This window comes from Aulonocara stuartgranti (genome assembly GCF_965226115.1).
Source record: "Aulonocara stuartgranti genome assembly, chromosome: 23".
Lineage (NCBI taxonomy): Eukaryota > Metazoa > Chordata > Actinopteri > Cichliformes > Cichlidae > Aulonocara > Aulonocara stuartgranti.
In genome coordinates, this window is record NC_138958.1 from 39412618 (window position 1) to 39483415 (window position 70798).

Consider the following 70798-nt stretch of genomic DNA (forward strand, 5'->3'; position numbering starts at 1 on the left):
TATCAAATCAAAGGTGTATACGTTCAAATAATTCATCCTTAAGGCAAATGCTTGGTTTAAACTTAATATATACCAGTCAAGTAAATTCTATTTGACCAGATTTCATTAAATTATTACTTATGTTACAGAATTCCAGGGAAAATTCATAGCTAATTAAGTTACATACATCAAGTTAAAATCTTTTTGTCTCATCTGATTATTCTGCTTTTTTTAAATTACCCTCCTTTCTCAGGGATGGTGTTATCTGTCTTCATTTTCATCTTATTGACTTTCTCTTTGGTTCATAAAAGTGTCTGTATAAAAGTCCAGTGGCACTACTGTTTATTGTTCATAGTTCAGTCCCTAATTCACATCTTATTGTAGTCCATAGTTTTTAAACTTAAAGATGTGCATATGTCCTCCATTTATAATATCCACCAATTCTGCATATGATTTATACACCTTGTGTAACCTAATATGTCTCAGGAGGCAAATGTTATTCTTTTGAATGAAAAAGCAAAAAAGACAGATATTTTTTCTAAGTGAGGCTATATTTGTTCAGCTGAGTGAGCAGTGAGCCAGTGATGCAGCCAATTAAATGTGCTGACAGCTACTTCAGGTACCCTACACTGTTAGGGTTAGTTTAAATTTTGACATCCAAATTCTGAATAAATTGAACTGCTTAGAAAATCCGACTGCACTCAGACTGCTAGAATGAAGTTGCTTAAAAATGCGATGGTGGACATTGTTGACTGCAGAAAGTATGTAATCGATGCTTCACCCCATGTGTTCTCATTCTTTTGCTTAGTAGACATGTACAGCAGATTGAAAAATACCACCTCATGAACAAGAATAGAGAATTTTAAAAGAATCAAGCTAATCAGTCACAACAGTAAAATGGCCTGTATTTGTATAGCGCTTTACTAGTCCCTAAGGACCCCAAAGCGCTTTACACATCCAGTCATCCACCCATTCACACACACATTCACACACTGGTGATGGCAAGCTACATTGTAGCCCCAGCCACCCTGGGGTGCACTGACAGAGGCGAGGCAACGGGTGAAGTGTCTTGCCCAAGGACACAACGACCGAGACTGTCCAAGCCGGGGCTCGAACTGGCAACCGTCCAATTACAAGGCGAACTCCCAACTCTTGAGCCACGATCGCCCACAGTGAAATGAATGAGTCCTGTCTACTCCATCCACTGTAACTCTAGCCTTTATTAAGCCCTTCAGGTTCTCTGAGGTCTAATTAATTATTGATAATCCAAAGACTGGCAATACGGCAACGCCCAAAATGAGGACATCGTGAATGCAGACTGACCGTTTACACTGCAAACCTCACTTTGTTTATTTAAATATAGCTAATTATATTAGCTAAGTTGGAATACTCAAAGTTTCCTTTTGTGCTTCTCTAATTGTTGAAAGTCTAAAACATATTCATATAGTAGAAAGTTAGTTTAGTTAGGTTAGTTTAACTTTGTGTATAGTATTCATATCAAGAAAACAAGAGCAAAGAAAAGCCTAAGTACTATCCCTGAATATTACAGTCCATGTGATATATGAAGGCAACATAACAATAATTTTACATTTGGCACACTATGCACATACTACACCTTTACAGGAGCAGGTAGAAGTTGAACACTTAGCAAGGTCTACTCTTTTTTTCATAAAAAAGGAGAAACCTAAGGAAGTTATAGAATAGGATGGAAAACACAGCCTCGACTGACACTGACTGTTTTCAAGAACAAACACTCACTGAACATCCCAGTGTTACTTGTGCTTCTTCCTCTTTTGGCCGCTCGCTTTAGAGGTTCTCACAGTGGTTGCTCCATCCCACCCTAACCCTAGCATCCTCCTCTGTCACACCAACCGTCTACATGTCCTCCCTCTGTGTTCTTCCTCTTTCTCTCCTCTATCAAAAGAGGTAATACAACTGATGAACCTTTCCTCTTTAAAAAATTCAGCCAGCTCTAATTATGACATCACTTAGGTAGGAATCTCCCTAAGCCCTACTGTGAGCGACAGCAAGTAGTACAGCGCGAGATAAGGGTGTGGCAGATGATAGATGTGGTGAAATCAGTGCATTGCCAGAAACCCTCATTGCTGCTATTTCAGCTTATGCCATCACACAGAATGCAAATTTCATCAAGGAAAGAAAAAGCAGCTACAGTGTGGAAGGATGTGGATAATAGCCGCTCATTTGACTAGTTTTGGTGCTGTTATCATTATTATGAATTGCATAACCCATTCTTATGCATCACTCAAATATTATGGATAAATAAAACTAAGTGACTTCTAAGGGTGATCACATCTAAATTTGAGGTGGGTGGCAGCAAAATGAAAGCCTGACATAATGAAGACACAATCACTACTATATGTTAAATAGCTTAATAAATGTTAGCTTTTTTAATGGCCTACAAGCAACACTACTAAGGATGTAACAGCAGGAAAGACCAGTTTTCTGACTGATACAGGTAGCAAAAGAACATAGTGGGAAACAGGTTTCTGAGAAACGACCTAACATGACTCATATTCATCAGAAAATAACCCAAAATACTTGGAGGAAAGAGCGGGTTTAGTACACGCGATAGATTCTTAAGGTTGATAAGGAAGTGGAGAGCAGGTACCCAATAACAGTGTTGTAAGTCTTTTGTTGTGCAACGCTAAATTACACTACTCATTATCCATGATGCTTTGTGTTTCATTTTGTAACCTGCATCTTGCGGGTTAACATCCCCTCGCCACACCAGACCCAAACATAGTGCCTGTATAAATTTGGATTGAGACGCTGCACCGGCCAGCAGTCTCTCACACAGCAGCTCGTGCCCGGAACAAACCATTTCCCTGCCGGTATACAGGGGTGGTCGCGGTATTAAGAAGTACTGGAAACGTAGAGGTAGGCAATATCACCGTGAATTCTCTGACACATTTTTAAAATTATATGTGAAATAACAAGCGAGCGTAACGACACATGTTCGGGGAAATAATTACAGCCATTATTCGTCGAGCATCCTGAGTGTTAATCCCGCCTTTAACGCTCAGGTCCCCGCCGTTAGCTTAACCTCAGCATGGAACTGTTACACGGAAAGCATTCACTTCAAGGATAACCGAAGCTACACATGTGTTGTTACATTGTCAGCGTTTCTGCTTTTATGTTCGGTGTTATAAGCGGGCCAGTCGTGGTGGAAGGTTAAAAAAAGAAGTGATTATAAAAGAAAAGATGCTGTGTTAGGTGTGTTTGTTATATCAGTATTTGGTGGTCACGTGGCCTGACAATGTTTATGAAAGGAAGAGGGATCTAGGTTACGCAAAGTAAACGAGGAAGTGTCTCCGACACGTTACGAAACCTTAGCTATTGTAACCCTCACTGCTTTTGCTGGGATTTAACAGTTAATTCATATTTAAGAAATGTTCTAAAGTTTAGAGGCTCTACTTCAATTAATACTACATGAAAGAATAATAAAGAATATCATCATAAACTCTGGTGAGTCACAATAGTCTGAATATCAGAGATTTTTAACATAACAAGGAGCAGAGTGTCTTATTGCTGCTGTAATAACTTTATTAATTTACTAAAGGACAAATTAATAAAGAGTTTTACAAGTCAATGGATGGAGTTAAGGTAAAAGGTAGACATAGTTATTGAATGTTGGATGTCCTTCACCGTGTGTACATTTACAAAACACCTAAATGTATGAAGTAGTTCCCAGTTATGTTGAAACTGACACATTTAGTAAGGGGTAGTCCTGCAGTCCACAGATAAAGTACACACACCCACATTAGTTTGTCCTTGACACAAGCATCGTAGATAAGTGAGGCAGCCAAACCAACTGCCAGCAGACACACTCGGCTTCCTGTCGTTCAGGCTTGGCTGCGAAGATGTGAGATCTTTCGTGCCCCCTTCTTTTACTTTCTTGTACTTTATTTTTGCTCCAAATAGTCCGAACTAGTTGTGAGCTGTTATTTGCTTTCATCCTGATCGTCTCCGTTATCTTTTCCACCTTATTCAGGGTTGTGTTCGTATCACTGCCAGAACCTGCAATGCCCGATCAACTGCCTCCAAATCCTGCTGGGACACTGCTAAACAAGTTCCCCCAGGGGAGCCTGCCAATGGGAAAAGAAGCTACCAAAGACGGCCTACAAGCCAGAGGCCAGTGGGCCTCCAAGGCTGAGTTCCTCCTGGCCGTAGCCGGGCAGATCATCGGTCTGGGAAACGTCTGGAGGTTCCCTTACCTCTGCTACAAAAATGGTGGAGGTAAAGAGAGGAAGTAAAACTGGCATTGTCTAAAGTGTCTTTGTCTCTTTTTTCTCCTTTCCCTGTCCTATTTTTCCAGTCTCATTCTCAGAATCATTGTGACTTGAAATTAAGATTAAGCTGGTCTGGTTTGCTCCTTAAAAGCACCTTTTATGTTTGGCACAGGTGTGTTTTTTGTACCTTACCTGTTGTTCCTGGTGTTGTGCGGCATCCCCCTCTTCCTCCTGGAGACCTCACTGGGACAGTACACCAGCCTGGGAGGGGTCAGTGCCTGGAGGAATATGTGCCCATTATTTGGAGGTACTTTTATTTCCTTTTGTTTTATGTAGCCAACAGTAATATCAGCCAATATTTTTTTCCTCATTATTTAATCAAATATGTATTATTGTTACTATTAGATGCATATCAAATTCAGTCTTCCAAAGACAAATGTTTGTATAACTGCATGCACGAGTTTGTGCTTGCACCTCTTTAAAATAGATGTGTGTGCGTCTTTTCAGTCCAGTATGTTTTATTTACACAGAACTATACAGTAGTGCAGTTAAGATAAGTGAGATATGTGGATAATTTCTACAGAGGCTATATAAAGTGCTAGTGGTTGTGAGTGGTGGTTCAGTCCATGTTATTATTGTGTGTTTGAGGGTACAGTTGTCCATTGTGTGTGTAGGTGGTTGTGGGTGTGTGTGTATGTTCAGTCCATGAGTTTAACGTGGGTCAGATGTCAGGAGGCAGAGTTCAGGAGTCTGACAGCTGTGGGGAAGAAGCTGTTCCGGTACCTGGTGGTCTTAGTCCGGAGGCTCCTGTAGCGCCTCCCAGAGGGCAGGAGGGTGAAGAGTCCATGTGATGGGTGTCTGGGGTCTTTGATGATTTTCCCAGCCCTTTTCAGACACCGCTTCCTATAGATGTCCTTTATGGCAGGAAGTGGTGCTCCGGCGATGCGCTGCACAGTTTTCACGACCGTCTGCAACGCCTTCCGGTCCGAGGTAGAGCAGTTCCCGTACCAGACTGTTATACAGTTGGTCAGGATGCTCTCGATGGTGCAGCGATAGAAGTTCACCAGGATGTCTGAGGACAGGTGGTTCTTCCTCAGAGTCCTCAAGAAGAAGAGGCGCTGGTGAGCCTTCTTGACCAGCTTGGAGCAGTTGGTCGTCCAGGTGAGATCCTCGGAGATGTGGACTCCCAGGAACTTGAAGCTGCTCACACGCTCCACAGCCGTCCGCTTAATGTGGATGGGTGGATGTGGGTCAGCATTCCTCCTGTAGTCCACGATGAGCTCCTTAGTCTTCTCGGTGTTAAGCAGCAGGTTGTCTCTGTCGCACCACTCAGCCAGACGATCCACCTCCTCCCTGTAGGCGGCCTCATCGTTGTCACTGATGAGGCCAATCACCGTGGCCTCATCAGTGCAAACTTAATGATGGTGTTGGAACCATCAGCAGGTCTGCAGTCGTGGGTGAAGAGGGAGTAGAGGAAAGGGCTCATCACACAGCCTTGTGGTACACCGGTGTTCATCGTGATTGTAGATGAGCAGCAGTTATCCAGCCGGACATGTTGGGGGCGGTTGGTCAGGAAGTCCAGTAACCATTTGCAGATGAGGGAACTGATGCCCAGGTCTGTCAGTTTCCTGATGAGTTGTGAGGGGTGGATTGTATTGAATGCTGAACTGAAGTCTATAAACAGCATTCTGGCGTAGGTGTTGTTGTTGTCCAGGTGTCCAGGCATCCTCTGTGCTCCTGTTCTGGCGGTATGCGAATTGGTGGGGGTCCAGGGTGAGGGGGGAGACAGGATTTGAAGTGTGCTAGGACCAGCTGCTCTAAGCACTTAGTGATGATGGGGGTGAGTGCTACTGGGCGGTGGTAATTGAGGCTAGATGGGTTGGAGTTTTTGGGTATCGGGACGATGGAGGTGAATTTGAAGCAGGCCGGTACCACAGCGTGGGCCAAGGACAGATTGAATATGTCTGTGAGCACTCCTGCAAGCTCCCCAGAACACGCTCTGAGAACACACCCGGGGATGCCATCAGGACCTGCAGCCTTGTGGACATTGATCCTGCTCAGCACCGCTCCTACATCGGTGGGGGAGAGAGTCAGAGGTTGGTGGTCTGGTGTCATGTCTGCTTTGGTTGTGGTTGTGGGGTTCCCTCGCTCAAAATGAGCATAAAAGTTATTGAGCTCGTTGAGGAAGGAGACATCAGAGGATGCGGGGGAGGGTTTGGTGGTCCTGTAGTCTGTAATGGTCTGGAGTCCTTGCCACATGCGTCGGGGGTTGGAGTTAGAGAAGTGTTCTTCTACCTTCTTTTTGTAATGGTGTTTGTCTTTTTTGATGCCCTTCTTTAGATTAGCCCTGGCTGTACTGTAGGCGTGTGCATCTCCTGACCTAAAGGCGGTGTTGCGGGCCTTCAGGAGGAGACGAACATCCCGGTTCATCCAAGGCTTCTGGTTGGGGTACATGGTGATCCGTTTCTGGGTGGTGACACTGTCTGTGGTTTTGGAGATGTAATCCAGTACAGATGAGGCGTACTGGTCCAGGTCTGTGTGGGTGAACATATTCCAGTCTGTGTTTTTAAATCTGTCCTGGAGCACTGCGTCTGTCCCCTCTGGCCACATTTTAATTGTCCTCACAGCAGGTTTCACACGTTGGATGAGTGGTGAATACCTAGGTGTGAGGAACAGGGAGAGATGGTCCGATTGTCCAATGTGGGGGAGGGGTGTGGCTTTGTAGGCTCCAGCCAGGTTGGAATACACATGGTCTAAAGTCTTGTCTCCTCTGGTGTGGCAGGAGACATGTTGGTGGAATCTGGGGAGGACTGTCTTTAAGTTGGTGTGGTTGAAGTCGCCAGCAACAATAAAAGCAGCCTCGGGGTGTTTATTCTGGTGTTTGTTAATGGCTGCAGAACGTTCTTTCATGGCCAACCTAGCATTAGCGTCGGGGGGGATATACACTGCTGTGAGTATGATCGAAGTGAGTTCTCTGGGGAGATAATAAGGTCTGCATTTGACCATTAAAAACTCCGCATTAGGTGAGCAGTGACTCTCAGTAGTAGTGAAACAATGAGTGAAAAAGCAGCCAATGTCCAAGGAAAAACTTTGAAAGATCTTCAGAAAGTTTGGAGAACTATTGCTAAAGACCACTTTAAAAAAATTACCAGAAAGTCTGACTCCTTGGAACCAACTTATAAAGAAGTTGAGGGGTAGCTCAAGATTTTTGCCCAGTGCTGTTTTCTGGTTTTACCCCTTGCCTTTTTTTCTCATTCTTCATCCATATTGGCACAAGCATTCAAAGCTCCCACGTTAATACAAAACCTGTACAAACAGTGTGTCTGCAATCAGAAAATGCCAGCTGTGTGCATGTGCAGTGGAGAGTGGAGCTCAGCTTGTGCTTTAAAACAGCTCAAGAGTGCAAAAGGCACCACGTTCCCTGCCGACCAAGAACAGCATGCAGTGTCTTGTTTTCTTTGTATCTCGCTGTCCAAGAGAGGAGTTTCAGATAAGTATTAACCAAACACACAATCACAACCCAACAAGTTCATCTTTCACCTTTAACACAGCAGTTGAAAAAAACCACGGGACAGATGGTGTGAGGGATAGAGCAAGTCTATGTTATATGAAGGGACCCTGTGATGAGACTGCTCTCATCTCCAGTGTCACATGGACACATCACGTTTTTCAAGGTGTAGTGTTGATCTTGTAAAGAACCATAACTAAACTCATTTTCTTTTTCTCCATAACCTACCCAAGCAGGTTTTAGTGCTGCGACCTTACCAAACACTAAGAGAAACTGCAAAAAAAAATAATAATAATAATAATAATGCTTAACTGGACACGAGGCTTTTGTCATTCACAGCTTTGTGTTCAGCACTGCCAGTTGACACCTTGTGGGCATTTTTGTGACAGCAGAGGCTTCTTACAAAACAAAACAGTCATATATTTCTTTCTCAGATTTAGACAAGCCCCGGAGCTGTTTCTGTGTTTGCTCAACACTTTAGCAGGGTGTGCAACTTTGGCATGCATGGGGAAAAAAAACAAAAAATACTTAACCTGCCACACAGATTCCAACCAGTAGTTAGCAAAGCAATGCAGCCCTGAGGGTAACTGCCATGTTTCTAGAGAAAGTGTGAAAGTTGCTGAAAGGGACAAAGAGCGTGTAGAAGAGACGAGACCCAAATGTTCCAGTTACGCTTGTTCATCTCAGCTAATGCTAGTAGCATGCTAGCTGCTGGACCGCCTCTGAAATTGGTGTATGTGTGTGTTTGTGTCAGCGGAGCTATGTTTGTTTTTTTTTATTTAATGAAAAATTATTCTTGTTCCAACATTTGCCACTCTGGCCCATATGGCCTGCAGATGCATGCGTGCACAAACAGACACACACACACACACACACACACACACACACACACACACACACACACACACATATCTGCGCACACTCTGTTTTTGTTGACAGCTAGCTGCATGAAGGCCATGTGTTTAGCACTGGAATAAACTCCTGCACTTCCTCGGGCACATGTCCTCGTACTTATTGCAAACTTGGACAAAGAAAAGCTTCTGTTGGAATTCCTCGCTGGTTTGTGCAGTTAGCGTGCCCGTCGTCAGATGCGGCCTGAATTTCATTAGCGGATACCACAGACAGCTATTTGTCTAGCCAAACAGCCTACACTTTGTAACCCACTCAGGGCCTCATAAGACTATCATTCATATCTAATGAAGATGTACTCAGTGTGGGCTGCAAGTCGAGTGTCTGAGTAACGGGATGCTTTCATCTCAAACTCAAGTGACTTGGAACTGATAACAGAGGGCGTGTTCATGGAGGCTTTGAAGCTCATTTATGCCACTCTTCATGCTCACATAACTCACCACACGTGTCCGCTTGTCTTCTCTGCAACTTGTTGTGTCTCCTTAGGTCTCGGCTACGCTAGCCAGGTGATGATCCTGCACGGCTGTGTTTACTACATAGTCATCCTGGCTTGGGCTCTCTTATACCTGTCCTACAGCTTCCAGGCGGAGCTGCCGTGGTCGCACTGTAACAACACGTGGAACACGAGTCAGTAAAAACAGGAAATCAGAAGCTGTCATCCTTGCAATTTGACGCTACCATGCAAAAGACTTTAAGAGGCAAACTGGGGTCTGTTGTGTGTGTCCTCCTGCAGAAGCGTGTTTCTCATATCACTCCTACAACCAAACGGCCAACGCGAGCAGCCTGCCGGAGAACGCCACTTCCCCTGTCATGGAGTTTTGGGAGTGAGTGTAACATCTTTAGAGTATTGATTATGAGGCTTGAAACAGTTTTGGTGCTAACACCTGCTGCGTGTGTTCTAAGGCGGGAGGTGCTCCGCCTGTCCAGCACTTTGGACGGGCTCGGCCCGATCAGCTGGAAGCTGGCTCTGTGTCTGGCCGCCGTCTGGCTTATCTGCTACTTCTGCGTCTGGAAGGGAGTCAAGTCTACCGGAAAGGTGAGGAGTCGACACATCAGCTTCATCAAGTTCCCTCTCTGTCTCAGCTACATGTCTAAGCTGCCACCATAGACAGTGTAAAAGATGGATGCATCCATCTTTGGTGTAAGATGTGACGAGTGCACGCTCATTGACTAACAACTTGTGACCAACAAGTTTTGGGAGTCTGGCCGAAATGAGGGACTGAGCCCATAAGCTCAGCAGTAAAGTGTTCAGCAGTCATGTCAGAAAAGCGTTAGTCTTCTGTAGCACCAGAAAACTTTTAGGTAACCATACTGAATGCAAGTTTTTAGACATAGCATTAGCATCACAGTTCCATCTGTGGTTTCCAGGTGCTCACCCACATCAAGTGATAGAAACAAGTGTTTGAGCTCTTGCGAATGTTCCACTTCTGACACTTTTTCTAGTTTTAGTGTTTGAATTTTAAAGTCAGCATTTTGTGCCCACAAAAATGGATATCATGAGAACTGCTTTGACCTCTGTGTGAAAACTGTTTTTACAATCCCCCAGAGCACAGGGTCAGATAAATATAGGTGTCACTGGAGCTGGTCGCCTCTCGGTAACTATTTATATGGTGTGCAGCAGAGCCAGCGCTTGCTCACTTGTCAAAAACAGGGCTTCTCTGCTAAAATATGAAGAAACTAGGCCTGTCCTGAATACTACTTTATGTACTTTATGTACTATTTAAGAGTGAATATTGGTGGATGTTGTCCAGCATGGGTAGGGAAAAGGTTAGGGGATTTTATAACTCTGCCTGGCTGATTTTGGACATATTTCCAAATCAAAAGGTCGCTTAGAAAGAAAGGTAGAAGCAGGAGAATGTGTGTGACTTTCTCCCTCTTACACAGTGCATAGCCAACATGCATTTTTGAGAAGAAAAAAGTTTCCAAAGGAACTATGAAAAAGTAATAAAAAACCAAATGCCTACCTCATAAACAAAACATGCTTACATATAATTTAATGGCACCCATTTATTTATAAAATTTTAAAAATATCTACGGCAGGAGCATTTTTATGGTGACATAAAGTCTTTTAAACAGAACCTCGAGGAGCAGTAAAGTCCAAAACATAATTCTCCTTTCATGTAGCAGATGAGAAATAAGGGCCACGACACTGCAGCCACTTTGTCGGACTTATTTGCTGTGCCTCCGCCGCCGTCAGTCAACAGATTTTAAGACTCCAACTTTCCTTCTTGTAGTATTTTCTTTCTTTTTTTTTAAAGAACATCACAGTCACATCCTCCCTGTTTGTCTCTGCGACCACATCCCTGCACGCTCTTGTGTACATTCTAGGTGGTGTACCTGACGGCCACCTTTCCATATGTAATGCTGTTTGTGCTGCTGGTGCGTGGTGCCACCCTGCCCGGAGCCACCCAGGGAATCATCTACTACCTCAAACCCAACGTTACCCGCCTGGCTGACCCACAGGTACAGCAACACAAACGCGCACTCGCTTTATGTGTCCGTAAACGGTGGCAGATTTTGAAAAGCATCACGTCGGAGGACATTTTTCTAGTCGTTCTTGCAGGTCATACGGCAGCTCCTACAGGTAGGAGAGCCGCACTGTCAGGTGAGTAAATGTCAGATCTGCCATACAGCAGGAAGGAGATTGGATTATTGTTGTGAAGCTGAATGTAGTTTACAACGTGACATCTGATTTGTTGCTCTGTGCCACATTTTCATCACTAGATCATTAGATCTTATTGTCGCTGTGGTTTTGCGCTCTATCAATTCAGAAGCGACTTTCAAACTCTTCTTCACTGGTGTGAAAAAGTGTTTGTTATTATCGTGTGGGTACGGTTTGACAGCATCAGTATCTATTTGTTTCTGTTAATTAGCCAAGTTTGTGTCATGTTACCTGTAAACTGTGTAATATAGAACATCTTGTACGGTGTACCTTTGACCCCAAAACAGCAGCCAAGGCTGATAAAGTATATCAGTCAGTTAGATATGAGCTTGTGGGCTAACATGTCCTTTCACTTTCTCCTCTCGCTCTCTGTTTCTCTTTGTTTCTGTAGGTATGGATGGATGCAGGTACCCAAATATTTTTCTCTTATGGAATCTGCTTGGGAAGTCTCACAGCTCTGGGCAGTTACAACAAATACAACAATGACTGCTATAAGTGAGACACTATGTCAGACACACACAGACATGTATGCATACAACCACGTAAAAACAGAGTCGGCCACACGGCTTCTCCTTCTTCCACTTGACTTGAGACAAACTGTAGTTGCTGAAATGTAAGATGTAAGCTCCCACTGGTCAGATGGCTTCCAGCAGGAATGGCTGGAATGGACAGAGAAAACACACTGATACAGCCACACCTTAAAGAAAAGCCCTCGCTGCCATGTTTCCCACACTGTAGGACTCCCACACACACACACACACACACACACACACACACACACACACACTCAGGAAGAGCCAAGCTCTTGACTCTTGGCTTGTATTTACAGTAACAGGACAGATCAAGTCCTCAGTGGGGTTGTGTTCTGTCTTTCAGTTTTCACAGGGTGTTTTTTGTGTTCAGCGCAGTGCTGTGCTAAACTCTTGAGACACCCTCTGTATATACTGCTTACCAGGAGCCAGACTGTTGTGCAGTTTTTTGAGTAATAGTTCTCCAGACTTCTGAAGGTCTTTCACGGTTCTTTCTTTGGACATTGGCTGCTTTTTCACCTACTTTCAGTCCAGTCCTAGTACCCGACCATTTTCACTATTAGACCTATTAGCCAAAAACTTCCATCTTCACATAAAGAATTAAGGTGGTCGTATCAAATATCGACTTTCAAGCTTGTCAGAATTGTACAAACTCCCTTTTTGTCTCATATCCTGGATTTTCATGTATGTTTGCATGATTTTACCACTCAAATATAAGGAAATGAGGGGTGGCTCAAGACTTTTGGGCAGCACTGTATTGAAATCTAATTAGTTAACTCAGATTAATTTTGTGTGTATTTATGTATTTTTCCAGGGACTCTTTTATGCTGTGCCTCCTGAACAGCGCCACCAGTTTCCTGGCAGGATTCGCCATCTTCTCGGTGCTGGGATTCATGGCTGAGGAACAAGGCGTGGACATAGGCACCGTAGCCCAATCAGGTGAGAGACTGTTTTCCTTCAGGACACAGAACTGTCAGCATAAGTCAGCAGACTTTGACTTTGTGGTGTTTTGTGCCACAGGCTAATTTAACTCTTAATTTAACTGTTAAAGCATGAGGAGGAAGTGTGAAACAATCAGAAGTGATAGTGATCCCAAACCAGATTTTATCAAGATGCCCTTGTGGTGAAAATAATAATGAAGCATAAAATTAGTCACACATACCAATCCGGTCTTTACGTCCGACGTCATTAGCCTGCTCCGGGTCCAAACTCTGCTTCAGGTCCCAAAGTCATAAGAACACTGCGGCGTCACTGAGAGTTACAAACTGTCTAAATTCTTTCATCTTCAATAAAATGATTAGTGTGGCTCCTCTATCAGGTGTAACAATGAAGTTTAACATCCAGGCATCCGTGAAAACAGAATTTATGAAGTTTAACGGAGTTAGCAGGGAGTTAGCTCGCTAGTTTCCATCTAAAGATGATATAGCATGTTCTGACTGAGGGATTTCTGAAAAATTCAAACGTACAGCTCTGCTATCACTTCCAGCATAAATGAAGACAGAAAACTAAACAGCAGTGACGTTTGTAGGGTTACTGAAGTTGGCCCAGCTGGTATTTAATGATGTGCTTCGTGGTGGCTACACAGACAACCCACCCATTAATAATCACTTGGCAACAGTGGGAAGGGAAAACTCTCTTTGAAGGAAGAAACTTCCGACAAAACCGAGCTCAGCTCTAAATGATAATGTGATAAAAATAGTAAATATTTTCCATTATTTTATGTCAGAAGAAACTTATATTAATTGTTTGTAATATCTTTGGTCTCATGGTCTTCTCAGGACCCGGGCTTGCCTTCATCGCCTACCCGAGAGCTGTAGCCATGATGCCCGTACCCCAACTCTGGGCTGTCTGCTTCTTCCTCATGATCATCATGCTGGGGTTGGACACACAGGTAGATGCAGACTAACACCCTCGACAAACTTTGAATTTCTCTCCACTGGCGTTGCGTTCGGTGTCATGGAAACACGCCGACATATGTGTCTCGTGCAGTTTGTGAGCCTGGAGGCCCTGATGACATCAGTGACTGACCTGTACCCTCACCTGATCAGACGAGGTCACCGCAGAGAGCTGCTGTTGCTGTTTGTCTGCATCGTCTGCTTCCTGGTTGGACTGGTCATGGTCACACCGGTAAGTCACACCGGTGGATGGATGTGTTGTGTTGGAGAAGTAGCCTGTTTTTAATGAGTCGTCTCTTCTGTGTGGTGCAGGGCGGTCTGTATGTGTTCCAGATCTATGACCATTTCTCCTGCAGTGGAGCCAGTCTGCTGCTTCTCTCCATCTTCCAGTCTCTGGCCATCGGCTGGGTCTACGGTACAAATCCCAACTCTAGCCTGCTCCTTGCCCTTTCATCACCTGTTTTCTGTCCTCATGATTCTTCCCTCCACTCTATATTTCCCATTCCTTTTTCTCTTCTTCCCCCTTTCCTTTTCCTTCCTTTTCTGATCATCTCCCTTTTTCCTCATCTCTTCTGTTTTGTGTGACCTTTTACTTCTTTTTTCCTTCTCCTTCCCTTTCCTCTCCTCCTTTTCCGTCTTTATCTAATCTCCTTGTCAATCTAATCATTCATTTCCTTTCAATTTTAATCTTTTCCTTGTCTTCCCCTTTTTTCTCCTCGCCACACTGCTCTTTCTGATCCTTCGCAAACTGACTCTTCCGGTGTAACATTTCATTTCCCTAACCCCTCTTCCCCTTTTTCTTTTAAATACTTTTTTCAATGTACTTATATTTTTTGTCATCCTATTTTCCTGGTTCTTTCCTTTATCTTGTTTCCACTCTTGTTTTGAATTCTCTTTTCTTTCCATTTTTTAGCTTATTTTCCATTTTCTTTGATTTTCTTTCTCTCCACTCCTTTTTCCTGCTTTGGTCTCCTCTCTTCTTGTTTGATTTTTATTTGCTCTTTTCTTTTCTTTTTTTAATGTAGCACTAAATTAATGGAAAAATAGTGTCCGAGTCATTTCTACTAGTCTGACTTTAATTAAATTCAGTTGGAGCTCAGGCAGTAGGATAATGAGATTATACATAATCTTAAGCTGGTTGCTGTTATATAGAAAATAAAAAGAACTTTTATCACTAATGAATATAAGTCCTCAAATCTGATAAACACACACACACACACACACAGTCTCGCTGTCCACTTCTTCCCCTCCTCCGGCATTCCACTTAGAGGCAGTAGACAGTATATTAACATGGCTGCAGCTACCCACTGTTGTAGGGAGACTGGCTCCTAGCCAGGCCCCTGTCTGTCTCCTCCGGGCCCTAAATCAGCCTCCGGGCCCTGTCGCCTCTCAGTCTCAGTCTGCTGGCCCCAGGGAGCCCCCACTCCAGCCAGACATGGAGGTCTGAAGCATTCACAAAAACACTGTTTGTTTAAAAGTGCAATGGACGGAGTGTTTTATATGCATACATCAGGACAATGCAGTAAACGCTCAGTGAGGTTAGACAGTCGACTTTAAGTGTTAGAAAAAATATATGTTGCCATTTCATGAGATAAAAAATAGGCTGAATACTCCAGCAGAGAATGTGTTTGTAGGTGTGGGTGCTTATGAGGGCCAAAAAGCCTGTTTTTATGGCTCTCCTTGAGTTGAGGAGAAGGGTTTTAAGTGGACTGTGCGACACAGCGTTCACAACTCAGCTGCACCTTTTCCCCCTTTTTACGGCTGTGGGAATTTACAGTTTTTTAAGGACTCTGATGACCACTAACACTCTGAACTGAACTGAACTGAAAGAAAAGCTGCAGACAACTTCCTCATCCGACTCTCCCGAGATTCTCCAGCTTTCATGTGTCAAAATTGCTTTAAGGTTATTGAGTAAGTCATTACAGTGTGGTGGTTTGTCCTGTTTCTACCCCTCCCTGAGCCTGGTTCTACTGGAGATTTCTTCCTGTTAAAAGGGAGTTTTTCCTTCCCACTGTCGCCAAGTGCTTCCTTATCCGGTTGTTCAGTGATGACGCGACGAATCCTACTTCCGGGTCTAAAGTAGTCTGCGTTTAATATGGCTTTTGTGTTGTTAACATGTTTAATGTTATGTATTTTCTTCTATTTGATCTCAAAAAGCTCCTAAAACAGTCAGTGATCCCTGTTGACCTCCCTCGGCTTTTATTACCGCTAATCATTTATTTAAGCTCAGTTTTTAAAACCTTAGGATGTAACTACAGCCCAGCCCATGCAGCAGTATATGAATGACTAACCTCGTATTGTGGATGGATTATCTCAGTTGTTCTCCTGGCTGAAGTTTGGTCCTTTTACAGCATCCTGCCATGCGATTACATTTGTTTCTGACCACCGAGAAAACTCACGTTAACTTTTATCGAGTGGAAAAAAAAGTTAGCTTGTTTATATTATGCTAACATAGCTGTGTCGCTAGCGGTCACGTAGCACATCATTATATACCAGCTAGCCCAACTTCAGTAATCCTACAAACGTCACTGCTGTTTAGTTTTCTGTCTTCATTTATGCTGGAAGTGATAAGAAAGCTGTACGTTTTAATTTGTTTCCAAAACCCCGCAGTCAGGACATGCTATAGTGTATTTAGATAGAAGCTAGCGAGCTAACTCCCTGCTAACTTCTAACTCCATTAAATGTCATAAATTCCGTTTTCATGGATGCCTGGATGTTAACCTCAATTGTTACACCTGGTAGAGCAGAACGCTGATCATTTTATTAAAGATGAAAGACTTTAGACAGTTTTTCAACTCTCAGTAATGCCATAGTGATCGTTTGATATATGGACCTGCAGCGGAGTTTAGACCCAGACACGGCTAGTGACGTCAGACTTAACAACCGGATAGGGTGTCGTCTGATTGTTGGAGTTCCTTTTTAATATTGTAGATGTTTCTTTTCTTACAATATAAAGCGCCTTGAGGTTGTTGTGTTATATATTAATAAAACTGAATTAAGTTGCAGAGTATGTGACAGTTTGTGCTCCTCCTACTGTCACTCCAGACAGAAAAGAAAAGAGCTGTAGGTACTGATAGCATTTTGCTCACTTTCTTAAGCCTGCCGAGAAAAGCACTAGTGTGGATTTCAGGAGGGTTGGTAGTCAGACAGTTTGGTGTGTGTCCTCAGCTTGGCCAGTATATCACAAGATTACAACAAAATTCCACACAACTGCCCAAAAGGATAAAATAACATAATGGCATTTCATATCTGAAAGGTCAAAGGTCATTCACCGTGATGTCAGTGTATGAGCGTGGACAGGCTGTAAACAGCAGCTTGGCTGTTTGTCCTGTGCAGCAGCGATTTCAGTTATAATTTGTTTTTCTCTCCTTTTTTTTTTTGCTTGTATTTTCCGCTCTGGCGATGAATACCAGGAAGAAAAAATGTTCTCTAAGCACAGTTGGCCACCGTTGCCAAACCATGATGTGAACTGAACCACAACCAAACCTCACTGTGTTCTTGTTTTGGCCACAGGAGCAGAGCGCTTCAGCGCCAACATCAGGGATATGACCGGCTACAGCCCTCTTCCTTTTTTCAACCTGTGCTGGAAATACTTGACCCCGATCGTGTGCACTGTGAGTAACCTCCACCCGCTGACCTGCATTCCACTTTGTTATGAGCTGTTTGTTGTGAAGTAGGATGTCCATTAGCACAGGTGTGGGATTTCATACAGATTCCACCTTCCACCTCTCAGGAAAATATCAGGGTTCATCTGTGTGCCACTTGTTTGTCTCTCTATCAGTGAGGTTGGCTTTTTATTCCACCACCTCCAGAGCAGAAAATGAATCATGAGCTCCGTTGGCAGGACACAAGAAGCACTGGATGCGAGCAGTTTCCAAAAGAGTTGAAACACTGTTTGACATGTAAATGGAAACTGAATGCAAATAATTTCAGGCTACATTCAACTGAAACAGAAGAAAGACAGCATGTCAAAAGTTATTTGGAAAAATGTAGTCTGCTTTTCAATTTGATGCCAGCAACACATTCAAGAAAGCTGCAGTTATGGACACACTTCCCGCTCCAGATACTCGTTTTTAGTTCCAGTCTTATTTAGTCAGACCATCCTTAAATCAGCTGTGGCCCAAAGACGGCAGCATCGCCTCTCTTGTTTGTAGAATTGTTTTGTTGTTGTTTGGTTGTGAGGGTTTCTAGATACTTTCTGAGGTTTAACTTGCAATTTTCAAGTATTTTTAAGCCCATGAAATGATTTCCACTACAGAATTGTGTCTTTTTTTAAATGCAGCACTGCCTTAAACCATAAAGATCGTTGGTTTTCAGCCTTGAGTCATTTAATGATAATCTGTTTGTTCTTTGAAATCTTATGTTGAGAAACTTCTTTGTTTCTTCACTTGTTAGGTTAAATATGGGGCTTCAGCGTTTTGGAGATCACTGCGTTCTGGTTTGATCCGTATTTTACGACCTTTCCCAGGGTCGTTGGGGTTTCTTTGTTTTTGTCCACGTAGTTGTAATTTAGTATAAAAATATAATCAGCAACTATTTAAATTCAAACACGTTTTGCACAGATGAAAATCTGGGAGAGGTACTGCATGTTTTTATTGTGCAGCAGAGGTGTTTTACTGCCTTTGGACAGAGCCAGACTCTTTCCCGGTCTCATATTTATTGAGAGCATTAGGAGACATCTCATCGACCGCATAACAGCGAATGAGTAAATAGCCACCTGTTCGTCTACATCCAGCAGCTATTAAAGGGCTCTCAGGGAGGGTATTTATCGCTGCTGCTGTTTAACTGGGAAACACTGATTTACCATTTTTGGCCTAAAATGTCTAAGCCTAAATGGTAAATGGTCTGTATTTGTATAGCGCTTTACTAGTCCCTAAGGACCCCAAAGTGCTTTACACAACCAGTCATCCACCCATTCACACACACATTCACACACTGGTGATGGCAAGCTACATTGTAGCCACAGCCACCCTGGGGCGCACTGACAGAGGCCTAGACCTTTAGTATTTACCCCGTCCTCCTTTCTCCCCTCTTCAGGCCACATTTATATTTTCCCTGGTGCGCTGGTCACCACTGAGCCTGGGGAAAGGACTGGTGGCTCCAGTATGGGCCACAACGCTGGGCTGGATCCTTACCCTCTCATCCGTTTCTCTGCTTCCCATCTGGGCCATCTACGCCCTGGTCACTACCCCGGGAACCCTGACACAGGTGATACAATGTGTTTTTCCTGCTGTTGGATGTGAAACTGTCTTGTGCCTTTAATGACGCTGATCCACAGTCAACTAACTGCAACCTTTCTATCCCGCAGCGCTTCCAAATCCTGTGCAGCCCCGTTGAAACCCCGTCACTGACCTTCCACCACCTCTCCAACCAGTCAGCGATCCCCTCCAGCCCCAGTCTGCCTCTCACTGAGAAGTCAAAGGCACCGTTAAAAGAAATCATCTAGGACAAGATGACCCGACAGACACTTGACAACAATGTAACAGTGGCTGCTGCTCGGTCAGTCGGGTGTGTCAGGGCAGAGGGTCAACTTTAGAGCTAATGCTGCTGGATACCAACAGAGGGGCTGGATCCTCATCAGTCTGTACTTGTTGACTAAATGTTGTAATCAGCTCAAAAGGTGATCCTTCAATTATGGGCTCTCTGAAGGGATTCAGAGGACATCCACATCATCTACAACGGCCTTCATCTACAGGAGCATTCAGATGATAAAGCTGATATATTTTCCACATATTTAACTTTAGAAGGTTATTTTGAATTAGTTCAGTGAAAACGTCAGTTAAAGTAAACAAAACTAAACAAGACCTACCTGAACGCACCATCTAGCTGCTATTGGAATAGTTTCTTCAGGTTGGAGCTTTCTACAGAGGGTCCAGCCCTGAACTGGGACACAGTTTGTTTAATCTTTTGCACCAGACCCACACCCTGCCTGCCAGAGCTGGTTATTGTAAAACAGCACACCCTTCTGGCTTTGAATCATGTTATCTCTTTACCTGCTTTTTTTCCTGTTGTCTCAGTTTATTCATGTAATTAAGGACCATATAATTATAGCTTCTGCTGGCTGTCTGCGCGCAGGACTAATGTTCCCTTTATTTGCCAGCAGTCATACATACATAGAGCTATACTCTCTATGAGAGCCTGAGAGATTACTGTTTGCGTTAGCATGACTGCTTTGCTTTGGAGTCCACTAAAAGAGTGCATCGATTCATTGGGGTGAAGGTATAAACTGAAATGACTCCATGAGTCAGGCGTGTTATGCAGTAATTTATAGGGATGGGTTGTTTTTTTTTCTCATGCTTCACCCTCTGTGATGGCAATATCATGACATCTGAATGGATCATAACACGTCTTACCCTCAGACCAAGTAGAGAAGACATTCAGTCAAGTCCTTTTTATTGCTGCCAACGCACAAGTGCTTGAGATCAAGTGCAGCAATCGGTTTTTATCCATCACACGTCTTTGTTGTTAAAAAAGTTAATTACTGTTGTTTTTGTTTTGGGGGTTTTTGTTACTTCCTGTTGCAATTGTGCAGTTTTTATAAAGATTTGAGGCATTATTTAGACAGCTGTGCACTGCAGGGAAACATGCATACAGCCAGCATGCAGTAATGCAGTACTGCTGCTGCAACTGTTTTGTCAGAAAAATATATCTGACTTTATTTTTTAATTTTGTACATCACTTTTGAGTTGAAATGTTTTTAGTTCTCCGACCTCTTTATTGTGATTTTCTCTGCGGCTCTAACGTGTGAACGCAGTAGACTTCTTTGAAGACAGCGTGTAAATGATAGTAGAGATATGTTTACGACATAGAAAACTAACACCAGGAGTGCGATGAAGGAATGTGTCCTAGTTGAACAACTTCAGTTCCTTATGTTTGGACTTGAAATGTAAATCAAGAATATGTTTTAATTATTTACACTCTACTTTCCTTCCTGTTTTTTTTCTATCACCGTTCAGCCTAGTGGAGGCGACGTCTCCAGTAACTTAATGTGCTTTAGGACACAACCTGTTCTTCACTGGAAACGCTTCTTCTTGAGCAATTGTGATGTGTTCAAATGCAGTATGTTCGAAGATATAAAGAGACTCTTATGGAAACTTGAAACTGCTGTCATTCAAACCTGGATGTCTTTCTGATTGACTTCAGATTGATCCAAGTGTGTCATCATCTCTGTTTACAAGTGTATGCATGTGCCTCTTTATTTTGAAATCCTCCATCTGTACTGTTATTTTCTTTTCTAAATGACTATATATTAATATACATATATATATAAACATTGTGGACATGAGCATTTGTGTCGACTGTTTAATTCAGTTCGTGTGACAAGCCGTGTGTGTGCGTGCAGGTGTGTCGCCGGGAGGCCCCGGGAGGCGTCGCGGTCTCCCTCAGTGGGGCGATAACAGATGCTGAGGCCACACCTGGCTTCTACCAGGAGGGTGGACGAGCGGAGGCGAAGAAGTGAGGAGAGAGGTGGAGGAAAAAGGAACAAATGCCGTGATTAGTGTTCTCCTCATCCTGATGCGAATTGCTGGTTTAACATCCGTGAAAGGATAGAAGTCAAGGAGAGATGGAGTGTGTGTGTGAGGAGGAGGAGGAGAGGGTGTCATGGAGACTAAAGAGGGAGGGAGAGCAGCAGCGGGTGGGGAGGAATTCAGACAGCAGCACTTAGACAGAGTCCGGCGGTTATGTAAAAGGCTCGGTTTGTCAATTAACTGTATTGGATTCCCTCCCCCCACAGCCACCAGAGGAAGCGGGTTGGTCCTCCACACACACGTGGCTCAGCACGAAGGGTTCACAAACACACACATCTCGTTTTGGTGACGTGCAAAACTGAATGCAGCCTCCTTCTTGCACATGTGATCCGGGTTACTATGTAACTGTGTGTGTGTGTGTGTGTGTGTGTGTGTGTGTGTGTGTGTGTGTGTGTGTGTGTGTGTGTGTGCAGGGAAAACGGGGGAGGGTTTATGTCCATATGGTTGCTTTGGCATACGTCTCTGTTTCACATGATGTGGATTAAAAATGATCCAGTGGGCTGAGTGTGTGAGATTCAAAAGAGGAGAGAGGAAGAGGGAGGGAGAGAAGAAGAGAGGAGGACGCTGCAAGGATGCGAGCCAAAGCATGTGTCTGCGTTGTTTCACTGAATGCTTTGAAAGATGCTGAGATGCTGGAGAAAAGTTCGTTTCTGCTCAGGCTCACTGCCACCAGCTCGCAGCTGCAGCACTTTTTCATCACACGTATTTAAAAAATTTAAACATTTTGGCCACATTACTTCCCGGGACTAGATATCTGAAACCCTGCCCATGCACTTACAGGAAAAGTCACATCTCCGACACGTTGACTTGCAGATACACTGGAAATAGACAGCTCTCAGCCACACGAGCACTGACGGTCCGGCTTGTATCAAAGATCCTATAGTCATGCACACACTTTTTGCCGCAATACTCTTGACAGCTTGGTGTAAAGTAGAAGCACTTGGAGGGGGAATCGAGATGAAACTTGAGGACAGGGAGGAGAGAAAGGGTGGGGGGGTTGCATAACAGCTGGGTGATTTGCACGTGAAGTTGAGCTTGATATTGGATCCGCTGAGCAGTGGTGGTGCTGTCTTCAGGTCTGTGGGACTCTATAGCACAGGCTTTAACACTCAGCAGCAGAGCCGTAACAAAGATATGAGGAGGTCACGAGCCCAAGTCCCCCACCCAGCCGCCCCCACTAAACACACAACTTTGCACACTTTGTAACAATTTGTGATTATTCTCTAAATATTTAAGTTAGTCATTTACAAGTTTTAGAAAGTAAAGCGCTCCTCCGTGTGGGATGTTTGGTTCAAATGTGGATCGTACCATGGCGGGATTTGACAGGGGGTGTTCCAGGGTTTATGGTGGCGGTGCACTGTGTTCCCATTTTGGGCCGAGTTTCCGCTGTCCACCCACACGACCCCCACCCCCATCACACAGCTGCGTGCCAGCCAGCACTGCCCACACCACTCAGTTGTCCAGCAAGCTTTTGGATTATGGCTCTTTAGGAGGGCTGACATGCTCTCTCACCGTCCGACGCAGCAAAGTTGAAATGTAATATCTGTTCTCAAGTTCTGCACAGAGAAGGAAGAAAAGTAGGAGGGGGGGGAGTGTATCCACGAAGAGAGGCCTTCCTCTTAGCACACAGACACACACTGACCTCCCCCTTCGCTGGTGTGTGAAGGTAATAGCTGTTAGGTGAGTCAGCGAATGAGCAGTGTCTTGGAAGACTTTTTTTTTCTTTTCTTTTCAGAAAAGCCACTCTCCTGTTTGGCTGCCCTCTGAGAGCATGTTTGTTTGTGCATGAGTGAGACGTGGTGACTTCAGCCCCAGCAAGAGGCTAAATCCCTCTCAGCACACAAGTATGACATCCCATTTGCAATACCACACACACACACACACACACACTCCAGGCCCCTGAAAAGGTACAATAAATAATCAAGACAGGTCCTGGGGCAGTATCGGGCACAGCCACACACCTGCAGAGTCACACACACAACACACAACACACACACTTTTTTTCCTCTCCCACCACCTTTACATTCACAGAACCAGTTGGAGCAATACAGCACCTACTGTATGCACGCTCACAGATTTCCCTCCATTGCTTCCGTTTCCTCCTCAAACACACACACACAGCATTAAATGTTCTCACACCGGGAACAGTGAACTCCCAGAGTTCTTATTCAGGAGCGGCCATAAATTATCTATTCCGCTTTAAGTTTTTTGAAAGTCTCCTTTCAAATCCTGCCGCCCTTCAATTATTAAAGTAGTCAAAGTGGTAAAAGTGTTAAAAATAACAGGCTGGCATTTAATGGAGGGGTGTCGGAGTTCACTTTAAGGGGGGGGAGAAGCAACTTGGTTTTTGGTTTTTTGGGTGAAGTTTTTAATGTAAACTGGAAGTTGGTGTTGAAAACTTAAAACTGATGAATGCATAAGTTTTAGATTTTCATTATTTCTTCACAGCCACGAGTGACTTAAAGATAATAACTGCCTCCTCATTCCTTTGCTGAGGCAACAGAAAATCCTCCAGTGACAGCATTGTTACGGTTTCCCTCCTCTCCTCTCCTCCAGCACTTGACTTTACTCTGATTTGAGGAAGAGAGCGAGAGACAGAGAAAAGAGGAGGGGGGTGGAGGAATGGTGATTGAGCGCAAAGGGGGCAGGACTTTTTCCTCGCCGGGTCCTATTAAGAGCAAACTTTGTGTTTTTGTTCTCCAAGTTCAGCTCGGTGCTCTCCAGCCTGCGCACAGTTCCTCTCTGCTGCTCTTTTTTTCTTCCCTTTTCTGTTTTTTTCTGTTTTTTTCTTGGTTTTTTTTTTCTTCCTTTATGGTTTTATTTGCCTGCCTGTTGGTGAATGCTGTGTGCTTTTGGATGAGAGCTGTGGACACCGAGAGGATGCGCATTTTGGAGGAACAAGCACTCAAAGTTGTCTTCTCCTCTGGTCCAGGTTTGTTTTAGTGGATTCGTAGATGTTTGTCACGTTGGAATGAACAATGGTGCAGCTCCTGGGTGCTCTGACCGGGAGCATGCTCTGGTTTCGGCTACTGCTGCTGTGCGTCGTGGAGTTGGAGCTGGAAGCCGGGCTTGCCACTTTCCAGGGTTTCTATCTTCCACCTGCGAGCGGCTCGCCTCTGACACCTGCCCGGAGGACAGACGGGGTTGTGCGGACTATTGACCGGATTTACCACGGGGGAGGGAGGGTTGGCTACCTGGTGTACCTGGATGAGAGCCGCTTTCAGCTGGACATGGAACGAGACGAGTCGGTGCTGTCTCATCACTTCAGCCCCCAGTATGTGCTCGCCATGATGGGACAGAGCCCTGCGCCTCTGCAGAGGGAGTGCGTGTACCGCGGGACCGTGAACTCCAACCCGGAGTCCCTGGCCGTGTTCAACCTCTGCGGAGGAGGTCTCGAGGGCTTCTTCGCAGTGAAGGACGCGCGCTACACCGTCACCCCCATCGTCAGGGCAAAAGGACACGAGCATGACGTGCGCGCCCTGCAGGACAAGGATGCGGAGAGCGCGCTCCACGTGTTCACGCGCGAAAGTTTCAGCTTCGAGGAGATGAGCGAGGGCCGCGAGAGCTGCGGGACGCGCGACGGGCGCAAGAAACGCAAACGCCGGCGCAGAGGTCGCGGGAAGGGTAGACGGGAACGCGAGGGGCTCGCTTTGGAAGCCGAAGATGAGCGCGGGCGGAGATGGTGGAGCCGGCTCGCCACGGCACCCTCCCCGGAGCCGGGCGCACGGCGCAGGAGGTCGGTGTCTCGCGCCAGGTACGTGGAGCTGCTCCTGGTGGCGGACGAGACCATGACTAAGAAGTATGGAAAGGACTTGAACCACTACTTGCTCACGTTGGCCTCCATCGCCTCTAAGCTGTACGGGCACGCCAGCATCGAGAACCCCATCCGGCTGTCGGTGGTCAAAGTGACCGCGGTGACCGACAAGGAGAAGGGATTGGAGGTGACCAAGAACGCGGCGGCGACGCTCAAGAGCTTCTGCAAGTGGCAGAACCAGCAGAACCCACTGGACGACGACCACCAGCACCACCACGACGCCGCCATCCTCTTCACCAGGCAGGTAAACAGACAGCCCCCTCCCTTATTTATTTATGTTTCTCTTTTTTATTTTACGCGCCTCCACCTGCCGCTTCTCCGATTGCGCGCTCGCATAGAGACCGAGGCAGCTGTTGGAGTGTGACGACACAGTTTGTTTTGATTTCGATGGCGCACGCGGGGGCAGCTGGTTCACTATAACCAAGGAGCTCACACACGTCACATATTCGTCTTTGAACATGAAGAAATGTCACGTTATTCTGTGTTTTAATCGATTTCCCTAAATATAAACCCCGAAGGTCGAAACAGCAACGACAGTTTGCCCGCGTGTCTCTGTGTTCACACCCCTGTAGTGTTTATTTTCCTGCTCCTTGTGTTTTCCTCCCATCTTCTGTTCTGCTGAAACTCGCGTGCGTAAATCGAGCGCAGCGTGTGTGAAAACGGCCATAAAAACTGTATTTCCTGCCCCTGGTGTTTTTCTGGGCAGGCCCTTCTGTCTCCATCCCACCCACCCCCATCCTCTCATCCCGTAACCCTCCCAGTCCCCTGACAACCCCAAAAAGCCTCGCAGTCTGTGTGTCCCAGTGTTGGAGACTTGAAATCAGCTGCAGGGTGCAGAGCAGAACTATCCCTAAAAAAATTTTCTAAATTCCCCCTGAAGCAGCATTTAATTAGGTAGCTGTCCCAGATCCCCCCCCCCCCCCCCCTTTTTCTTCTTCTTCTTCTCTTTCTCTCATCACTCCTGCCTGCACATTTCTTTCCCCAGTTACTTTTCCAGTGTCTGTCAGCTGGAGCCTGGGAGCTGTCAGAAAAACAAACACATCCACCCTGTGAGAAGCCCTGCGCTTTACTGAGACCACACTCTTCTATCCCTTCTTTCACCATCCCTTTCTCTCCTCCTACTCCTTCCCTAAATGTCTGGCCTGAAGCCGCAGGGCAGCAACAGCAGATCTGCATTTTTCACCTCTCCGGGTGTGGCTTTGTGGTGGTTTTAGCTGCAGTGTCAGATGGCTTCGCCTTGGATTGGCTAAAAAAAAAAGAAAATAGCATTGGTATTACTTCGGATCTCCTGCACAAGACAGCCGGTAGTGCATACCTGAGGTCAGCACAGCTGGCAGAGTGGCACAGTTTCTGTGCGCCAGCCACCTCGTGGCTCCTCTGCCACTACACCTGCAGGGGTGTGATTGAGAGAGAGCTCAGGCAGGAGGAAGTGGCATCCTTCGGCGCTTGTGTTTGGCAGGCTGGACGGGCACGGAAACACTAATCCAGATACTCAGGCAGACTCGGGACAGACAGGCAGACTCAGAATGAACAGGAATTTTTTATGAAACATGACAGGCCGTGTACTGTGACTTCTTTCCAGCTGTTCTGCTGCTTTGATCTCATTAAAATACCCATGCTCACACTGGCATAACACATCCATCAGAGTGTCAGTGTACTGGTTAAAGTCGCCTTTTCATCTCCAGCATGCTATAGATAAGATTACAGTCATGCACAGTTTGAAACTTCAGAGTTATATCATGTACATTCAGTCCATTTCTGTTCTCACAAGTTACAGTCCACATGAATGCACCTCCCAGGACTAATTATCAGACTTCAAGACAACAAAATTTCCCTTTTCAAGGGATGGAAAGGCACATGTATGTTCCTAAAGAGCGAAAGGTCCATATTTCCACAGTTTGTTCTAGAATTTAAAGTGCAATATTAAGAGAGAAACACAAAAGAAAAGCATATGTGTATACATATATGTGTGTGTGTGTGTGTGTGTGTGTGTGTGTGTGTGTGTGTGTGTGTGTGTGTGTGTACATATATATTTATTTAAGTTTGAACCTTTATGTCATTCCATGTGATGTGAGATAAAGCTTTGAGTCAGTCTGTACTCCCTCCACTGTTCAAGTGACAAACCACTGTATACCTAAAGGTTCAATAACATAGTTCCAATATGATCCTCACTATATCACTCAGCACAATATTTTAGTGTCACCTCTCACGGCTCCTGCATTATTCACAAACCTGTCTCTGGGTCTCTTTCACACCCATCTCACCTTCACTGCTGAACCTGGAGGTCATACAGTGGATTCAGCCTCCCAGCAGTGCTTTTAATCATCCGTAACATAACGAAGTCCTCCGATGAACTTCATAAGGTGGGTTCTTGATTTCTATCTGTCTCACCTCTGCAGGACAAATGAGCCCAGTCGCTGCTAAATGCGGTTAATGTGTGCGGTGAGCATTAGCACAATCAGGTAATGCATGACCTAGCTTTTGGTGGGTCGTGATTTTAACAAGCCAAAGAGAAGTTTCTGGCTATTAGAGTTGTTATGGGACAGGTCGACAAGCAGGGCCACACTGCTGCAGAGGTGCTGCAAAGAGTGAAAAGATGCTGACATCATGAAAAATGTCTGCTTCGTGAGAAAGAATATTTTGCTGTCAATTGTTGCATAAGAATTGAGCTTAAGAGCAGCAAATTCTACACACAGAATGCAGCTATTAATGTTTCCACTAACTGAGGGGGTGCCAGCAAGAAAATAATTTGATTGGCCTCAATTACTTCATACCTTGTTGCTTTTTGCCTTGAAAAAGAAGAACTATTTTCTCAGGAACAGAACTTGTAGGCCAAATGGAAACGTCACGGGGAAAGACAAGTTCAAATGTGGCTTTGACTGAGCTCAAAGTTCCTTGTAAGCTCCATCTCACCGAATGTCAGAGGTATCAAATAATAAGAGGACGCTGGTTTTCATGTGAAAATCTTTCATCTGTGTATTCAGAGTGAAACTGTGATGCAGAGCCCAATTATTGCCGTCCGACAAAGTAGAGCCAAAGCTCACAGTGACCGCAGAGTCAGGCCGCTCCATTGTTCCCACACGAAAGGGCCAGATCGCACGGGGGCCCCTTTTGTGGTTGGGTCCAATTACTCCAAGACCCAGTACCCGCAGTGTGCTGACCCGTGTGGCCGTGTCACCCAGTTCCACACATACCAGCACAAGAATAATACAACGGCTACATTGAACGGGACTTTGGACACTTTTGTGTGTGTTTGGCTGTGTTGTGTACAGTAGACAAAGCAGTACTATAAGGAAAGCATGAGCGCAAAACTGTGGATATACTGGCGTGCATACGTGTTCATGTTGCCATTTGGGGGGTGGGTTTCACTCACTTCAAACATTTGTAGCAATATTGCTCCCACCCTATGACCAACACTTGCCGACAGTGGGAAGGAAAAACTCTCTTTTCACAGGAAGAAACCTCCAGCAGAACCAGGATCAGGGAGGGGCAGTCGTCTGTCACGGCTATTGGGAGGGAGACAAGAAAAAAAAACACTGTGGAAGAGAGCCAGAGATTAATAACAACTAATGATTAAATGGAAAGTAGTGTATAAACAACAAGTTAGATAAATGCATATATTAGGGGAAAGTACTGTATGATAAATGTCTTAACAGCATTAATCCTCATGTGCCAGTGAGAAAGCTCGACGTAGAGACACATTACACCATCTGGTGACACTAAACTGTGTATAGTTTGGAGCCCCCCACCCCTTTCCTGTGCACTTGCCTCCACTCCTCTCCAGCGTCCATACATTGAAGTGTACATTTCCCAGCCCTCGCCCCCGTCACAGCCAGTTACTCTATTTGTTTTCAATGCTCTTGATATTTCACATGTGCTTTACTTCGTCTGGCATATGTTGACAACCTGCAGACAGCTTTTAGATTCCAAACTTTCGACCCCCTCGCAACCCCCCGCCCCCCATGTCTGTCTGTCGACATTACATAACTAGCCCAGGAGTTTGGTTTGTCCCATGCCAACAAACAAACCTCGCCCTCTTCACCCTCAAGATGCATCGGTGACTTTAAAACACACTCCTGTTTGCAGTCATTTCCTAAAGTTTCCTTTGATTCTGGACTAAAGGCCAATTCATGTGACACAACAAATTAAAAATAACTCCATTTATTCACTCCACCAAACTATTTATTTTCTCATTAACTGATAAGCAGTTTTTCTTTTGAACTGCACCAAGTGCAACTTAATCCGTCATGTGTGTTTCTTAACTCTTATCTGCCTCGCTGTTGTGTGCCACCTTCAAAAGCAGGGACTATGGCATCCTCATACTGGTTATTTATTTCTTTAAAGTATAGAACTGAAGTGCTTCTGTTCTTTGATTTACTATGGTGTTCCCCAAGGATCATTACTGGGACCACTGTTGTTCAGTGTGCAAGTGCTGCCAGATTGTCAAATCCATCTACACTGATGACACACAGACATTTCTAGTAGTTCTTCCTAGACTTTGAAAGTAAAGGTTTACTTGTAAGGAATCATTTGGGTGCATTTGAACATTCTTCAGTCAAAAGTTTTCAAGGATGTCTCCATTAATCTCAAGGTAATGGATCTAAATGGATCTAAAATCAGGTGATAAAAATGTAGCAACCGTTGAGACGAGTCTGTTTCTGATGGGATGTAAGAATTTTGGAGGCAAAGCCTTGCTAGATAGGTCATGCACATGTTTGGGGTAATTTTAGACATGCTAACAAGCTCATTACAAAGTATCTCAACTGCTTAGTTGAAAGTCTTTAATGTGGTTGCAAATCTTTTGTACTTAGCGCAAAGAACCATCAGCTAAGGCCGGGGTGAATGTCAGTTTTCAAAGGTGTTTGGTCATATGTTAAAGTGGACACTCCTTCCTTCTTATATTTTATTCTATTTTCAAGAAAATCTAAATACATAAGGACATTTTTTTTACTAATCATGAACATAATGACTGTAAAATAGTCTCATTTTGTGCATATCAAAGACTATAAAGAACAAGAGCAACCTATTAAATGGTTATTATTTACCTTTTGACGAATATGTGTCAGCTTTTGGTCAGCGTTACTCACTGGTGGCGAATCATTCGGAACCATTACGGTCAGTGTTTGTAATTAGGATTGCTGGAAATCAACCTGCAGCAGGTTTCACAAAGTGAGCTGAACTCTCTCTGCGAGAGGGACTGCTCTGTGTGTTTGGGTCTAGCCAACTGTTTGTTTAGCCTCGGCTTAGACTGCAAGTGGTCTTGTACCTCACACACACACAGAAACATACACACTGACACACTGCTCTGATCGCCTCTTGACCTTTGCAGCCAGCTTGCCACCTGTTCTCCTGTTATTTCTGCCAATATTGCCGTAACTCCTTGTCCTCTCAGTTCTTCTCCTTAATTTCCGGCAATCCTCCATCCTTTCCCAGCTGTGAGTGATTCTTGAACTTATTTTTCTTTACCCGCCCTGCTTTTCTTTTTCTCTGCATGTCTGCAGAGGCCTTCGAATGAAAGCGAGTTTAGGAAGTCTTGGCAGAGGGAAGAAGTAGAAAATATGCTCAGTTTTGGGGGGAATTTCCTGTATTATTCACTCGTCACTATTTATCAAACAGGAGATTCCAATTTTTCACCCGCTTGTTACACGGGGTTATATCAATGAAAGGCATGTACACAAAAAAAGGAGCGGAACAAAAACAGCTCTCACATTAATATCTGGGAGGGGATGAATGAATAAATAAATGAAATGGAAAAGGGGTGTAAAGCGCAGCAGGGTGAAAGAGTATGGGAAAAGGGGAGAAGAGAAAGCCAAAATATGAAGGCTAACTTCTCTATAAGTCCTCGGTTTCTGAGCAAAATAAACAAGCTTCCTTTTGTAGTTTTCAGGCCTTTCCACACACAGGCAGAAACTTCAGTTTTGCTCTAGTTAGCCGTCCGTGCAGTCAGAATCAGCCTTTGTTTGCTTCCTCTTTCATCCAGCAGCTAATTGGCAAAAGCACATGCGGTCTTCCTGTATCTGTGTGCATTGTGAATTTCCAGTAAAATGCTATATATGTTCCATGTCCTTAATTGTATGCACTTACAGCTATCTGAGTGTGTGTTTCTGTGCGAGCAGGTCCCACCCAGTCAGTCATGTGTGTGAGTGCAGAACACAAGGCAGTTTGTTCCAAACCGATCGGCCCGGAACGGGTAAACACCCTCCCCACAGAGCCTCTCACACACGACCCAGCAGGCCTGTCAGCACCATTTAACATGACAATTCATCCTCTCCATGGGACATGTGTGTGTCTGCGCGTGTGTGGAAATGCATGAATCTCAGTCTCCATATATGTATGTGCAACTATGTGCCGAACGCATATTTTTTAAGCATGTCCCGTTGGACTGGCTCATGTGCAGGCCTGCTTGTACTGATGGAACGGTACGATTTGCCGATTGATTTTAGCACTCAGTGCAGCCAGGCAGCGCCGCCTGAGGCATCATCTGCATGGACATGTGTGGGAATCAAAACAAAGATCAATACTGTGTACTCTGGCAAGGCAGACAGACAGATGGTGGAGGAGAGAGTGAGCAGGGAGAGCAAAAAAAGTGCGTATTAAAATCATTTTAGCTTGAAGAAAGGTGCCAAAGAACAATGACAGGCACATCTTTAATCTGGATCAGTCAGCACACTGGATTTAACAACAGCTTTTGAGAAATTAACATATTGTGTTGTGGTTAAAGACATTAGAAGTAAATTGTGAACAGCTGGGACTTACTGAAACTTTTGTGTGTTGTGTTGCAGATACATCCACCATAATTGGAAGTCACCTTGTACACTTGCACAATAATACCTTAACTATCCCATCTAGAGGTACAACCAGTATAGCTGCCCTCTATCCAAGATGAGAAGCAGAAGTTCTTCTATACAGCCTTTGGTTCAAACAGGTAGCTGGTGACTGAAATGGGAAACGCAACGACACCTGTAGCTCTTGCCATAGACTGTAGATAAAAGATGGGAGTAGCAACTAGTATCTGAGCTTCTCATTTTGAAACCTTCAGCATTTTGCCTCCCGTCATGTTGGTGTAATGATTCACAATATTTGGACAAGAGGACAAAAGACTTCATAAACGGCCTACACCAAACAGCAATCCATATTATTTGTCAAATAATTCCAGTGAAAGCAAAATGGAAAACGCAACAACACCATAAACCAGGCCCAGCTCAGTGGCTAGCGGGCGCGAGGCCTTGCAGGTGACATTGGCCTGTGTCGACACACCATAAAAAATAGTTCAACCACGATACAGTTGTAGAGTTGGAAACTATCCACGATGAACAAAATCAAGCTGTAAATATGCTTTTATAGTCTTTATAGTGGGGTATTTTAACATGCAGTTGGCTTCATTCTGTAGCCCCATAGGTAGCGTGTTGGTTTTGGAAAGTGAAGAAGAGTGACGTAAAACCAAACAATCATATGACCTCCTATGAGCAAGCACTTTGGCGACAGTGGGAAGGAAAAACTCCCTTTTAACAGGAAGAAACCGCTGACAGAACCAGGCTCAGGGCAGGGCGGGGCCATCTGCTGCAGCCGGTTGGGGTGAGAGGAGGAAGATAAAAGACATGCCTTCTCTAAAATCTGAGCAATAAACTGTAATTCTGAGATGGGTTTGTTACTGGCAAGAGGAGAGAAGGGTCAACCTTGGGTTTTTTTGTTTTTTTGTAAAAGTGGTCGGAGGACAGCATTCCTAAAATAAGCAGGGACTTTGCTAGACACTGGTGAAGCGTTGATTACGGCGAGTACACGGGGACCAGTAGATTAAAAGGCAGTTTTGAACTCATGGAGCTTCCTCCTACATCACTCGTAATTTCTCCTCCCCCAGCATGAGAGGACTGGTCCCGGCAACAAGCCGACCATTTAGCTTCTTCAGCAAGTGGATGATTTCTATGCTGGAGCAGACTCGAGATCCAGAGTTTCGAAGTAGCTTTACCTATATTTCATTTAATTGTGATGAAATACAGATTATCTTAGACCTCATATCTTGAGATTGAGTATGAAGCCCATTATTTATTTGTTATTAGCTTTTGATTTAAATGTGCAGTATTTTTTTGTCCAGGACCTCTGTGGCCACCACTCCTGTGACACGCTGGGCATGGCGGACGTCGGCACCATCTGCTCTCCAGAGAGGAGCTGCGCCGTCATCGAGGACGACGGGCTTCACGCCGCATTTACCGTCGCCCATGAGATAGGTAGGCATGGATACACACACACAGCAACACAAAGATGTAAACAAGCCAGGGCTTGCACATGCACATCTGTCAGCACTCGGTCTTCCTCTCGCTGATTAATCTCACACCAGTGTTCCCTGATGTCATACCACTGATAACATTAGGTGTGTTTTCTTTTCTCATTCTTGCTGCGTGTGCAAATCTGAGACAAGTCCTTCAGGGGGAAAAACAAAAATGTCCTCTCTCGTTGCGACTCAGGTCACCTGCTTGGTTTGTCCCACGACGACTCCAAGTTCTGCGAAGAGCGCTTCGGAGTGAACAGCGACAAGCGGCTCATGTCCTCCATTCTCACCTCCATCGATGCCTCCAAACCCTGGAGCCGCTGCACCTCAGCAACCATCACCGACTTCTTCGACGACGGCAACGGTGAGCGTGGGAGAAGATGCACGACAGCAATGCTTGTAATTTCTTTCTAAAAGTGAGAACTTTTCCCAGGCTGCCACCTCCAAATTGCATCCATGTGAATTTGACTGGTGATAGCTATCACTGAGAGCTGTTTACTACCAAGCAAAGCAATAATCTCTATTAATAGAGGCTTATTTACAATCCTGCTAAGTTCTTTAAAGAGCAGTTGCAGTGCAGCCAAAGATCAGGATGAGTCATGCTTTGCATTCCAGTTTGATCAGGCAGTTTTATTCATGACAACCATAAAGCACCACAGTTTGCTGACTTTTTGCTCAGCGTTTCCATGGATTTCGGCGTATTTCATGTACCAACAGCATGATTTAAGGCTTGACAGCATGTGCTGCTGCTCCAGCACTTTTATTGAGTGATAGGTCATAATGGCCTAGTTTATCTGTCAACTGAAAGAAGCATTCGTACACCAGTGCACAAACAGTATGCACGGCACAGATCTTTAAAAACACCTCCTTCCTCCACAGCCGAATGCCTCCTCGACTCGCCCCGCCAGGCCCTCCTCGGCCCCGAGGAGCTCCCGGGGCAGAGCTACGACGCCGTACGCCAGTGTCGCCTGGCCTTCGGCCCTGAGTACACGGTGTGCCCGGGCATGGACGTATGTTCGCGGCTGTGGTGCGCAGTGATTCGCCAGGGACAGATGGTGTGCCTGACCAAGAAGCTGCCGGCAGTGGAGGGAACGCCCTGTGGGAAGGGTCGCATCTGCCTGCAGGGAAAGTGCGTGGACAAGACCCGCAAGAAGCACTACTCGGTAAGAGGGATGGATGGATGGTGTTGGAGTCTAAGGTAAAAGACGCAGAGACAGAAGGAATTTGTCAGGAGAGACAAAAGGGAGTCGATAGAAATAGAGTTCTTTTTATAGCTCGCAAGCTGATATTTTAGGATCTCATTCCCACATTGGACAAACTTGTTTGTAGGAGACAAAGAGAAAAAGTATACACTTCATATGTAGAGCACACAGGGGTGCTTTGGAGAGCGCATGGAAGTAGAAAGTCAGTAAAAAAAAATGAAAGCGAGCAAAAGATCAAATTCATTCTGTGGCTTCATTGTGTGGTCTGCTGTATTCAAGACACTGCTGATCTGTGCTATTTGTTCCGTCGGCCTTACTCAAACAGGCCCAAATTGAATTTGGCCTTTATGAGTTAAAGGATCCAATCTGTTCTTGGCAGACTGTCGACCCCGCGTGTGTGTGTGCATCAGGGGAGGAAAAGAGAGGGAATGTCCAAAAAAGAAAGATTGGGAGCAAGGAGAATATTTTCTCCTTTTGTGTTTGTTTGTCACATGACATTTGACGAGAGCGACTGGATCCTTGGCAGACGGCTGCACGGCTAGATGTGGCTCAAGTTCTGAGTCATTTCATTTTCACTGCTTATATGACGAGCAGTTTCCTGCTCGGAGCAAGCTTAAACCCACTCCCTGTATTTTAGACTTTGGGATCTTTTAACCTCTCCGTATTTCTTGAAGTATGATTGCAGATTGCATAGCTTTTACTGTGGAAAGAATTGGTTCAAGTGCCATAAAACTCTGCAGTGGAATTAAATGGAAAGCTATTTCCAAAGAAATAGGGGGATTACACGATCCAGTTTGTCTCATAAAATGCAAAGAGCTACTTATCCAGTTGTTTTTATCGCCAATGAATCATGTAAGGCTGGTTGGAAAGACACAAAAAAATAGTCATGTTACCTGAAGAATTTCATTCAGGCTGCTCCTCCGGGGAAGCATGTGAGCTCTGACCGCAGATAGAACCTCCTCTGCTGCACTAACGAGTGGCTTTTAAAAAGAGTTATTATCACATGACCATAGTCTCCAACCTTTTCCCGTCTCTTTTCCAAAGTGAACGTCACATTTTCCTTTATCGCAGATCTCTCTCCAAACAGCTTTTCCTATGACACGTGATTTGGCCGACTCCAGCTTCTAGCATGTTTGATAAGCACTAATTGTTCTCTCTCATCTCCTTTTTTTCCTTCATCTTTTATACCCTCTGATCTTTCCTCTGCTGTCATTTTTGCCTCTTTCATCTTCCCTCTCCTCTCTACTCCTTTCGCTCCTCTGCCAGGCATCCAATCACGGTAGCTGGAGTTCTTGGGGTCCTTGGGGTCCGTGCTCCAGAACTTGTGGGGGTGGGGTGCAGTTTGCCCAGCGCCTTTGCAACAACCCACCACCACGGAACAACGGGCGCTACTGCACAGGAAAGAGGGCCATCTATCGGTCTTGCAGTGTAACACCGTGCCCAACACCAAGTGAGCGTGACAGCTTAAGAATGCATAAGCTATTAGTGCACATCTATTAGTACGTAGTCATTAATTTCAAACCTCTTTTTACTGCACTTTCCTGCAGACAAGAGTTTCCGCCAGGAGCAGTGTGAGGTGCGCAACGGTCCCCAGACAGATCCCAAAGGGGTGAAGACCTTCGTTGAGTGGGTGCCTAAGTACGCAGGAGTTCTGCCTAAAGATGTGTGCAAGCTAACTTGCAGAGCAAAAGGAACTGGATACTATGTGGTGTTCTCTCAAAGGGTGAGTTACTTAGACGACAGTGCTGTGTATTTAATGACGGGGGAGATGTACACGATTGATCACGATAGCGACTTTGTGTTTTCAGGTGGTAGATGGGACAGAGTGCCGTCCGTACAGCAGTTCGGTATGCGTGAAAGGGAAATGTGTGCGGACAGGATGCGATGGCATCATTGGCTCCAAGCTTCAGTTTGACAAGTGTGGTATATGTGGAGGTGATGGCACAGGATGCATACGTGTGGTGGGAAACTTCACCAAGAAGAGGTAAGGCAAAAGCATTGTATGCATTGTAGCTCCATTGCATACATGCATGAGCAGGACTGTTAGTAGCTGGTCAGTTTGTACATGGAAGATGTCAACAACTATGTCATATTGCTTCTTGTCATGATACGCTCTTGTCAGTATTTACATAACAGCATCACTACTTCATAACTGCTGATGGTGGCGCTGCAGGTAGAGCAAATCGATGTTAATTTGTAGTGAAGCAGTAAAATATTAGTCATTCAATTGATTATCTAACTCAATGGACGAATTACAACTTCATAATTCTATTCACTAGCACTAACACCACAATACAATGAAAAATTCCTGATTTTTGGATTTTTTTGTGGTGTTTTCCTTTAGGTACACAGATATTGTGGTCCATCATAGATAACTGCCTTGCAGGTTATCAGTCTTGCAGAATCACTACATCGTGATACCTTTGGTGTATTGTTATAATATCGTACCGTGAATAACTATGCGATACCCAGGCCTAAATGTTAACTCTGATTATATCTAATTATCAGTTGGCTTAAGACTTTATTTTGTGTTGTGCTAATCCTACTATATGGCCGGTGTAACAGTATCTAGCGTGAAAAAAGCTCACGGACTTAGCTACAGTCATAGTACGAACAAAAATGTATCCGCACATGACTATTTAGGCAGATATCCGTTGACTGTTGCTCTTTAACTCCCTCTATTTGCATTTGTTATTAGTGTTGCTAAACAAGCCTAAATTTATTCTGATTCTATAGCATGTGACAGCAGGTCTAAACACTGAAAACGGCTTTTAGTTTTATAAGGACAAGATCATGTGTTATTTACTGAACTGACCCCTCTACTTTCTCTCATGCCAAACAGTAAGGGCTACACTGACGTAGTGAAGATCCCTGCAGGCTCTACTCACATCAAGGTTCGTCAGCACAAGGCCAAGGACCAGACCCGGTACACTGCCTACCTAGCTCTTCGACGGCCCAATGGAGACTACCTCCTAAATGGCAAGTTCATGATCTCCACCTCTGAGACAGTCATCCCACTCAACGGTTCTGTGCTCAACTACAGTGGGTGGAGCCAGAGGGAGGAATGGCTTCACAGTATGGGCCCCGGGGCTCTTCAAGAACCCTTGGTGGTTCAGATTCTAGCGACAGATGCCAAAAAGCCTCTGGATGTCCATTATAGCTTTTTCATGCCCCGTCGGACAAATCCACAGCCACGGTCACTTCCTCTCATCCCCAATCCAAAGTTAACTACAACACTGTTAACTACGACAAGAACCACCACCACTACCACTAGCAGTACCACTTTGTCTTCCTACGCTCCTCCTCTTCTTGTTCCAGGGCCATCCACAGCTCCAGGTCCCTCAACCCCGGCTCCAGGGCCACAGTGGGTAACGGGGCCGTGGATGACCTGCTCCAGGACTTGTGACACTGGCTGGCAGAGCCGGACAGTACAGTGTAAGGACCGGGATGGGAAACTGTCTAAAAGATGTGTGCTGGGTGCCCGCCCCTCAGCCTTCAGACACTGTCTGGTGAAGAAATGCTGAGGCGGCAAGAGGAAAGTGTCAATTGATTAAAGTCTCAAGTGCTGGATGTAGAACTACGAACCAATGAATTAAAAATGTCGAACCTTAAACAGGACAGTGAATGTTGTCAGATAGCACCCAGAATAGACCCAAAGAGACTCTGAGGCAGATCGGCATGGATGTACCTGACCATATGGCAGAGGAATTATCTGGAATAACAATAGCTATGCAGAATCGAGGACAGTTTTGATATGAGAGTGATGACTGTTGCCCTGCCATGGCTAAGTTGCATGCCACATGGACAAATAACTAACTGTCTTTACTTCAGTCTCCAAATTCTGGAGGCCTAGTGTGTGTTGCCCCGTAATGGCATGCGTGTCGTGTCTTCTTATGATTCCATGTGTTCATCTCACTGTGGGAATTTGGAAATCGTCTTTTGTCCTAAGACAAGAGCCCCAACCAAGGGAAGCCTTCGTTACTCATCTCATCATCAGTCACACAACTTTCACACCACATGTCATGAACCTAGATTGTCATCTCCTGTACATTCGACATTTTAGTGTCTCTCACAGAAGGCAGCCCTGACCGACAAAAAGGTCTCTTCCATTAAACAGGCTTCCATTCTGTTAAATAGTGGTCCATAGTCTTCCAATCAAAGGTTCTTTGCTTATAAAAATGTGACTGAAATGTCCATATTACTGTAGCTGCAGACAGATCACAGCTAGCCATATATTTGACTTCAGGCATTTGCGTCTTTCTTTGATAGATCCAACTGACAACCAAAAACACAACAGATAGCTCATGAATACAGTTTCCAGCTGAAGGTACATGGGGAGATTGGCTCGATGACCAAGAACAAACGTGAAAACCCAGACATCGATGATACATTGTGTTAAAGCTCTATATTTAATCAAATGTACCAAGGTCAAGACAACTTTTGAGTGATCACTTCACTCAGAATGAGCATAGGAAGAAAGTTTATCCTAAAGACACCAGTATTGATTCTACTGACTTTTACAACTACCCGTTCACTGTAACAGCAGCATAGCATCTTAAAAAAGAAGTTGAATAAGAGGCAAAGTGACCATGACACTCCTTAATATTTATGGAGAATGATAGTGACTCACAGGTCTGGGACAATGCTTGGTTTTAATGCCTGTGCAGTGTGTAAGTGTGAGCATGTTATGTGCCACTACCCAGTCCTGTGTTTTAAGCACATTGAGTATATACCGTGAACATGTTTTACTACGTCTTGAAACTTCTTCACTCTCAGCTCCACATATGTCAGTCATTATACTGGTGCTGAAAGGGTATTTTTTGTGTTAGTTAATGCCTGTTTGTCTGTTTATCTGTTTAGGAAATTATGCTAATATGACATTGTGTGCCCTGGATACTCGCAACGACAGCAAGAGAAATAGTAATGCAGTCATTATTGTCCTTTTGCAATTCAATTCTTTTTTTCATCACATTTTACTCTTTTGCTCATTTTACATGCTGTCCAAGTCATTTTTTCAGGACTGATGGGTGAAGTTGGCTATCATACAAAAATATATTGATGTCACAAAAAAGTCCTTTGGAACAAGGATTAAATTGTTCAATCTGATTGCTGGTTTTTAAAAGCTAATGTCTGACCTTTCGTCAGTAACCTTTTGCTCTTTGCACAAGTCTAAGGACCAGTCGGAGACTATCTGGCAACACCAGTTGCCAGTGAATGATATGTATTGTGTATGTACAGCTGGTGATTGGTTGTTGAAGGTTGCTAACAGTTGCTGTGAAATCAATTGCTAAAGCCGCTGTCAACTAGTTGCTGACTTGTTTGCAAACACTTGCAAACTATTTGCCAAGTAGTGAAACTGTGCAATGCAAAGCAAAAACAAAGACTGCTCACCTTCAAAGTCAAATTTGTGTTGGTTGTAGTGGTATGGCACAACTTTTACTGTAAAGGCAAACATTCTACCTTTTTGGTTTATACTGGTGTTTTTCTAAACTTCACGACAGCTCAGACAGTTTTTAAATTGACATTTTCCACAAAAACTACAGGCAAGTGCAGCAATTTGCTAGTGCCCAAGCAACGATAAGTGCCCTGTACAGTGCCCTCTTTGTGACCAACAGCCAGCAACCTCCAGCATCCACTTGCCAACGCATTTTCACATCTTTCCTCTGTGCCCAGCGGTTGCCAAGGGGTTACTGCCCAGTTTATAGGTCTATGTGTCTGAGGTCTTAGCTTGTCTGGTGTTTCCACCAAAAATATAAGTATAGTTTGATGACAGATTTTTTTTTAATTCAGCAAATGGTAGCATTTTATATGGAATCTAAGGAGCTTGTAAAGAAAAATGACTGGACTTCTTTAAGTTCTAAAAGATGTTTTATCTCTCATCCGAGAGGCTTCTTCAGTTCTTAGATCAAATGTTGGAGAGTTCCAGGTATTTAAGCCCTAGTGGGAGTAGTACCTTAAGAGGGTCGTCAACCCATATAAGTGGACGTCAAGGCGCCTGGGAATTTTTTTTTTAAATTTTATATTGACTCCAGGTTCAGCTGTCATTAATGTCATTGGAACTATTTTAACTAACTACCGTAGAAATTGTTATATGTTAGCTAGTAAACACTGATTGTACAAAAAGAAATTGTCATTGAATTGTAAAAAGAAAACAAAGACAAAACACTTGTCTTTTGTGAAATTACACACATAGGCATCTTTTAAACAGAGTAGCGCACAAAACTAGCATGGCTTGCTTTATGCTAATTGTAGATCAAAAATACATTCAAGAAAGATTAAAAATACACACACTGGCATTTCTAAAGTAAAAAAATATGTCATTATACCATTCTTATTCATGTTTTACATAAACTGGAGTGTAAAGTTGTATTCAAATTTGCCTATGTTTGCTGTCTGAATGCTAAACTACGCTAACAAGCTGTTCCAAGACGACTGATGCTTAGCACCTGGCAAATAGATATTAAAACAATTCATTTAGGAAAAACCTTGCTAGTTAATACTTAATCTACTGTAAGCTTTTGTTTAATTTAAATAGACCAACCCCTTAAAATATTCATTTTGGGGTAACACTATATGAACAGCATTAATGTTTCCATAAGAATTTAATACCGAGGACTTTAATTACCTCACTTATTGTTGATAATATTTAATCCCTATTATAACAAAGTAAAGTTAATTACATATCTAATGGGCTTAAAAAAAATACCTTCCTGTAATTGTATTAAAGTATCTGGCACCTATTGCATTTTCCTGTGTGACCAACCTCACCCATCTGGCATCTGTGCAGGAGAAAACAAAGCATGAGAAGAAGTTGCTGATATGACATGACCGAGGTCACTCTTAAAATGTTTTCTCTTTGCCGCTCAGACATTCACATTTATTTTCGCAATGTAGACAATGTTTGTACAATGCATAGATCATTCATATGTGTTAGTATTCAGCCATGTTGTAACAGTAATGTACACATGCAGTCACATTGAAACAATCCATCATTTGCACAGATTTCAGCCATAAACTTCGCAGACACAGACTCCACACACAACCCGACTCTGACTCCTGTGGGGAAAACCCCTCTCGCTGAATGACAGAAACACAGCACTGAACTTGTAATTTATTGTTTGTATAACTGGTATGTGTGAATAAAAAGCAATGAGATGAGTTTTATTTATTATAGTAATTTTGTATCAAATTACTATTTAACTTAGGAATATGACTGTGCAGAATCATTCCTTTGTAAGAATATAGTGTTTTCTTTTCTAGTCACCCACATGAATATATGTATATAAAATCTATATATTTAAAAGTCTTTGTGTCTGTGTCGTTTTTGTCATGGCATCAGTGTATATACCTGATGGTAGAGTCAATAACATATTGTCTTCCAATTACAGATTTAGTAAACTAGACTAAAAAATGTGCGAATGACAAATACTCTACTATAGATATTTGATCCATTTTAAGGACATACTACTCTGACCTCTGAAGCTGGACTGTTGTAAAGTAATTTAAGTAACCACTTCAGGTTTAAAACAAGAGCCATGATTCAGTTGTAGAAACCACATGGTTTTAGGACATGTCTAAAATCCATTGTTGAATACAGATTGTTAGTGCATCCAACCATGCAAGTTAAGCTTCTACCATGTAAAAATACATGTAGAAACACTCCCACTGTCTCTGGGCCTCAGTCGGTTTAGAAACAACCAAAGTGAATTAAAAATCTGTCCTGTTGATGGACGAGTAAAAACTTGACAGTCTTTCTAGAAATCACTGCGATCCTTCAGGTTTTATGTGAAAGGGAAGATTTGGCTCGTTACCAGTTTCTAGTTTATTACATTGCACACATAACTTGCACATCTGTGAAGGCACCATTAATGGTGGTTGATATATACAGGCTCTGAAATATTGTATCCCACTTCCAGATGACGTCTTTTGCAAGGAACACCCTGCTTACCTTGCAATGATGCCCAGAAATATTCTGCATATATTACACCATGGTTCAAAGGTACAATCAAGATCTGAACCCATTAAGTGCATCTGGCCCAAACTAACAGCTCGAATGAAGCATCATTTTCCTTTAAAACTAGAGAAACTGGTCTGAGCTTCTGAACACTTACACACAGATCTTAAAGTGGCCCAGAATGATCCATAAATCACTTTAAGTTAATTAAGATGTTGTGAGTTCAATTAATGAGCAATTCGATGTAAAATGTGGGCTAATGCATACTTCTGTGGAATGAGCTAATGTTTTGCATGTTACAGCATTGCATTGCTTCCTGCATGGTAAACTGGTTAGTTGGCAGTACCATATAGAGAAGATTATAGTGATGCTTAAGCTAGACTGCTACAGAGCAGGCTATCATGTTCATGGTCCAGGTTAGGTTATATTCGGGTAGCAGATTTCTATTTAATACGATGATGCTTAATTCTAACTTTAAATTAGCTTTAGACTAGCTTTATAATGTCCAGGGATTGAAGATCAGCCTTATAACTCTCCTGAAACTGAAAATCACATCTCATCTGCTTGTTGAATTCAACTGGCTAAATCCACAAAGAGCAGTGAATATAGAGTAGCAGCCCAGGTCAGCTGTACACAAAGAAAAATCTACTGGAACTAACAGAAGAAATGATTATGTGACTTATTTTTAAGTAATTATTTTCCCCAAGCACTGATGCACCACATCGGTCAGTCCCAGTATTTATGAATCATATTCCTGGCATCAAATTCAAAATGAGCATTTATTTTACAATAAACGATTATATCTCTCAGATTCATTTTTTTGTTTGTTTGTTTTCTTTCAATACTACTCAATAAAATATAGGATTTTGGTGAATTTGTTCATTTATTCACTTCTGACATCATTTCAAGCTACACTGTTAACTTTCCTACACTGCATCTGGCTTAAGTGGGCGAAAGCCCATCTGGATCACCAATTAATGCTGTTTCAGGTGAAAAGTTTCACACCTCACGTTTTTCCTTGAAAATCATTTATCTCCCGTTTCTATTGAACATTTATCATCTCATAAACTTTCTGCGTTGCATAATCAGCACCCTAAATCACAAACACCGTTCTCTACGCAGTACTTTCATATTGGTTTATGTGGGAAGGCTGCCCCCTCGCGTTCGGCAGCTCACCCCATTTCTGATGCAAGAGCACCACCTATCGGCCACGCTTATGGTTGCTCTATGGGGTCATGGAAAATTTCTCCAACTGCCTGGAGACATTCCTGAACAATTACCTGCCATCTACTGGAAGTAGCCGAAGTTACAGTTATTCTTTTTTTCGAACCTGTTGCTTTTAAGGTGGAATTCCACAATCTGTCCATTCACACTCATCACTGATGTTTGCTTCTATAAGTCAACAGTAACAACAAACAGAAAAAATAGATACAGAGAGAGAATAAGCAATGTAGGAGCTATCAAACTTGGTCCAAAACAATTAATTCAATCATTTCACACGTGTCTTTAAAGTCGTAACATTAATCTAACCTTAAAACATTTAAGGGTAATATCAGTATGTTTGCCTTTAAAAACTGCATAATTATTTTGATGATTTCTTTAAAAAGATGTATGCGGGCTATTTTCATTCATTTCTGACGTGTCTTGCAAGCACTGTAGATAACAGGAACCTTGCTTTGCCAGTTACTTTTTAATGAAACTCCAGCGTAAACTCTTCCTGTGTCTAAGAGGAGATCAGCAGTCGGTACGGGCGGGGGAAGGAGCCCGAGGGCTGGGGCTGTGCCTGCCGTGGCTGTAGTGCAGAAACAGCACAGTGGAGGAACCGCTCCACCTTAAGACCTCGGCGGCCCCTCTCTGCTCCCTCTCCCCGGGGAGCAGAGCGGTGGAACCTGGCCACGGCGCACCACAGCCGGCTTGGCACAGAAAAGGTGAGTACGGCTTCTGGAGCCCAGGCCAGCACGATATTGTTCCCATTCCCCAGCTTCCCTTCTTCAGCTGCAGTGACACTTCGCCATGCTAGAAACGGATTAACGTCTAATGAACGTTATACAGCTCTGAGAAAGTAGAACACCGCTTCTATAACAAAGCTTTATCAGGTATACACTAAAAGGGGCCTAAAGACGTTTCCAGTGAAATTCTTCGAAAGTCTATATTATAAGGTGAATGCTAATATAACCCACATACAGCAATGATACCGTGAGGGGCTTTAAGAGTAACTGTTCTGACAGATAAGCACGGACCAAAGAAGAAAAGTTCCTCTGCCAAGAGCTCTCTCCTCCACAATGATTGATTATCATGGCAACGCTCCAGGTCGCTGGTGCGTTTTCGTTGCGCACGGGATTCGGCCCCACTCAGATCAAAGGGCCCTCAGGAAAGGGGTGGTCCCGGGATATGGGGATAAATAGGAGGGACCGGCTCAGTTCTGACAGAAGGCAGAACAGACCAGACGGTCCTGCAGAGCAAAGACTTGCCTCTGACCTGACAGCTAGATTTAGACACGGAGACATCTCAGTTTTAAAGAAAGAGATAGAGAGATAGAGGCGACCTGTTGGATTTTACTGCCGCAACCCTTATTGTCCTTTAATGAACGGACTTCTTTGCAACAGTTCAAATCTGCACATAACTTTTAAATTAGTTTTGCACTGGATTTGATTTTTTTCTTAGTTATTTGTTTAGATTTATATACGTGTGCGTAATATTGGGTTTTGGGGGTTTTGTGAGTTCAAAGACCTTTTTTTAGTTCATGGTGGATTTTTAAAGGATTTACTTCTTCATTGTAAAGACTTAACTCTCAGTTTATCTTTCCACTTGTCGGATTCCACAGTTCCATGATGTCGTTTTTACCCATTTCCATCAGTTTAATTGCCGCTCTGTGCGTCTGCGCAGCGCACGGTGCTTGGGAGCAGGGCACCGTTGTGCCGGTCAGGTTAGACCCGACGGCCCGGTCGGAGAGCGAAACCGAACCGTGGCGGACTCTTTCCGCGGAGGAGAGCGAGAAGGAGGCGGAAATGAGGGTGTACCGGTTGGACGTATTTGGCATGCAGCTGGTTTTGCGTCTAGAGCCTGACCAGACCTTTTTGGCGCCAGGTTTTGTCTTCCACATCGTGGGGACTCCAGTGTCTGAACCGACACCGAAACCCAATAGCGGAGCCGAGCCGGGTTGCTTCTACTCGGGCACGGTGAACGGGGATGAGCGCTCCGCCGCTGCGCTCAACCTGTGCCATGGACTCAGGGGCGGATTCTACTTCAAGGGCGAAGAGTACTTTATTCAGCCCCTTAACTCCACTGATTTCTTGGGCACGGACGAAGATGTGCATACGATTCGCCGGAGAGGCCGGGCAGCTTCGGCTGAGGAGAGCACCTCCAAGTGCGGGGTCAACGAGGATGAGGAGAGGGTGCCAAAGAATCTGGGAAAAGCGGCCAGTCACGGAGCCCCTAACGCAGACCAGACAGGTAATGCTGTGCGCATTTTACACGCTGTTACTCATTTTTATGACGGACTTAGCTGAAATGCGGAGAGCAGCAACATAAAAGAAGCAAAGAAAACCCAACAAGGTTATTTATGTATTTTTAAAAACGAAAAGTATTCAGCTTTAAATATTAAAAAAGAGAGCAAAGATTAGATTTTATGTTAAACGTGTAAATGTAGCAAAAGTTAATGTGTCAGGGTTGCACAGCGTGCGCGATGCACTCGACTACCTTTTGACAGCTCTGTCAGCGCACTGCCAGTGAGGAAGGGAGGGGAGGAAAGGTGGGGGTGGTGTGTGTGTGTGTGGGGGGGGGGGGGGGGGGGGTAAACTACTTTAAGAGGAAAGAAGAGGAGGAGTGTGGGTGAAGGGGGTTGGGGCCAGTCAGAGCCCGGTATCGCTGAGGCGTGTAAACTCGCCTCCTGGTACAACTCTCACCGGCAGACACTCTTCCCCCCACCCCACCCCCAGAAAGGATTTTCTCCCTTCGCTCTTTCTCTCTCTGGCATAATTTTCCACCAGAGAAGGTCAGTTTAAGAATGCGTGGACCCCGAGGAGGAGGAGCTGTTGGTGGTGTGACGCTGAGTCATGGCAGCCAGGCTGCTCCAGGCACATCCGGAGCTCTCCTGGGAGCCTCTATCCCTCTGAGAAGAAAAAAAAAATAACGGGTCCCTGTAGCTGCTATTTAGGACACTAACTGCCCTCTAGCATTTCTTATAATTGAAGTCATTCAGTTTATCTGGGGCAACTTGCACACTGCAGAACTCAGCAGCAAACGTTGGACTAACAGAATAAATGCTCATTAAACCTCTGCTCTCAGCTCACCACAGGGCCAGGCGTTTTGTTTCCACCCCTCGTTATCTGGAGATCATGCTGGTGGCTGACCAGTCTATGGCCGAGTTCCACGGCACGGGGCTCAAACCTTACCTCCTGAGCATTATGGCAGTGGCGTCCCGCCTTTACCGCCACCCTAGCATCCACAACTCAATCAGCCTGGCGGTGGTGAAGCTGCTGGTGGTGTACGAGGAGGAGCGAGGTCCTCAGGTGTCATCCAACGCTGCCATGACTCTCCGCAACTTCTGCAAGTGGCAGCGACAGCACAATCCTCCAAGCGACCGCCACCCGGAGCACTACGACACGGCTGTGCTCTTCACCAGGACGGTAAGTCAGAGTGTTGGTTTTATGGTAGAGCATATAATAGAACAGGTGTGGAGAAATGGGGAGTATTCACGATCTTGCTCTCCACTTTCTGCTTTGTTAGGACCTTTGCGGTGCCCACTCGTGTGACACTTTGGGCATGGCGGATGTTGGCACGGTGTGTGACCCGGACAGGAGCTGCTCGATTATTGAGGATGATGGACTCCAAGCAGCATTTACAGTGGCACACGAACTGGGTAAGTAAAAAAAAAAAAAGTTTGGCCATGATGTAAAATCTTTTTAATCACATGCATCACTTATTAAATAACTTATTTCATCTCCTCCTTCAGGCCACGTGTTTAACATGCCTCATGATGATGCCCAGCTGTGTTCTGGCATCAACGGTGCCCACTGGGGTTCCCACATGATGGCCTCCACCCTGTCTAACCTGGACCAGCAGCAGCCTTGGTCTCCTTGCTCCGCCCTAATGGTCACCACCTTCCTGGACAACGGCCATGGTCAGTGTCTGCTGGATAAGCCTGTTAAGCCCGAGCCACTGCCCCAGCCCCTGCCCGGGGCAGTCTATGATGCTGACCATCAGTGTAGCCTGACCTTTGATGAAGACTCCCAGCACTGCCCTGACCTGAGCACCACTTGTGCAGCTCTGTGGTGCACTGTGACTACATCCAATGGTTTGCTCGTGTGCCAAACCAAGAACTTCCCATGGGCTGATGGGACACCCTGCGGGCATGACAGCTACTGCTTGGCTGGGCACTGTCTCACTAAGAGCCAGGCCGCTAAACAACAGGTATGACCCAGACCTGATTTAAGCACTGTTTTTCTACATGCTGTTAGTCTGCTGGACCAATCGAGCTATAATTTTTAAATTGCCCTGATTTCAGACTCCTGTTAATGGTGGATGGGGTCCCTGGGGTCCCTGGGGCGACTGCTCTCGGACCTGTGGTGGAGGAGTGCAGTATTCCTTCCGTGCCTGTGATAACCCTGTGCCTGAGAATGGGGGAAAATACTGCGAGGGAAAGAGGATCCAGTACCGCTCATGCAACACAGAAGTGTGCCCAGACACCAATGGTAAGAAATTTTGGCGATTAAATAGAAATAATTCACTTCCCACTCGTTACCTGGGTGTGAATGCTGGCCTGCGGTTATACACTAGCACTAAAGCTGACTTATCCTTGTCTCTTTGTCAGGCCTGTCTTTCCGTGAGGAGCAGTGCTTGGCCCACAATGACATGTCAGCTCAAGTGTCACTGGGTTCAGGCGACGGCGTCGAGTGGGTCCCCAAGTACGCTGGAGTTTCACCTAAAGACCGCTGCAAGCTGGTGTGCAGGGCCAAGGGGACCGGATACTTCTTTGTCCTCAAGTCTAAGGTGAGAGTTTCTAAAGGCTACAAAAAACAATATTTATAGTGCACAAGTTCATTATTACCCTCAACAGTCCTCTAAGTCATGCAGACATCCAAGTGAAAGGATTAATCATTGCACTTTTTCCCCCCACCCTCTGGGTTTCAGTCTCAGCATGGAAAAGTCACCTTTTACCTTTTGAATCTTACAAAGCAAAACTTTAATGTCCCATTTGTGCTTCTCTGCTGACCCCAGGTGGCTGACGGCACACCATGCAGCCCTGATTCCACCTCAGTCTGCGTCCAGGGCCAGTGTGTGAAGGCTGGATGTGATCGTATCATCGGCTCCAACCGGCGCTTCGATAAGTGTGGCGTGTGTGGCGGAGATGGTTCGACCTGCAAGAAGGTGTCAGGCTCTATGGAGCGTGCCAGGTAGACATCTGACCTTAAAATATTCATCACTCTTGTATCAGATTCTTTTTTTAATATATATGTTGCTAAATTTACCCTCCATCTGTGTCTGTTTCAGGCCTGGTTACCAGGATGTTGTAACTATCCCTGCTGGTGCCACACACCTCGACATCAAGCAGCGTGCTCCAGCCAGTAGTCGTCACGATAACAGCTACTTGGCAGTGCGGCGCCAGGATGGAACCTATTTACTTAATGGTGATTACAAGCTGATGACCATGGAGACGGACATTCCCCTCCCAGGGGCACTCTTGCGCTACAGCGGCTCCTCAGCCACTCTGGAGCGCATCAGGAGCTTCTCCCCGCTCCCTGAGGCCCTCACAATCCAGGTGCTTTCCGTAGGGGAATCCCCGAGGCCCAGGGTTAAATACAGCTATTTTGCCCCTCGTCCCAATCATGCTGCTTCATCCTCCAACAACAACAACATTGGAGGCCGTCGGAAGTCTATCAATGCCATCCAAGAGGTGGGAGGAGCCGAGTGGACTCTGAGGGAGTGGGGTCCCTGTTCCCAGACCTGCGGAGAAGGTGTGCAACAGAGAGCGGTCGTGTGCCTGGACTCCCAGGGACATCCCTCTGGAGACTGCCCAGAGGAGCTTCGCCCTTTGGCCTCACGGTCCTGCGCCCTCCATTCCTGCCCCTCCTGGCTCCTTGGAAAATGGTCACCGTGCTCTAAGACCTGCGGCCGAGGTTTCCGTAAACGTGCGCTGCGCTGCATCGACCACAACGGGCGCACGCTAACCAACGATAGCTGTGACCCCAAAGACCGTCCGCGACCCCTGCTGGAGCTGTGCGATCAGAGTGCCTGCTGAGGACTGCATATGCAATCTAACCTTCTGTTACACCAGCACTCAGAAAGACAGCAGATTAAAAACTCTGATCTTTTCTGCCCACAGAGGCTAATGAATGTTTACATCCAGAGTGAGAGTGCTGCAGAATTCAGTGTGTCCACAATTGTCACTGTAACTATCAATATTTAGCCATTCCCTCCATCAATCCGGGGGTTAAATGTTGAACAGTAGGACTGAACATAGCTTGCTGCCTGTCTGTCCTCCTTGTAAAGCAGTGGCACATTTCATTTGCGTCCCATTGAGGGGAAGAACGCATGGACATTCCTGATTTCCCTAAAAGAGGATGCTGCTTATCATACCAATGTCACACCTGTGTGTGTGTGTTTGTGTGTGTGTCAGACAGTATGTGTGTGTCATAATTTTAATGCATGTATATAATGTTTGTCCAAGCTGGGCTGGACAGATAAATAATGGTTGGAATGGGGGAGGAGCTTAATCGCACAGTATATAAAGAGACAAAAGGAAGAGAATAGCTCATAATCTAACTGCTCACCCCATCAGGTATGGAAAATAAGATGGCTCATGGTCATGTCCAAACTTCAGTCTGCATTTATTTATCATAAACCTGAAGCACTTCATCTTCTTTTCTATTCTTTTGTTTTAGCCAGCGGCACATTGTAACACCCAGTTTCTCTGAATGCCTCAGTATAGTGTTTTTTAGCCATATCTTGCCCTCGTCTACACAGCCTTCCAAGAGGGAATTCCTCAAAGACCAAAGAGGTGTGTGTGTGTGTGTGTGTGTGGGTGAACATGCGTGTGCGTGGAGGCCTAAAGAGGGACGTGTCTCCTACTACTACTTCATAAGTAAGTCTCTCCTGCCTTCTGTGAAGACACCATGTTTTGTTTTGTTTTCCTTTTGTATAGAATATCCAAACTTTATTTATTTTTGTACAGCCTGTTAAATATAACCATGTGGCTTTTTAAAAAAATATTATTTTTTATTTGTTATTGAGGTCAAAGAAGGAAGTAGAATATATAGAGTATTTATACAGTGTTTTATATATATAAATGGTCCTAGGTTCATGAATAAAACATCGCATTAACTTGTTCAATTTATGTGTCCCGAGTTGTTTGTCTGACTCAAAGTTATGCATTATTAGCAGAGCCCAACGTTTATCAGCCGATATTAGCTATTTGCTGAGATCTCAGTACTGGAATTTATGATGGAGTAAAGAATAAACAAGAGAAACATCCTTTAGCCTTTTTGTACGTGTTGATATTGTTTTAATCTGACAATCGACTATTGTGCGGGCAACTTCCCAACCAGCTCATACAAGTAGAGTCAGGCACAGCATAAGCAAGTAATTCACAACTACATTCTTTTTAAACTGCATAGCCGTATTACCTCAATAAGGACTCTAAAATAACTAAACTTAACAAATGTTAGGGAAATTCCTCTATGTTTCGTATGACTGAAAGAAAAAATATCAGCTAATATGTATCAACTGCTTAAATCAATAAATATTGGTTGGTATCAGTATTGGTCTTAAAATCAGGCTATAACAAATTATAAAAGCAGGCTGTAGCTGCCAGCTGTTTGCTAGGCTCCATCTCCACTAAGTTGACAGGACCTCTCGATTGTGTTTATGGTGTCTGTGGCCCTATGAGCATTTTTAATGCATTTTGTATGACAAACAACATTCCTCAGTGTGGGAAAGTCCGTCCAAGACATCTGTGCGACAGTTGTGGTCAGTGAAAGCATGTTACCTCGCTAATCCAGTCTATTAGGGTCAGCTGATGCACTCCAATACACACATGCACCTTAAAAAATATCTAACTTTAAAATGAGACTTCACCGAGCCGCTACATTCATCTGTTACATACAGCCCATGGTTCCAGTGAGCTCTGCGGGCCTGTTTGACAACTTCTTCTTTATTATTTATTGATGGTTGGCAAACAGCAAAATGGAGTTTGACGACTTTTGATTTTTGTGTCTTTGTGTGTGATTCAGAGTTCATCCACTAGATGGGACTACATAATTTTTTTCTCCTCCACTATGACTCCATAAACCACTATATTCCATAACTAACCATATAGTGGTCTGTGTCTCAGAAACGTTTGGGTTGCAAAAGGAAAGAGGGAAGGGCTTTAGTCATTTGGGTGAACTGGCCCCTTTAAATAATGGTGTAACTGGACTGAAGACTGCAAAACAATCAGTTCATTAGCTGTTATCAGCCCAAATCTGTTTGAGCTGCTCACAAAACCTTTTTATATGCTCATTATTATCAGAATCTGAGTACTTTATTATTCTGTGAGGAAATTATATAATCACAGTTGCTCCCCGAGCTTCTGAAAAGACAGGGTGAAATATTTTTTCTCTGAAAAATTAAAATCAATGCCAGAGAAGCTTAAAATAATTATAGGAAAAAGTGAATTCCACAACAACTGCAGGACTGACATTTTAATAGTAAGACAGCAGGAATAAATAACAAACAGGAGAGGAGGCACACATTAGAGAACAGGTCACATGACATGATATCATTTTCTCTGCAATTTCTACTCGTAGTTTTAACTGAATAACAAATAACATGTATTTTAAAGTCACAGACAATGAAAACTAACAGAAATCTGTGCTGAATTTGTTATGTTGTAAGTTCAATTCACTTCAATCTGTATAGTGCCAAATAGAATGAAATGATGGCTTTCTCAAGGTGTTTCACTCTGTAAGGTAAGGTAACAAGCTTACAGTATTAAAAAGTAACCCCCAACAGACAAGCCCCTTTGAGCCGAGCACTAGGCCACAGTGGGGAGGAAGAAACCTCTGGCAGAACCAGGCTCAGTGAGTGGGGGCCATTTCACGACTGCTCCAAGGGTTTTCAAAAATAACTTGATCAATTAAAGAGCCATTATGATTTTAAAACTAGCTCGTTTAAAGTCTCCAATTAGTTTTAAAGAATGTTTTCAGTGGATATCACAGTTTCCCTACATTTCAGAAACCTTATTTTGTCTGCTGGTGCAGTTGTTCCACCGAAACTTGTATTTTTCTTTCTTTTCTTATGTTAGTCTCAACATCATGGGCTCTTGCATTGCCAGTGCTTCACAGCATTGCAACAAAGAAGTGGATCGCAGATGATCATAAGCATATGATGCCAAATGAAGCTGTGCAGCAGGAGCACGCCACAGATGAATTACAGGAAGCTGTGAAACCAAATGACAGTGCATCACAGGTTGGAGATAGAAATGATGCAGATCATAGCTCACGTGGGTCTCAAGTGAGCCATCTTGAGACCCACATTACTACCAAATTAGTAGAGTTTCCTAAACTCGTGCTAAACAGGAAGCAGGAGCCATGCTGGAACGTGTCGCAGCGTTGAAGAAAAAGCAACAACTTGAGTTTGAGTTGGCCAGGATTAGGCAACATCTTGAGCTTGAAACAGCAAGATTCAAAGCTGAAAAGGAAGAGTTAGAGCTGGAGACTGCATTAGCTGAAAGCCAAGCAAAGTTAAAGGTCCTTAAAGAATATGAAAGATCTGAAGATGGTCTGAGAAGTTATGTATCAATACAAAGATCGCAAGGTCGAGGAGTTAAAAAGGAAAGGGTTGGCATGATGCTCCCCACAACAAACTGATGTTATCACTGAGTTACTTGTGAAACAGCAGCAGCTGGCTCAGTAGCTAACAAAGGACAGTCCTGTTTTTAGAGGTGATGCACTAGCCTTCATAAGAGCCTCCGAGCATGCAGTAAAGCAAAAGACTGATAACAATCAAGATAAGTTGTATTTCTTGGAACAATTCACTGCTGGCGAACCACAGGAGCTAATTCACAGTTGTGTACACATGACTCCTAGCAAAGGTTACCGTGAGGCCAAACAGTTGCTACATAAGCACTATGGCGATGAGCTAAGGATCGCAAATGCATTCATTTAGAAAGCACTCAAATGGCCCCAAGTGAAAAATGATGACAGCAAAGCATTAAATGCTTATGCTATGTTTTTGACTGGATGTAGCAACATCATGAAGGATGTTGAATTTTTGGAAGAGATGGATAATCCTACCAATCTACGTACAGTGATATCCAAGCTGCCCTTCAAAACCCAAAAACGGAGTGTTGAGGCATTTGAATTCCAAGAGAAAAGGGGTAAAAGAGCAAGATTTGCTGACTTCATGAGCTTCATAGACCGCCAAGCTAAAATAGCTATGGATCCACTCTTTGGTAATATCCCAGACAACCATGTAATGACAAGTGGAAAGAGTGACCAAAGGGAAAGGTATCCAGCAAAGAAAGAGTTTCGGGGAAGCAATTTTGCCACCAACATTCCACTGAGAACAAAAGACCACAAGAAACAAACATTAAAACAGAAAACTTCATCAAAACAGTGAGTGCTTTTGAGAAGCCATGTTTGTACTGTCAGCAGCCTCACGCTCTTGTTTCTTGTGGCAAGATTAAGAATCAACCACACAAAGAACAAGTAGACTTGTGGAAGTCAAAAGGACTCTGTTTTGGATGTTTGGTTTCTGGGCGTCTCAGCAAGTTCTGCAAACGAAGAATGGAATGTAAAGAATGTTCACTAAAATCTAAAATGAGTGTTAAATACATAGAGACATACGCCTTTTTAGACCCGGGAAGCACGGCAACATTTTGCACTGAAGATCTGCAAAGGAAACTGAATGTTAAAGGAAAGCGTACACAGATACTCCTAAGTACCATGAGTCAAGAAAACCCAGGAGAACAGAAACTCATGAATAGTTTTGTTATATCAGACCTGGAAGTGTGTGGGTTGGAAGATTCCAAGTTCACTGACTTACCCAAGGTGTTTACTCACACTAGTATACCTGTGAGTAGTGGAAACATACCCAAACAGTCAGACATTCATAAATGGTCGTATCTACATGAAGTGAGGCTACCAGAGATAGAGGCTAATGTTGAGCTGCTTATATGAGTTAACTGTGCAAAAGCAATGGAGCCATGGCGTGTCATTAATGGACAAAATGGAGGTCCTTATGCAGTGAAGACTACCATTGGTTGGGTTGTGAACGGACCCATAAGCAAAGAACTAAACGGCACAGAAGACAAAGAACCACATTTCTCAGTAAGCAGAATCTCCTTGGTGGAAGTTGAGAAGCTTCTAGTCCAACAGTACAATATAGATTTTTCAGAACGTAATTATGATGACGAAGAGGAAATGTCACAAGAAGACAAAACAGTTTCTAAGATCAGTAGAAAAGACAACAACCTTTGAAAATGGACACTATAGCATTGGATTGCCGCTCAGGAATGAGAATATCCAAATGCCAGACAACCGTTGTGTTGCAGAACAGCGAATAGCATGTTTGCTCAGGAAGTTTAAGAAGAATCTTCAATTTTTTGAAGAGTACAAGGCTTTCGTGGAAAACATCATCACCAAGGGCTATGCAGTTCATGTGCCAGACCACCAGTTGAGCCATGATGACAACAGAGTGTTCTATATACCACACCATGGGGTGTATCACCCGAAGAAGAGAAAGTTGCGAGTTGTGTTTGACTGTACGGCTTCATACCAGGATATGTCTCTAAACAAGGAGTTACTGCAGGGACCGGATCTGACTAACACACTGGTGGATGTTCTTTTAAGATTCCATGAAGAACCAGTAGCGCTGATGGCAGACATTGAATCAATGTTTTACCAAGTCAATGTACCAGAACGAGATGCTGATCTTCTTCGTTTTCTTTGGTGGCCAGATGGCAAGCTGGATGAGCCCATGAAGAAATATAGGATAATGGTGCATCTCTTTGGAGCTACTTCCTCACCAAGTGTCACCTCATATGCACTAAGAAGAACGGCAGAAGATCACAAGGAAGAAGCGTCTCCAGAAGCTGTTTAGACAGTCCTGTGCAACTTCTACATAGATGACTGTCTGAAAGGTGTAGCTACAGAAGAAGCTGCAGTGAAATTAGTCAGTGATCTTCGTGCTTTGTGTACCAGTGGAGGGTTTACATTAACAAAGTGGACAAGTAACAGTAGGAAAGTGTTGATGTCAATTCCTGAAGAACACAGAGCCAACAAGGTGAAAGATCTGGATCTTAGGCATGACACTTTGCCAGCTGAGAGAACTCTCAGTGTACAGTGGGACATAGAAACAGATACCTTCACTTACACCATAAAGCTGCAAGACAAGCCAATAACCAGAAGAGGCATTTTGTCAGTCATTAATTCCATATGTGACCCTCTTGGCTTTTTAGCACCAGTCATCTTGCCTGCGAAACTTTTGTTGAAAGATCTCTGTAAAGAGCAGCATGGTTGGGACAAAGAGATCAACGAAAAGCATGCAAAATTTTGGAGAAAATGGCAAGAAGATGTTGTACTTCTCTCTAACTTCCATTTGAGTAGATGCCTAATGCCTACAGGTTTGGATGCACTGTTGTTGTGCAGTTGCACCATTTTTCCGATGCTTCAGATTATGCATGGAACTGTCTCCATCAACCTGTTGATGGAAAACAGACGAGGCAAGAGACATTGCGCTTTACTCATTGGGAAATCAAGAGTTTCTCCACTCAAGAAAATCACAATCCCCATGCTTGAGCTGACTGCAGCAGTGATTTCAGTGAGGATGGACAGATTACTGCGACAAGAGCTTCATGTTCCTCTGCAACAGTCAGTCTTCTGGACAGACAGTACAACTGTGCTTAGATACGTTGCCAGTGAAACATCTCGCTTCAAAACCTTTGTTCCAAATAGAGTTTCGCTGATTTGAGAAGCAACCAAACCATCGCAATGGAAGTATGTGACATCGGCAGAAAATCCTGCAGATCAAGCAAGCAGAGGCTTAATGGCAAAGGATCTGTTGGAAGGAGGTTCATGAATTCACAGGCTAAACTATCTTCTAGATGAAAATGAATGTCCAGAACAGCCAGTGAGAAAGAAGGAAAACCTTCAAAATGATCCAGAAGTCAAGACTTCAGCAAGTGTTAATATACACTTAAAGTTGAAGAAGGCATGGAACCAATGAACCGTGTGATTGACTACTATTCAGACTGGAATAAACTGAAAAGATCAGTGGCCTGGATGATGAAGCTAAGGGAGGGGCTGTGGATGTTAAAAGAAGAAAGTGAACATTTCTCAAAAATAATCCAGAAAAATGAAAATGATGCTGAAAAGCAAAAATTTAGGTTGCAGGTGCACATGGAGAAATTTAAATCTGCAATGGAAAGAAAGGCACTTGCTTTGGAGGATCTTGAGGCTGCCAAATCAGAAATTGTTCACTTCACCCTACAGACAGGAGGACATCTTAGTTGTGGCAGTCAGTTGTTCAAATTAGACCCAGATCTTCGTGATGGGATGCTGAGAGTTGGTGGCAGACTCAATACATCGGGCTTGCCAGAAAATGCTAAGCAACCAACAAAATCTCTGAACTCATCTTGACAGACATCCATCAAAGAACTGGTCACTGCGGTCACAATTACGTGCTGGCGCAGCTGCGATGCAGATATTGGTTTCCACAAGCCAATTTGGCAGTTAGAAAGATAATCAACAAATGTCAAACTTGCCGTAGGATTTCTGGAAAGGTTGGTGAGCAGAAGATGGACACAGATTCCTGTATCAATGCGATTCGACGTTTCATTTGCAGAAGAGGTCAAGTCACCATAATGAGGTCAGATAATGTCACAAACTTTGTGGCAGCTGAAAGGGAGTTGAGGGAAGCCATTCAACGACTGGATAATGACAAAATAGAAAGAGTCCTACAACCAAAAGGTATAAAGTGGATTTTTATCAGCCCAGCTGCTTCACATAAAGGTGGGGTCTGGGAGAAACAAATTCAAACAGTGCGGCGAATTCTCACCGCTCTATTTTTTGCACCTGTACCGTTTGGTTCTTTAGTTGTCAGAATTGTTGTCTGAAGGCCAACAAAGATACCCAACGGTCCATTTGATCGACCTTTGTTGTTATTATTATATATTTAATTTTATTTTCAGTTGTTACAGACGGGACAGACATGGTTGGGGGATAGGAAAGGGAGAAAGAAAAATGAAGGAAAAGAGGGGAAGAGGGAGAGTGAGAAAGGGCACTTAAAAAGAAAAAAGAAATCTCCCGGATCACCTGTTGAGAGAGAAAAAAAAGAGAAAACAAGCACAAAAAGAGAGCAGCGCAATAAACACAACACCATCGCATTTATCTAGCCAAGTGTAAATAACAGTAAATACTAATATTGAATGTTGTTGTGCAGCATGCAGGGCCAACAGCGCACAGTGTGCTTTGAGGTAGCAGCCAAGAAAGGTGTGGTTTGTGTCTATGGACAGTGAACACCCGTGTGTACACCAGTGTGCACACCTGTGTGGATGAGCACGCTTGTATTCAAAAGGTTTCTCTATGTAACGATCTGCTAGAGCAGTGGTTCCCAAACTTTTTTCGCTAGGCCCCGCCTTTGTTTTACAAAAAAATCTTCGCGCCCCACCCCCTCCAACCACACACAGTCATATTTTGCTTTAAACTCCCATCCAGTTTATTTCACACCTTAAACATTTAGTAAACAATGAAACTAATAAAAGTAAACTGCAATAAATTACAGGCAGCAATAAAATAAACTACTTACTCTTACGCCACGTCCACACCTACATGGGTATTTTCGAAAATGCAGCTTTTTTTCTATGCGTTTGGACCTTTCGTCCACATGTAAACAGCGTTTCGATTATTAAATGTTATATTTTTTGTTTGTCAGGTGTCCTTTTTGAAGAAAACACATAGGAGCCACTTGAATGAATGTATATAAACACATTTACATGACGGAAAATTTCAAGGAAATAAAAATGCTCAAATTTGAAAGTTTATACAGTGAAGAAATTTAATTTTACGTTTTATAGCTGAAGGAAATGCCTGTAAATAGTACAGAGAATATACTGTTAATCTACAGAATTTTCTGTTTTATCATTTACGGAAAAGTCCTTCAACTTCCATAATAAAAAACTGAAATTGTACTGGCAGAAAATTACCAGGACATTTTTTTTGTTTTTCTATGGAATTCTTTTTTACAGTGTAGCTGTCTAGCTTGTCTTTGACTTGGACGTACTTCTACCTTGAAGACACAAAACTCAATCTATGTTGGCGTTCTGTACATGACCACAGACAACATGGTTGTATGCACTGAGTGACTTGTGTGCCTGAAATTTCTCTCTGGTGTATACACTGGGTTGCTCCACCAAATACGTGTATATATCTGCCCACTGGATATTTTGCCATCTACTAATGTCTTCCACTCAATCTGTAATATCACAAGGAAGTAATTTACTGGTCATCAAAGTTTATTTGCTCAGGTAGTTTTCCCCGTTTTGGGGGGGATAATTGGTTGATTATCTATCTACCTATTACACTCCACTATACTTCAGTTTCCAAATTACACATGCATCCATACCTACGTCATCAAATGTTAGTAAAACAATTTGCGTGCTTATATGAAATATCCTCCTCCCTCCTTTTGCGCCTTGAGAAAGGACCTCCCCAAAACACAACATATGTAACAGTAGTGATGGGAAAATGAAGCTCGTATCACCACCAAAACACAGCACAAATCCTGCCAATGATTCCATTTTTTTTTTTAAACTGCAGCAAAACCGCCATAAGTCCTTGGCGAAAAAGGTGAAAAATAGGGCTTTAGGATTGAGGGTGTAACTATTGCACCTATTGTAACTATTAAATATTGTGCACTTGTGCTTTAGATGGAGAAGTTGTACAGCGAGATATCCACAGGCAGGAGTGATTTCCTGTGTCATTCAGCGGTGTATTTGGGTAATCTCAGTCTATCGCCGTACGTGCTCCTGGGACTGGCCACTATGTCATGGAGTGGGTGGGGTGTATTCTCCGGCATTGCCATTAACCTGCCAGTTCAGGTTATTGTTTAATTTCTCATCTCTGTTCGCCTGTGTTTTTGTTTTGTGGTAGTTATCAGCCTAAAGAAACGCTTCTTTAGTTTTGTCTCCCGTGTGTTCTGCTTTTGGGTCCCCTCCTCAAACACACCAGCCATTCCAGCCATGACAACCTCTTAATTTCAAATTAATTAAACCAATTAAACCATATCCAAACTTTATTTATTTTGGACAGCCTGTATAATTATTTGACTTAATAAAATGTTATTTATACATTTTGTTATTAAAGTCAAAGAAGGAAGTGGAACACAAAGAGTATTTTTGCTGTGTTTTATATCTATTTGACCCTTAGTGACCTAAACAATCAGTGGCTTCTAACTGTAACCATCACATCTAAATGACAGTTGTACAGGGGGTTGCTAAAGACTCAGAGTTATCCATTATTAGTAGAGCCCAGCTTATATCAGTCAATGTTAGCTATTTGCCAATATAACAGAACTGCCATTTATTATGAAAAGAAAGTTTAAGAAGCAAAGGAGAAGCAGCAGAAATACCCTTCAACCATGTTGTGAGTATTGATGTTGGATAATTCATCCATCATCTATTGTGTTGGCAACTTCCCAGCCAGTTGATCCAAGTGAGTAATCCACAACCTGATTATATTTAAAACTGCATTTCCATATTATCTTAGTAAGGACTCGCATGTATCTAGACTTAACAAACATTAGGGAAATTGTTTTATGTTTCATGTGTCAGAAAGAAAAAATACCGGTTAATATATTGGATTTTAAAAATCAGGAAATATTGGTATTGGTATCTGTCTTGAAGTCAAAGGAGCTTGCAAAGAAAAGCGTCTGGACTTCTTTAAGTTACTTGAAGACGTTTCACCTCTCATCCGAGAAGCTTCTTCAGTTCTAAGGTCAAATGGTGGAGAGTCCCAGATAGAGCCAAGGTGTGAAACTGGGTGTGGGTCCCAATCAGCCAGAGTTTCGGGTGTGTTCATTGTGAAACCTGGCCCCACCTTATCATGCGAATTCCTGAGGTCAGATGGCCCAGGATGTGAGTGGGCGTTAAGGCGTCTGGGGAGGGATCTCAAAACTGGATTATAGATGGCAGAGAGTTGGTGTCGTAAACCACCGCCTGTGTTCAAAGATGGTCGCTCACAGTGGACATAGATGGCTTCTTTCACTCCTCTTTCAAACCATCTGTCCTCTCTGTCCAAAATGTGAACATTGGCATCCTCGAAAGAGTGTCCTTTATCCTTAAGATGCAGATGGACTGCTGAGTCTTGTCCTGTGGAGGTGGCTCTTCTATGTTGTGCCATGCGCTTGTGAAGTGGCTGTTTGGTCTCTCCAATGTAGAGGTCTGAGCATTCCTCGCTGCACTGTACAGCATACACCACATTGTTAAGTTTGTGTTTTGGCGTTTTGTCTTTCGGGTGAACCAGTTTCTGTCTGAGCGTGTTGCTGGGTCTGAAATGCACCGGGATGTCATGCTTGGAGAAAACTCTCCTGAGTTTTTCTGATACACCGGCTACATAGGGGATGACAATCATTGTCACGCTCAGACAAAAACTGGTTCACCCGAAAGACAAAACGCCAAAACACAGACTTAACAATGTGGTGTATGCTGTACAGTGCGCACACACACACACACACACACACACACACACACACCAGTAGGTGAATTATCTAAATTGGAAAAGTAAGTTGCAGTACACGAGTGAAAAGAACTCCTTGTTTGTGAGTAAGGTAAGGATGGGTCTGACATTATTCTGTTATTATTCCCATATATATCTGTTCAATTTCATACTTAGATGTAATATAACAAATGTTGTGCTGAGTACATTGACGTCACTCTGAATAAGCCGAGCACCTACCTTCCTCCTCTAAAATTGGTCTAATCAAAGTGAGGCGCTACTTCAGATCCGGCTTAAAAGCAGTCATTGTCATGTCGAGCTACAGTGCAGGAAGTGGAAAATACACTGTCCTTACTGTACGGTCCGGTATGACAGGAAATAACTTTTAGGAAGCCACTGACGTCTTTTTTGCCTCAATGAAAAGTTTGATTGCCACCTCGTCTCTCCTGAACTAGAAGCTGGAGCACATGTGGCACTTCCTGTTTGGCCCCGAGGAAGATGATTTCCCGCCCTGTCGGCTTCAGTGCAGCACAAAGGAAATGATTATCCCCTAATTATAGATGGTTGAGAAGAAAATTGTCTGTCTCTGTAATCTTGATAATAGCATAATGTGTCACCAGCCCAAACAACTGGTCACAGTGATGTTTTGACTTTTTTTTTCCCCTCTCAAATTACAGCTAATAGAAAATCACACAGTTATGGGGGAGATGTCACCTTCAGTGTGAATGTCTAAAATGAAAGCGATGCCTACTTTCTTCCTCTTCTTCTTCTTCTTTTTTTACCTGCTTGTTTTTACATGTCTTGCCGTCACATCATTACAGCTTAAAAGAAACATCTGGAAGGCATTATGAATCATCGCTGCTCGATGTGGGTGGCATTTCCGAGAACTAAATTACCTTCATCCTCTTGCCACCCTTGGTTGCTTGTAAAAGTTTGTTTAAATTATGGCAAATTTGATCCAGTTTTCCCAACTGCAGAGGAAACTGCATTCATATTTTGAGGATCTAAACCCATTACGGCCAAAAGAGGACTTCAGTAGGCCCGTGCAGTAAGTGCAATATGTGTGCAAGCACAGATATGAAAATGTTCATAGTCCTCTAGATAAATTCATGCAATAAACTCTACAGTTTAAGTCAAATTGTTACAGATTACTTCTGAAATCAGGACTGGAGTTTGCACATTTTTTCTTTGGCATGTAGTGATATGTTTCCATCCACGCCTTTTTTTTGTGACTTAATATATCAGCTATAAAAATGTCTGGAGTGTCTTGAATATATAATATGAAACTATTTTATTTCTGCTCTCTACATCCACTAACCAAAAAAAAGCATGCTTGAGGTTGGGGGTATATTAGTGTTCACATCCTGTCATGCCACTGCTAGCATCTGGCCACATGTCTCTTCGCACTGCTGCAGAGTGATGTGGATGGTGCGTAGTTTGGTGGAAAGGAAAACTGGATCTGAGGTTTCCATATGTATTTTTAACACATACGACCAGTGCCATTTAGCTCCATTGTATTCAAGTGTAGGGCGGCACGGTAGACCATCACCTCAAACTGGTACACATTTTAGATCAGGGGTGTCAAATGCAAGATTTGGCCCAGCACTCCAATCTGGCCCACTGAGGAGCTCTTGAAAACTTGATTTGGGACTTCTTCTTTTTTTTTCTACTGATAAAGGCCTCCCCAGTGGCCATTCATAGTACATCAAGGTGAGTTCAGGATTTCATTAGAAAGCTGAGACGTGCAGTTGATGTTGCACTTCTTTCTCTGTGGTGAAGTCAGCAGAAAAGGATAACTGTTGTGTCTGACCAAATTTCCTAGCACAGTGGGGGGTGCATGGGGGTGGTGGACTTACCCTTTTGGCTAAAGGTGCAATAATGTCCCTCCCCTATATATACTGCCTTTACTCTGCCATGTGATCAGATATATATAATCCCTTAAATAAATAATAAATAATGTTTTCTGCTGTCATGGCCATAATTTTTTCTGCATACAATACTCAGAAGGCAGAGGCCTTGAAACACAGACCAGATTTAATCAGAATCAGAATCAGAAAGACTTTATTTATCCCCAGGGGGCAATTAACATACAATAGAGGTAGATAGAAGACAAGGGTAATAAGAACAGGCAATAAGAGTGAGATATACACAGAATATCCAGTATATACAGTTTTAAAATTAATGGCTCTCTGTACCTATAATGCGCCCCCTACCCCTGAGTTTGAGGGGCTGTGCAACTTTTTGTGTTCCCCTGTCCCTGACACTGGTCTAAGCGTGTGTGATTCGTGTTGTTTGGCTTGCTGTAAAAAAAAATCCCCTGAGTGTTGTCAGGCAGGTGTGAAGCGGTGTATCGTGCCGCCGTGGGTCATTATCCTCTTTTATCTCAATAGAGGTCGTGATGTGACGGCAGCACGAGAAGCTGCGGCCTGAGATGAGTGGAGGACAAGCGTGTGCGCGAGCACGTCGAAACACGTGCACCTTTCTCTCTCCGCGCCAGGCTGACGGTCACAACGAAGATAAAACAGGAACCCAGACAGTGCCTTCAAAGTAAAAGCACCAGTGGCTGTAAAATTCATTGTATACCAATATTTTAACTACATCTCATTCCTACTCAACTCTTACCACAGCGTGAACACCTGAGTTGCTATAGTTACCAGACATTTGAACCATAAACTACTAAAATTCAGTAGTGATGATTTGTATGGATACGTGCTATAGAGTCAAAACAAGTCTTAAAGTGCGTAGGTTGACAGTATAGGTCTACATTCTATTAGTGGCACATGACTAGCACAGGGTTGGACCATGTTTTGTCTTTAGAACTGCCTTAATTGTTCATGAATCAAATCTCCAGTCTCCAAATCCCTAATGTGCCCGATTGAGTTGATACTTGGTGACTGCGGGGGTCAGTGAGTGCAGTGAACTCATTGCTCTCTTTAGGCCATTCTCTGTAAACCCTATAGAGGGTTGCATGGGAAAATCCCACCAGATCAGCAGTTTTTTAGAATATCATACAAAGAATGCAAATACCAACAACCCTGTCATGTTCAAAGTCACCTTTCTCAGTTTGAGCTTCAGCAGGTCATCTTTCAAAGTGAAAATTGCAGAAAATGTTGTTAATTATGGCAATATTTTCAATAAAATGCATGGCTATTCCTGGTTTGGTGATGCTAGCCTTAGACAGGAGTCAGAATTAACTGAAAATGAAAGTAATTATTAGAGGCATGTGAAATGATCCAAACATTGATAGTATTGATACCAATGCTGGTACTAGTATTGGATCGATACTATCGCGATAGGATCGATACTTTGTTTCTATCCTCTCAGTTCAGTATGAAGCGCACTGAATTGTGTTAAAATAGTTATTTTTTGTTGCAACATCCATCTTTTATTTATAGCCTATAGCACATTTAAATAACAGAGCGGACCCAAAGTGCTTCAGGGACAAGCGCATTTTAATTCCAGCTCTTTCAAAATACAAAAAAAGCTGAAAGTTGTGTTTTATTGTTGTAACTAATTATCATGGAAAATAATCATCTCATAAATCATGACACACTGCTCTCCCCTGCTTAAGCTGCCTTTATAAGTTAAAACTATGGGTATCGGTATTGATATCTGGAATACGGGCCTTGTATTGAACTGGTAACTAATTATAGAGCTAGAAAAAAGCTTGTATCATGAAGACAGAAAATAGGCCTAATAATGTTGTTTCACTCAAAAACAACAACAAAACTCAAAGGCTTTATGCCTTTATTCTGAAATCTTTAATTTTTTATATGATAGTACACTCAATGCATATGGAAAAAATAAGATATATTTCTTTTTGAAATGTATTTTTCTTAAGACCTCTCGAGCTAATTAATACTTTCGCGTGAAACGTTTTTAAATGATAAAAATCGTATTTTAATATTAACAACCACTTTCTGTTGTCTGGCAGAAGTGAGATAAAAGGGTGTCTTCCACTTGGGCTTATGGTTTTAGCTTGATTTTTTATATATATACTTCGGGTTAAGAAAAATCTAAATAAATAAACAAATAAAAATAAAAACCATCCATTAATTTTATTTTGAAAGTCTCGGCCAGAAGCTTTTATATATAGCCCGTATCCCTCTGTAATTTGAGAAAAGGGGGGACGGCAGGAGGGAGGGCAGGACAATAAAAAAAAAAAAAACCTTGGCGATCAGTCGGAGGTGTGAGAACGAGACCCAGCAGGACAGGAAAAGACGCTCACGCGTGGAGGAACAAACCGAGCGCTTAAACAAGTAGCCTACCCAACTAACTGCTGTCTGTTTCGGGGGGAATGAAGGGATAAGGCAATGCTACTGGGAGAGCCGTATAGGTGAGGAGACCAGGCAGTGTAAATGAGCGCTTTTTGTTATATTTTGTGGTTGAGAAAGTAAGAGCAGAGAGGGAGGAAAGTGGGCACCCGGTGAGTGAAGATTATGGAAACCCTCTGGAGGAGGAGGACGCAGGCGGTGAGATGGAAGTGGAACTCGCTGCTGCTCTGTTTATTCACCGGTGAGTTTCTGCTTTAATCGTTTAAAACACTTTCATCTCCCAGTCACCTTTAAGGTGGCTGTAGTGGCTCTTCCAGCCGTACAAATAAGCCACTGGACAAGCGCAATGAAACGTTTGGAAAGGAAGGAAACGTGTTTAATATATAAGCACATTTGGGGGGATGGTTGTTTGTTTGTTTTTTGTAGAGATTTTCAAAATCCGAGAACAGTCAGGACTTGAAAACTGCTAAAACTTCTCATCTTGAGTTAAAGTGTACCTTACAAGGCTGCTGTGGTTGGGGGCAGGGGAGAGGACTGGCTGGAGGGGTTGGTGTATGTATTTGAGAGAAGGAGCAAAAAAGAAAAGAGGTGGGGGTGAAGGACATGGTCCCATTGTCTCCCAGCGTGTGGAGAGACAGGAGCCAGGACCTCAAGAGGGACCACCCAGATTGAGCACACCAGAGGTCTGCAAAAAAACCAAAAATGGGACCTCCTATTGATTTGACATGGAAGTATTTGATTCAGGGAGGTAGTGTGTAATTAAAAGGATGTGTCACCACTGCAGAGACAGCATCTATTAAACTAAGATAAATAAATAAATAAAGGCTTAACTGATTTGGAAATCCACACTTTCACTGCACACGCCCCTGCCACCCCACCCTGCCCAATTTTCATATTACGTTTTTATGACATACCTCCATCTGTAGTAATGTAAAGCCACCCCTCTCTCATCTACTTTCTTTGCCTCCGTTTGAACCCATGTGTGGAAATATGTGTGTATATTCCCCTTGGGCAAACACAGTCTGAGTGTGAGTGACTGCTGAGAGAAAGCAGAGCCGGGTGTACACACATGCTTGTTTTTTCTTCCTTTCTTTTCCTTTTTTTTTCTGCATTGTCCTTCATCTGAATCACGTCCCCGGCGCGCTCTTGGTTGTGAAAGGCTCCCGACCTTCTGCGCGAAAAAGCTGCAAATATCGCAGAGAGCCTTCGGGACGAAAAGGGCTGGTGTCGTGACAGCAGGTTGAGACGAGTATACAGAGAGGCACAGCTGTGTGCACAATGCTTTTTAGCTGAGCCCTGGGAGGGGGGGGGGGTTAATAAAGCACATTAGTCAAACACACACACTAAAAGAGATCCTGCCAGTGTCACTCACTCAAATGGGTGTTAAATTCTCGTTGTGGATCATGAATTGCGTCGGCGCAGAAGGAGAAAAGCACTGAAACCATCTTAATTTGATCCATCACGCATACACAAACACTTGTACTGTATCTTATTCTAATGGTCTCCCACTCAAAGGGTAATTAATTCAGCTGGTGGATTGCTGAGGCTCACGAGCGTGTGCTAATTTGAGAGCCACAGTCATGAGTTTAAGAGCTTGGGGAGGGGGAAAAAAAGGGTGACTGGACCTCCCATCCGAGAGGCTTCCTCAGTTCTAAAAACAAAAAAGGTGGAGAGACCTGCGTATTTAAACCCTAGTGGAGGTTGTCCCCTTTGGACACCCACTATTGATCATCACATCACAAGACTGCCATGAGCGTGACGACTGAGAGCCTAAACAGTTCTTGAGGACTCTTAAAGTTTGCCTGAACTCCAGCAATGTGGCTTTTCTCAAAGCTGAGGGGCTCGTAGGAAATAGGTACTTAAGGTAATAGCTAAAAAACTAATTTTAGACGTTGAGACATCTTCGGTGAACTCCCCAAAACACTGGAGTCTAGGCTGCCTATAATAAGACCAATCTTTATGCTTCATTTGTACTAAATGCATTTTTCTAGCAATTTGCAGTCTCTGAGTCAGAGCCTGATGGTCCACAGAGATTTTTTTATCAGTTTTGGTAAAGGCTCGGTTTTATCTCCCGGAGCTTGAATACAGTGGAAAAACAGCTGAGGTGGGGAAAAAAGGTTTGCAAGTGGCTTAAGTGTGTAAAAGATCTACTTCTATCCGGTCGAAGTCATGGCAGCCTCGACAGAAAGAGCTGCTAAGCTAGGGGCGTGCTATTATTACTGATAAACTGCATTGTTTGGTGCTTATTCTCAAATCTCTTGTTCAAGTGCAGAGCCAGTTCTGCTTCAGTTCCTTTTAAAAACCATCCCTCATTTGATCACTTCTGAGAACTGAGCCTTGTGTCCCTTAGTGGTTGCCTAGTGCCGCATTGCCTGGGTGTTGCATACCTGTACACAGGCTACACAATGGAACGCAGCATTGGAAGAAGTTTGTGTAATTTTGGTGGGAAGAAACCGAGAGTGGACTGAATATGGATCTGTGAAATCAGCTGTGAGCTCTCAAACAGAAAACCACAACAGCGGTTTCATCTTTCTTTCTTTTTTTAATGCTGCACAATATAGGTGATTAATACAAAAATATTGCCTCACACAGTTTTGGGACAACAACTTTGTGGTGGTGCCGGTTCCAGATTAGGCACCAGACTACACCCAGAGTCAGTGGAGAAGAGTCGATGGTGTCCACCGTGTCCAAATGCCTCACCAAGATTTAATGCCAGATACTCTCCATGACGCAGCTCTTCCCATTTATCCAGGCTTGGGACTGGTGAAGTACCAAAAGGGATTGCCTGTATTTAAACCGTTGTAAATGACTTGTTGTCTTATAATATGTCAAACATAGATGTCATGAAGGATATTAAGTCATTTTAAGCTAATCAAAAGATTCTTGTCATCAGGTAGAAGCTGCAGAAACCACTGAATTGATTTTAATGTAGGTACAGTAACGCAGCGTCATAAAAACACTTACAAAATAGGTCATTTCTTTATTTTACATATAGTTTATTAACCAGTGGCTGGGTTATATTCAAGCCCATGGAATAAGCTTTAAAAACCTTAACCTTAAGACAAGGAAGGTTCTGGTATCCTAACACGATCTAAATTTAATATTACTGGTACGTCATCACATGAAAAGTGTTATGTTTTTTTGCTGTGTCACAGATTTGTCTGTCATCCTACATCAGCCTACAGTGTTTGATTCAGCCGGTGGGACACGTGGGCTGTTTTGCCACCTCGGTCCAGCCTGCGTGTGGGAAAATAAACCGTGCACATGTAGTTTTCAACGGTGAAACCCTGAACGGCACGTGGCCTTGCTGTTTTATGCCATCAGGAGGTTCTTCTTTCATAGGCCATTGTGACATTTTTCTTTGTAATTGAAGACTGAATTAAAATGTTTTTTGTCCCCGCTGGCTGTTATTAAGAAACATTGTGATGGAGGCAAGCAGGGCTGGCTGAGTGCACTGAAACAAAACCCTAATGTGTGTGTTTCTCTTTTTCTTTTTCCCCTGAATGCTCCACAGGTGCATTTAACGCAGGCAGTGCCTGCAAATCAGTCTTGAAATATAAATAGAAGCTGCCAGTTGGAGGTTGTGTACTTAGGGGTTAGTTCATAAGAGGTTTCATTATAGTGTTGAAGTTTTTTTTGTTTTGTTTTTTTTCTTTTTCGTGATGGGAAAGGATCAAAAAGTGTTGGCAAGATCTGAATGAAGAAGTTTTTGAAGTGTACACTGGCAGCTTAACACCTTGACAATGCTCTGTGACTTTTTATTTCCACTATTTCATCGAAGGAACTATCTCTCAGGCTTCACCTTTTTGTCCACTCGCACTTCTTTGGCTCCACAAACCTATGACATCCTGCATTAGCAGTCTGTAACCAGTGTGTGGTTGCTTTTGTGTGTGTTACAGGTGGCAGCGAGGCCCAGTGTGAGGGCTGCGTAGAGTACTGCTGCGATGGGTCGCCGCCTTTCTGCTGTTCCTACTACGCCTATGTGGGAGACGTCCTCTCGTAAGTAGAGGTGGGGGATTAATCCAAATATCGATACTAATGGTATTGGTACTGGATCGATACTAGCCCAGCAGGATCGATACTTTGTATTTACTTGATATCGGATCGATACCACAATTTACAGTATCACGTCACCCCACATACACAGGAAGCAATCCAGAGATATCAAAGACAGTGTTTTTGTTGGCGTTTCCTCAAGTTTTAAGGTCCTGATTTCTGTAAAGGCAAAAATATCTAGCAGTGGTGTTAAGACTGCCATCATCCTTTCCCTTTTTGTGTCTAAATATAGCTGATAACAAAATGCAGGTGTAGCCGCTGGCAAATCTGTTTGTCAGACACATTCATCATAAATGAAGGACTGACCCGAGGTCCCGGTGTAGCTGTCCAGCCTTTAACAGCCTTGGTTGCCGGGAAGCCGCAATTATATCCCATCAGTTCACGGTCACATTACATGTATTGTGTCGGATCCTACTGGAAATAAGAGAACGCATTATCCGATGTCTGTGTTTACTGTTTTGTTGTTTTAGTTTTTCTTTTCTTTTGCTGTCACCATAAAACTAAGAGTGGAAGGAAGAGCTTGACGTGCTTAGGTAGTTTGGTGCTAAAAGCGTAAAAAGGAGGTCAATGATTTAATCTGCTCAGAGTCAGTAAATGCTGGCTAAGAAAGCCCTCAGTATTTGAATCTCTGACTGGAATCTGTGGAGTGTGGAGGTTATTTAAAGGAGAGAGAATTCATTCAGGTCAGAGCTATTCAGAAGACATTCAGTTGATCTGCACAGCACAGCTGCTTTAGCGCATACAAGGGGACCTGAGGGCTTTTCCTATATTTTTATGGCCAGTTTTAAATCATGTCACTGCATGTGCAAATAGTCCCCGCAAGTGAAGGGCGGGCTTCAGACAAAAAATAATAATAATTGGCAGTTTTAAAAAAATATTTGGCTCCATGTGATGTCAGTGAGAGCAGATATCCCTAATATGGTCAGCCCAGTTCAGATCTTTTGTTAATGAGGGGCAGCCGATCAGAAGTACATTGGCTTAAAGTGAGGGTTTAACATGTCCCCTTTAGCTCTGCAATAGACTGGTGGCCTGCTCAGGCTGCATCCAAGCTCTCATTAGGCTCCAGCCCCCCGACAACCCTTAAGACAATGGAGGATGGATGTAGGTCTCCTTTAACATATCTTTCAGACCTTTAAAGTCTTAGCATGCCTTTTGTCCGGTCTTTCTCCCCTCACCTCCAACTCATCACGACAGATGGCTGTCCATCCCTGAGCCTAGCTTGTTGCAGGTTCCTGTTAAAATTGAGTTTTTTCTTTCCTGCTGTCACCAAGTGCTTGC

At 43.7% G+C, this 70798-nt stretch overlaps 4 protein-coding genes and 1 long non-coding RNA gene across 5 annotated transcripts in view; 4 read left to right on the forward strand and 1 right to left on the reverse strand.

Moving 5' to 3' along the window:
• Positions 1 to 3692: 3692 nt before the first annotated feature.
• Positions 3693 to 21018, forward strand: LOC309700633 (sodium- and chloride-dependent GABA transporter 2-like). The gene is made up of 15 exons (XM_082524330.1): positions 3693 to 3862; positions 3992 to 4236; positions 4402 to 4536; positions 9133 to 9273; positions 9380 to 9470; positions 9550 to 9682; positions 10975 to 11109; positions 11700 to 11803; positions 12653 to 12777; positions 13617 to 13729; positions 13828 to 13965; positions 14046 to 14148; positions 17247 to 17347; positions 18771 to 18941; positions 19042 to 21018. Coding segments are annotated over exons 1-15 (1875 nt in total). The 5' UTR covers positions 3693 to 3860; the 3' UTR covers positions 19180 to 21018.
• LOC309700635 lies at positions 14192 to 17238 on the reverse strand. Its single transcript, XR_014274705.1, has 2 exons — positions 16025 to 17238; positions 14192 to 15176 (listed from the first exon to the last, which is right to left on the reverse strand). It is a non-coding gene; the product is annotated as an uncharacterized lncRNA (long non-coding RNA).
• Positions 21019 to 23913: 2895 nt separating the features above from the next.
• adamts5 (ADAM metallopeptidase with thrombospondin type 1 motif, 5 (aggrecanase-2)) lies at positions 23914 to 41847 on the forward strand. The gene is made up of 8 exons (XM_082525466.1): positions 23914 to 25320; positions 33169 to 33301; positions 33539 to 33706; positions 34222 to 34505; positions 35811 to 35994; positions 36092 to 36267; positions 36353 to 36528; positions 37387 to 41847. Exons 1-8 carry the CDS (start codon positions 24241 to 24243, stop codon positions 38066 to 38068), a joined length of 2883 nt encoding a protein of 960 aa, XP_082381592.1. The 5' UTR covers positions 23914 to 24240; the 3' UTR covers positions 38069 to 41847.
• Positions 41848 to 44906: 3059 nt separating this feature from the next.
• adamts1 (ADAM metallopeptidase with thrombospondin type 1 motif, 1) lies at positions 44907 to 50975 on the forward strand. The gene is made up of 8 exons (XM_082522865.1): positions 44907 to 45951; positions 46786 to 47126; positions 47227 to 47359; positions 47453 to 47910; positions 48005 to 48191; positions 48311 to 48489; positions 48718 to 48893; positions 48991 to 50975. The coding sequence occupies exons 1-8, from the start codon at positions 45327 to 45329 to the stop codon at positions 49736 to 49738; spliced, it is 2847 nt and encodes a 948-aa protein (XP_082378991.1). The 5' UTR covers positions 44907 to 45326; the 3' UTR covers positions 49739 to 50975.
• A 14316-nt stretch (positions 50976 to 65291) lies between these two features.
• The window catches only part of cyyr1 (cysteine/tyrosine-rich 1), a 10058-nt gene continuing 4551 nt past the window's right edge, over positions 65292 to 70798 (forward strand). Inside the window, exons 1-2 of the mRNA XM_082522866.1 lie at positions 65292 to 65705; positions 69364 to 69463. Of these exons, the coding sequence (XP_082378992.1) occupies positions 65630 to 65705; positions 69364 to 69463 (176 nt within the window). The 5' untranslated portion in view covers positions 65292 to 65629. The remainder of the gene's footprint in view (positions 65706 to 69363; positions 69464 to 70798) is intronic.

Excerpts from the sequence above, each read along its gene's own strand:
- adamts1 (XM_082522865.1), top strand. The coding sequence starts at position 45,327 with ATGATGTCGTTTTTACCCATTTCCATCAGTTTAATTGCCGCTCTGTGC. Across the intron at positions 45,952-46,785 it reads CCCTAACGCAGACCAGACAG|CTCACCACAGGGCCAGGCGT; the intron begins GTAATGCTGTGC and ends CTCTGCTCTCAG. Across the intron at positions 48,192-48,310 it reads AGTGTGCCCAGACACCAATG|GCCTGTCTTTCCGTGAGGAG; the intron begins GTAAGAAATTTT and ends TCTCTTTGTCAG.
- adamts5 (XM_082525466.1), top strand. The coding sequence starts at position 24,241 with ATGGTGCAGCTCCTGGGTGCTCTGACCGGGAGCATGCTCTGGTTTCGG. Across the intron at positions 25,321-33,168 it reads CCATCCTCTTCACCAGGCAG|GACCTCTGTGGCCACCACTC; the intron begins GTAAACAGACAG and ends TTTTTTGTCCAG. Across the intron at positions 36,268-36,352 it reads ATGTGGTGTTCTCTCAAAGG|GTGGTAGATGGGACAGAGTG; the intron begins GTGAGTTACTTA and ends TTGTGTTTTCAG.
- LOC309700633 (XM_082524330.1), top strand. Across the intron at positions 4,237-4,401 it reads CTGCTACAAAAATGGTGGAG|GTGTGTTTTTTGTACCTTAC; the intron begins GTAAAGAGAGGA and ends TGTTTGGCACAG. Across the intron at positions 9,683-10,974 it reads GAGTCAAGTCTACCGGAAAG|GTGGTGTACCTGACGGCCAC; the intron begins GTGAGGAGTCGA and ends TGTACATTCTAG.